General features: G+C 41.0%; 1 protein-coding gene across 1 annotated transcript; it reads right to left on the bottom strand.

Moving 5' to 3' along the window:
- Positions 1 to 21,643: 21,643 nt before the first annotated feature.
- Positions 21,644 to 71,299, bottom strand: LOC122655209 (secreted RxLR effector protein 161-like). Its single transcript, XM_043849422.1, has 2 exons — positions 70,767 to 71,299; positions 21,644 to 21,704 (listed from the first exon to the last, which is right to left on the bottom strand). Exons 1-2 carry the CDS (start codon positions 71,297 to 71,299, stop codon positions 21,644 to 21,646), a joined length of 594 nt encoding a protein of 197 aa, XP_043705357.1.
- Between the last annotated feature and the right edge of the window lie 790 nt (positions 71,300 to 72,089).

Below are 72,089 nucleotides of genomic sequence, written 5' to 3'. Positions count from 1 at the left end.
TTTTGTTCAAACTCTTGGAGAGCCATGGTTAGTGAAATGATTCGACTCTCAGAAGGTGAGGAAAAAGCAGTGTGCAGCATCTCCCATATGTCCTGACTTGTTCGTTTGCCAAGAACTAATGGAAAAACCTCTTCAGAGAGAGAAGAGATAAGTAGACTGCGAAGTAATGAGTCCTGTAGTCGCCAATTGAGTGCAGCAGTAGGATCGGTTGGGCAAGGTGTAGTGCCATCTAGATGGCCGAACAGACCCTAGCCATCGAGAAAGGGTTCGATCTGGGTTTGCCAGAACAGGTAGTTTTTAGAATTGAGTTTCACCGATAGGTAGTGGTGAGCATGATGAAGGGATGGAGATCCAGAGGGAAGAAGTGTGGTGAGAGCACTGCTGCCCACGGTTGGAGTGGTGTTTTGTTCTTGGTTGTTTTCTCCAGCCATGGAGGAAAAAAAAAAAAGAAAAGATAGAGAAGGGAGCTCGATTGAGCAACTAGGTTCTTGATACCATATTGGACTAGATAATTGGGATATTATTTCTCAATCACTTTAATTGGTTTACAAGAAGTATATTTAGAGGATTAGAGAATCCCAGTAAGTGAAGATCCCACATGTGATAATAGGAAACAGTCCATATCACATGTGGATATACAAGGTAGGAAATATATACAAATCAATGCAATACATGGAAAGGAATGTAAATGGAATGCACAATACATGGTAGGGAATATAAATGGAATGCACAATTCATGGTAGGAAATATAAATGGAAGGGCACCAATATAGCACGTTCCAAGGTCAATAACTATAAATAAGAAATATGTATAATGTAATTATGTACAAAGAGAACAAAGTACGATGAATCAACAGCTTTGCACCCAAACATAGAGAGGCGAAATGATTGCTCCGCCCCCAATGAAAGGCTGAAATGTCCACCTTGTTGATGCCTCCACAAGCACTCCCATTTGTCTTCATGCCCGCAGGAACCACGCTCTCCCCAAAGAAAACTCTCTCCCATAAGATAATTAAGTGCAACAGATTCTATCATTTCCTCTGTTATCAAAGAAATTGTTATATTATAGAAAAGAGATGGCACCCATTACATAGTTTTTACTGCTGAATCAAACAGTTTCATATCTATAGTTGCTGAATGGTTTTTAATCTATGAACATTTCGGGACAGCTTCACCGATGCAATAACTAGAGAATGGATTTGGGTAGATATGACTTTTGCTGGATCTTCTCTATATGACACGGTTGGCAAGTTGCCTTTTTTTGCTGTCATCAATCATATTTGGATGGATTGCAATATCAGGAAATGAACTACTAACTCTTGGACTCTCCACCAGATTTGAGATTCCATTTCTTTTGAAATTAAAGCCAAGCTATCTGCGACTGTTCCCTCTATATGTAATGACACCCCAAGGAACAGACTTATTGTTGTATCCTGGGGTCTTTCTTCTATCTCCCTTCAAGCCTCTGCCTCCTCTGTTTGAGGTTCAGGCTCCTTTGTGTTATGCTTGATTCTTTCTTCTCCCCCCCCCCCCCCTTTTTTTCTGGGGTTGCTGTATTTCTCTTTCTCTTTGGTAATGAAGCCCTTACATATATGAAGATCAATGATAAGAAGACTCAGATTGGTCTTAGAAATTAGAACTACTCTTGACCAATAGGAATCATCCTTATCTAAAACTAGGAAAAGAATTCACAACAGAAAAACTCCTACCGTAAGATAGGGAAGAGTTCACCCTAGAGTAAAACTAAACAAAATAGAATTTAAAAAGGTGTGTAACTGTTACTAGAGTTTCCCACTTGTATAAACAATTAATAAATAAGATATAACAAAAGATAAGCCTAAGACTTACCCCACGATAGACTTATAGTAGTGAACCAATTACTGGTTCAAAACCAAACCAGAAAACTGGTATAACAAGAAGCGTAGGCTAGAAAATTAGCCTTCTTTCTCCTAAGCTGGTGATCTGCATCTGGTCTTTATCGAATTTTCTATATAATTGTTTATAGCCTAAATGGCCCTTTTAGGAGTTCAATCTATCTATAAAATTTATCATGTCTATTAGAACTTAGAAGGAAGATGGGTGGGAAAGATGAAAATGACAATAGAGGAGAAAGATGCAGGCGAATCACATCTTGGATTTGCAATTTTTTTTCACATCAAGTTCCGCAAAATAAAATGTGAAATGAGAGTATTTTGTAGGTGTGCTAATTTAATTTTTATTATACTATTGGTCATTTGGTCTTTTATATTCCTTTTCTTTCCTATTATATTTTCTGGTTTCAGTAAATCATTTCAATGAATACAAAAGAGTCTTTTCCAATAAAATGATGCACTTAAGACAATAAAAAGACTAGAATTCTTCAGCTCATACATTATACATTTATTAGATTGTAGGCAACCCAAGACGGGGGTGAATTGGGTATGGTGGAATATGATTGCAAATTAAAACTGGACTACCCAATCAAGTGATGAATGCAATGCTGTAAGGTTCTACAAATAATAAAAGTGAGAAAGGGGAAAGAGACAATGTGAACGCAAAAGATTTAGAGTGGTTCGTCAATCTTTCCTATATCCACTGTCAAGTGATAACCCCATACTTGGACTTTCCACTATGTAACCAATTTACCAATGGCATTGAACAAGCCTTCTCACAATTGTTTTACCGGGATCACAATAAACCCAAGTGTTTCGGCTCGCACTCAAACCATGGTAGTTTTGCTGGATCACTAGTAACCCAAGTATTTAGGCCAACACTCAAACTTTACAATGGTGGAGACCATCCAATCTCTAGCAACAACACCATTTGAAAAGTGTTACAAAGGCTTAATAGCCAAATACAAAAATTAAAGCTTAAAACCTCTATGAGGAAGATATGCTAGATGAAAGTTCTATGATGATTCTCAATACTAAAGACACTAAGGACTCACAAAAGATATTCAAGTTGAAGTTCAAGAGATTCTTATACTCACAAAGAATGTGCATTTGAAGTCCCCAAGTTAGTTGAAATGGCTCACAAATGGTCCTTGAATAAGCTCCAAAAGGTGCTCAAAATATGGCCAAAAGACCATACATAACAGGCAAATTTTTGCCCTACCGGTCAGACTAGTACGCATGCCGGCCAGTACCCAGTAGCTGTTAGGCAACGATCATATTTCTAGCTGTTCCTTGATACCAGCACGTCACTGACCGGTAACAGACAGATGCCTGAGCACAGGCCGCCAACTCAGGCCCTCAAGCCTGGTTTGGCTAATTGTCCCATCAGGTGGTACATACCGGCAAGTTGGCAGACAGGCCAGTTAATGTAAGGCTGGGTCGCGAATGACCCAACCCCAGGCAGGGTCTCAGGTATAATCAATTCCGATTAATATTGCAGCAATCACACCAATCGGTGGAAGATTTCAGTAGCAGAAAATACACAATCGGATGTACTCAGACTTGCATAGACCAAGCACACACTGGTTGATTGGAAAATAAAAGAAAATGGAAGGTAGAAGAAGATGGATAGATAGAAGAACGGGGATACGGATGGGTCTCTCACCCACGGCCTTTCACCGTACCTAGCTCTCGCAGCCATTAATGGCTTTAACCAAGCTCGTTCTTTTCTCCAATTCAACCGTGGGTTATACTCAGCCTTATTCTTAATTTAAGTAGTAATTGATTACAACCAAAGTCTTTTAGAAATAAAATAAAATCCTAATAGCAATCTAATTAACTAACAAATAAGGAATCCCAAAAATCGAAACTACCCATTACATGAAACAATCCTATAAGATACAAACTTCCTAGTCTAATAAAACCCCCCAATGCAAGGTATAACTGAATCCTGAAGTATGGGACCATGTAAGCTGGAAGATTCTTCCATACTCCCTCCATGCAATTAGCAACTGGCTATCAACTTGATCTTCATACAGCTGGTCATGGGGCCCACAAAATCAGGACATTATCTTCTCCTTAACCAACAAGGAAATCTGGGAAATATCTCTATTAAACTGCTAGCCGATACTCTATCCAAATCTGAAAATTGGAAATTATAATCCCCATGCAAATCTAGACTGGGCTTATGAGACGTTTCATCGAACCAACAAAAACTTGCCACATCAGCAGATCAGGCTGTCTCCCACGGGCCATAGCACATGAATCCCACAATGATACTGGGCTGGTTTTGGGGCTTGTTTTTGCGGCTATACATGGATCTGTGATCTACATCACCAGCAGGGACCAAGGGCACTCAGGCTGCTTTGACCGGTAAGTTCCAGTCAGACCGACACTCAAGCTGGCAGCCCAAGGCCCTCTCGGGCTGCACAAGCCGGCACATTCTAGCAGCTCGAATTTGGGCTGTGCAAGGGGAATTTTAGCCTTTTTTATACAAAACTTATTTTAACCATTTTCAAGTATTTCTAAGTCAAAAACCTCCAATCTAAAAACATTTCGCCTGAGGCCTTTTCCCAAGAAGTTCTGAGTTAAGGTATACCAATAAGTTCAGTTTAGGTCCTATTGGGTTTGGGTGAGTCACCATTGCCCTAGACTGAGATTACAAGATATGAAAATTACAAAGTAAATTCTAAGTTATCAAGGAGTCATCCATTTGCTGAAGTGTTGAGTAGTCCCTTGAAGCTCTTGACCCAATGTTGGTACAGACGGACTCCAGCATGGTCTTATTGATGGAAGCTTGATTATGTCCGGTTGAGCTTCAACATCATCATGCCATAGATGGACTTATTGAAGTGTAGAACACTTCAAGCCAAAATGGGTGGAGTTACACAAGGCTCATGGTGACCTTGAAGTTGTTACTTGCAGCACAAGGATGGGCTTACACAAGGGCTTGTGATAACCATAGAGGATGCTGCTTACTTCCATACATAGGAAGGCCAAGCTTATGGTAGAGGCTTGACCATCTAAGGAACCATTGTAAATTCAAACATCCAGCACGCTATAAAACTTAAGAGAGAGGTTAGATATACCAATTAGTTTTCACCTTCGGACACAAGGAATCACCAAAAACAATCATAGACATGGAATGTCTCAACAATCTCCCCCTTTTTGGTGATGAAAAACTAGTGTGAAAAAAAGACTATGTGTTGCCACACTACCCAAGCCATATTAAGGACCACCAATTTGGGAAACTAAGCAAAGGTACAAGAATATAGTGAATACAAAAGGAATGCCATGCAATGGAACAAATTGTACATGCGAAAACAATAGAGAAAATAGTTCAAAACATGCACAACAGGCACATCTAATATATGTAACTCTCCCGCACTTTTTCAACATATTTCTCCCCTTTTGTCATCGACAAAAAGGAAATCATTGAGAAGAGATGAAAACATTAAAGCACAAGATTTTTCAAACAAAGCAAGGAATCATTGATTTCATACCCAAGGGAAATGAAATCAAAAGAGGCTACAGTCGAGTAGCCGACCCCCCAAGAGTGTTGCAGACATACGGAATTTCCCCCTACTTCAATAAGGCCTCCTTCCATTAGCAGTTCATTAAGAAGTTCAGTAGGCTGATAGCTCTAGTTACCAACTTCTTGAAGCAACCATGATTCGAATGGACACAAGAATCAAAGGTGACCTCCGGCTCCTCCCACAACTTCCTTCCCTTCGCTTAGCTCAGGGTGGTCGTAGAAAAGATTTTTTCCCCCAGAATAACCATAAAGATATTGATTTCATTAACCACAATTTCAAGTCATCCAAAGAAATTCAAAGATGATTAAAGGCAAAGAAAAAAGAAAATAAAAGGAAAGAAAAGATAAAAAGACTAAAAACATAAGAAAGATACGAAGACAAGAAAAGAGAGCAAAAATAGAACTAAGGACACATAAACAAGATCAATGAGATCTATCTCATTAAGGATGGAGAAGAGAGAGAGAGAGTTGGAATAGATGAGAGATGAAGGATGAAAGATAGGGAGTGACTTAGAGTCATAAGGGAGGAGATAATGAGATATACATAATAATACATCTCATTGAGGAGAAAGATGGAAAGAAGTGAAATGAAAGAATGGAAAAGGAAAAATATAGTTCACAATGTCCTTAGGGTTTAATCCCGGACAGACACAGTTGATCGATTAGCTAGTTTGGTCGACCAACTGTGAAGAATACTCTATTAAGAGTATAAGGGAAAGGGATGATAGAATGGAATGGAGATAGAGAGAGACTCCTAAGAGATAGCCAACACACAACATAATTTTAATTAGCATTCAATACTAATAAGAAGACAATCAAGGAAAACAAAAAATAAGACCTTAAAGAAACAAAAAGACAAATAAACAAGGAGCAACTGACATAACACGAAAGCAAACAAAGCACAAGTAAAAAAGAACAACTAAGGACTAAAATAGAGCAAAAACATTCACTATATTGCGGGCATCCTCAAACTAATTTGAAAAATCTTTACTAAGCATGATTCCATCTGGGTCAATTGGGTTTACTCCTACCTTCTCAAAAAAGACTCCATTTTGACAGCTCCCCAACCTTCTGACCCCTCTTGGGTTTGGCACAAAATCCTTCTCCTCCACCCATTAGCCTTTAGAGCTACCTTATCTGTGATCACCGATGGGACCTCCACCTCCCTTTGGCTTGATCTCTGGCATCTCTTAGGAGTTCTATACACTACCTTAGGTGCCCGCTCGGTCTACTCCTCTGGCATTCCTAAGTTTGCCCCGCTCTCCACTATCATCTCCCATGGCTCTTGGTCCCCCCTACACTTTTCCCCCATGTCTCACCCAGGTCTGGGGCTCTCTCCCTACCTTCCCCTCATCTCTCTTGTTAGAAGTATCGTGTAGGTCACATGAGTGGGTCTCGGGATTAGCGCCTGGCACTAATCCCAAGATTCCCTATTTACTTTTTTGGTTCTTTCCATATTTGCCCCTATCCCTAGTATATCTAATGTAGTCCTAGATAGACAAGGGATCTACTAGGAGCCATGTATAACAAGATCTGCTAAGTTACTGATTTAGAGGGGCTGATTTGGGGAAATTTGTCAAGACTAGGGTCAGGAATGGTGAATTGGGGGTTGATTCTTATGTAGTAAAGTAGGGCAGGTGTAGGGGATTATAATAAGCTAGGTTAAGTTGGATTTGAATGAGATTTTAAATCTGATGGTTAGTAGGGCAGATTTGAGGAAATTGGGTCATTTCAAGGGATAGGCTTAGGGTATTGGGATGGAGTTTTATATGATAAAGCAGGGCAGGTTTAGGGGAGACTAATGAACCAGGTTTGGTTAAGTTTGAATGAAAATTTCAAAACCAAAAAATTAGGGTTTCATATTTTGGGTTTTGGGGAAGATGAAGATGATGGATTTAGGGTTTTTCAAAGGGTAAAAAGGCTGAGGTTAAGATCGAGTGTTAAAGGAGGTGAGAGGGAGATTCGGTTGTGGTTTGGAGAGGTTTAGATGGCTGGAAATGGTTCAAGCAGAATTGAGGTTTCTTGGGTTTTAATGGAAGATGGAGGAATTATGATTTCAGACATTAGATGGGCTGGGTTTGCTGTCGAGTGTAAGGGAGATGGTAAGGGGGCTATGGATGAAGTTTGGATGGATTCTAATGGAGAAATGAAAGCTGGAAATTAAAATACAACAACTGATAAACAGTTACTGATTTGAAGATCTTCGAAGGCAGTAGTTTGAAGATGAGCTTGAACAAGACCTCCCGATCTGAGCAGTTGCAAAGAGTCAATCAGAGTCCACCGATTCCTTCACCTTGAGATCCATAAGGCCTCCTTGAAGTAACTCTCAAGGAATTGAACACTCACAAAGGGAGCATGGCAGCAGCCACAACAGCAAAAGCTAATTCAGTTTTTTAACAAATCCAAAGTGGGGAGCCTCCCATGATTCTCTTAGCTATTAATAAGATGGCCAAAGGCCTAAACCCTAATACAAGCTAAAATGATCCTCTAAGAACCAATAGAAGTACAAGATCCTCTAAGGATCAATAGATATAGAAAATACTCTAAGGACTAATAGGAATGATGCACTTAAATTGAACCAAGGTTGAACCTGGTTCAATTTAAGTTTCATAAATTAGAACTTGGTTCATTTAGGTTTACAATAAAAACAGGAATTAAATAAGAGTAAGGCTCCTCAATACAATCAGTCCTCAAGGGCTGTCCCTTATTCTTAAGGATGCTTGGACCTGCATCAATATCTTTGTATCTTATTCTTTTCAGAAGGAAGTGAATATTACAGCTGCTGCTCTTCTCCTCTCTTCTCTTCTTCTTCTTCTTCTTCTTCTTCTTCATTATCATGGTATCTGTCACACCCCGGCCCGGTTAATAAGGGCACGATGTGACTGGATATCATCCGACACCCAAACAATCCCAAGTATCCAAGTGTAGTACTCCATTCACAGTCAAATATCACAAATACAGTAATCAATGCAGCAGAATAAATTAAATAATAGAGATGACATTGATAGATAAGGAAACTAAGTGATAATTCATTTATATTAAAGATAAAGTTTGTGATACAACTATACATTTCTCAAAAGTACCACAAGGTAAAACTATATAAGAAACTATACTATAACTATACAAAAATGTTTATAAGCACAAAGGTATGGGGAGATAACCTGGACTATCAGGCCCAGATCAAGAGAATGCGCAATCATCATATGTGCACGAAGCATCGTGTACTTCATACTCCTGCACCGTAAATCCACCATCAGAAGATACCAAGTCATCTAAAAAATAAGGATATCCACGGGAGTGAGCTCCACTGAACCTAGTAAGGGAAACACACAAGCAAGTGCAAATAGTCCATGATGTATGACCTAGAACTAAGAATGCTTCTAGAAACAATACTAAGTCTCATAGGATATAAGTGCTATTGTGTTAGGTATGATATCCTCGGTCCCGAAAACACAAACCAGACGTCGATCACCTGAGCGATACCACTCTACCACGGTGAAGACCCGCCAGTTCCAGAATGAACACATCGGACCCTGGTAGACCTCCAAATGCTAACCCTACTGTTTGTTCCCATTCTGGAATGAACACATCAGACCTATGACAGTGCATGGCATTTCAGTATTACCCTTCAGACCTACCACGGGTTATCCAACACATTTTTCTTGTTGACAATGGCTGTAGCACTAAGTTCATGATTATCCTAACCATATGTATACTAACATTATGGCATATAAATCAATATAAGATAGTAAGGTAATTATGCCCAACAATAATAATAACAACATCAATTTAAGAACATATGTAATTTCATACATATGTATCATATAATGCAGCCAAATAACATGCATCATCTAATGCAAAGAAGTAAAAAAGCTATAAAACTATATAATCAAAGTATTATTATGATGCATGACATGGTAACATTAACAAATAGAAATTAATACAATAAGCACACTGAAATTAACCCCTTACCTGAGTTGGAGATTAAACTAGCCCAAAGAAAAACCCAAACTCACACTCAAACTTCACCTGAAGAGGGTAAACATCCCTAATTAAATATTAAATAACATGAATTAGACATGAAAGAAACCCTAGGTCAAACCCCTTACAATTAGGTTCAAAACCATCACAATAAAGTGAACTGGATTCAAGCCCTGGTCCAATCGGTTGACCGGATTCAAACCTGCAACTCCATCCGGTCCATAAAACAGAATGGGTTTTTTGGCTTAGATATTCATGGATCACGACATGCATGGCCAGAAAACTAAAAAATTGGCCTCAAGGGAGTGAAGAATATGGTATTCGGGTCAAATCAACCCAAACGCATGTAAGATCAAGGTTTTTAAAACCAAATTACCTAATGTCCTAAGCTTTTGGGGTTTGCTTAAGTTAAGAACTCAGCAGAACCAAAGATAGAAGAGAGAAGATGGGCAGGTCACAAATGGGTTTGATGGCTTACTAGTACTTCAGATGGAAGAGGTAGTAGCAAGCTAACCAATTGGTCCACCACCAAGCTTTTCCCCTCCAACAGCCAAGATCCTTAAGCTTTCCTTCACTTCTTCTTCTTTGTCTTCTCTTCTTTCTAGAGCAAAATCGATTCTGGTTTGGTAAGAAATGAATCCTAAGGCTAAATATTGTATATATAGTAAGTCATACTAGGGGCTGTTTGGTTTGGGCCATAGAGAATTAATTTATAAAAAGTATTTCTATAAACTAATTATATATAGAAATAACTACATAATTAACCATATCTAAATCATAAGGTTAATGTCATGTGACACAAGCAAGAATCCAACCGGGGTAAATTACGAAGTTGGATTCCACACTGAAGATGTGCGTCCCAGAAGAGGAAATTATCATTCTGCCCCGACTATACTATTTAAGTAAAAATACTATAATTATGCATACAAGAGGGAATTCTTACCCATCAATAGGCCAAAGACAGTGTGAGGTTCCGCAGGCTATCAATCCAGCATGCCAAGCTTATGTGTTGCTTTCCGCTAGACTCCTCAGACTCATAAAAGACTAAGTTAGTTGGCTATTCGGAATGCCTTTATAGGCGAGTCACGAGATTGGTCTGAATTCTCTACCGAGACAGTCCACAACATAGAGGCTAGCATGGGCAATGAACCAGAACCTGAAACCACACAGGTTCCAAAAGCTCAAATTTATAGTGGGTTTCACATTCCCCCCTCCTCAAAAGAATTTCATCTTCAAAATTGACGTAGCTAGTAAGCCGAAAAGGTGAGGACATCCTTCTTACAAGGTGGACCGGTTGATAGCAGTTGGCTTAAGATCATCTTCGGCTTGGTCTAGAGAGTTTTAAAATGGTTTAGTTTGATTTAAGAAATTTCCTTTGTATATAGATACTTTAAGGTTATATTTTTAATGATGTGAGATATAAGCATAGGATACACACACAGTTAAATTCAAGATAAGTGAAAAGTTTAATGTAATACATGTATAAGATATTATAAAATATAAATATATACATATAATTGAAGTATTGAAGAAGGAACCTAGTATTTTTATCATTAGAAACTGTATTTCTAAGGTTAGCATAATGTAAGTTTAAATTTTGAATGGAATGATTAGCTTAGAAGGAAATGGTATACTAGTAGTTGATCATATGATTTGGGTTGAATGGATTTTAAGTTCAACTAGATGCTGAAAGCAGAGTTGAAGAACTACAGAGGGTACCTAATTATTGAGGTAAAAATAAGTATGTTCCTTAATTGTCTTGGTATTAGGTGTTAAAGAAGATAATAGGTAATTTAAATAGTTTCATTGTTGAATTGGAAGTTATTCAACGAATTTGATATCGAACATTGGACTAAGAATGATTGCAGAGTTATTTCTATGTTTGTACTAGGAATGAGTTATCATGACACGGCCATTGCTGAAGGAACATAAACACTAATAGAACATAGAAGGATCTAGGGAAAGGAATCGTGACCAAGTACTGTTTTACAGTGTGTGTATGCTATGTGATCTAGGTCCTTGCTACACTTAGCTCTATTTGGCTTCTTCTTCGTCGTTGACTACTACTTCTGATTCTTCAATGCCTAACTCCACTGTAGAATGAGTTGGAATATGGATGGGATCCCTATAGTTCACTCCCAATACCGAAGGGGACATTCAGGGACCCATTACTCCACTCATACCTATTCTTGAGCAAAGTATTATCAAATCTTTCAGTTTCAGTCACAACTTTTCTATCGGTCTCACTTGGATATACTAACACCCATTATAAATTTCTCATAAATTTCAATCTCTAAGGTTGTTACTCACTCTCTCTAGCCTTAGGTCCGAAACATCTCTTTCGATCATTCTTCGGTTACGGGTGAGCAACCATACTAAATCTCAACTACGTGCCTACAATCTTTCACCGTCCCTACGAAATCTAGACACGAGTTAGGAAACTCCTATTGGACAAGGTCGATGACTGGACCTAAACACCAAATAAATCTCTAATTTTTGATAGGATTACTGACAAGTCCTAGGAATGGTACTCCTAAGAGGCATGTCAAGTCGTAGGCTCATCAAGGGTACTCAAGACTACTCTCAGTATTTCATGTAAGGGTTCTAATGAGTTCTACGGATGACATCCCAAGGTAGTCCAGACCAAACACTGAGGCCACGAGAAAAGAAATAACAATCTCCTCGTATTCGCTAGACTACATGACAAGTCTTTCGGTGAGTCTCACTGACATTTAGGCTATATATTAAGGAATTCCTACCAATGTCGGTAGAGTAGGTGGAATTGTATTATGCTCCCACGACCACATCGAGTTTGAATCAGATAGGTCCAGAAGTAGAGGCCACATTACACGTGACTGCATGCTCATAGGAGGGCTATGGTTACGAGGAGGTCAAACCGCTGTTTTAGAGGAAGAAGGGGAAGGTAATAGCAAGAGGATCTTGTTCTAACTATGATTCTTCCTAAGGAGGTTCGAAGAGTAACACATTTATTATTCTCGAGTATATATAAATATGTCTATTTGTTTTTTTTTGTGTCTCACGGTATAAATCATTTATTTGAGAAATTCTAAACACTTAATAGTAGTATCGTACGCATACGAGGGCAAGATTTGTGTCTCTTCCTCATTATCAGCACGCATTTCATAGTTCATTAAGTGTATGTTTGTATAAAGGTATCTTCTATTTATGTACTCATGTATAAGTGTATGTATGATTTTTATACCTGAACTCAGTAGGCTAGTCTCTCAAGTCTCTGCCGGTCATATACAAATCCAAGTCTAGGTAGAAGATGTCATCCCTTACTTCTTCCACTCATTCAAGGAAAAATTGTTGTTCCTCAATTCTACAGATATCGACCCATTCTAAGTGTTCTCTTAACACTCTCTTTGCTTCAGTTCTGAACGGAGTTGGTATACTCTTTTCCTTAACTTGCTAAGGTAACGCATATTGTTGGTGTCTACTAAATCCAAACAACACGAACGTTCCCTGACACAGGAAAGTTGGTGATTAGTCTACAAGGGATGACCTAATCTATGATAGTCTTGACTGTTGCATGTTAACATCAACAACATAGCACACAAACATAGTCCATGACAGCATAAAAAGCTTAAACAAGTAACATTGTATATTTCCTAACTTCCAATCTATCATACGGGCAGTGAGTTCATAAAATAAAACCTTAAATTAGCTATCACCTGGGTGTCTTACATAGAACCAGGTCAATTACTGCTAATTTTGAACTTTGTCATTTTCCTCTCTAACCTCGCTAACTCACTAAGGAGTTTACCTAGAGGTCTCCTAGCCTATTTGGGAACTTCCTAACACTAGATCAACACATCAACTTACAAGTGATCTGGACTCTAATTCTCTCAAATCTCATCCTCTGTCATGTTTATAACCTAGTTTCTTGTCTTTTCTTATGTTCTAGTGTAATGTAATAATCTCCTTAATCCTCTTTATACATTTTTTTTACCCACTTCAATCATGCAACTCTACTGACCTTTCATTCTTCCTTGCTTTCAAAATTTCTACGCACTTTTAGGCTCTTATTACTTCTTTTCTTTTGATCTTCTCTTATATTATTTTTTTTGGTGAATAAAAAAATATATTACCAAAGCCCGAGGTGGGCGAGAAGGCAAGCGGGGGAGGGGAAAATATAAGGGGGAAAAAAGGGGGGGATCTCCAGACCCCACTACCAGGGGCAAAGCAGAGAACTATCTAGGCCCCAAGAAACAACAATGTGCCTATTCCTTACGGAGTCAAAAAAGGCCTTAAGGGGCAAAAGACTGAGCTTAGAGGAAACCTCCCAAGAGATGGCTTTCCAAATCAGGCCCAAGGAGCTAGAGTTGGACGTCCATCTCCTAAGGTTCCTCTCCATCCAAATGTGGTAGAGGGTAGTGCCAAAAATAAGTTTGCCTATGGTGTCGCAGGTAGTGCTGCCGGTGAAAGTCATGACCATCCAAAGCCACTCTCGGTCAAAAGGGAGGGTTCTCCTGCAGCGAGGCCAAATGAACAACAGGGCTTTTTTTCCAAATGGTGGAGGTGAAAGGGCAGGTGAAAAAGAGGTGATTTATGTCCTCAGTGCCGTTTCCACAGAAAATACAAGAAGGGGGGGGGGTTGGAATTCTTCTATGGGAGAGGAAGGCTTGGGTTGGAAGGCAATGGTTGAGGGTTCTGCAAGCAAGGAAGCTGTGACGTGGAATGTGGCCTTTGAACCAGACTAGCTTGTGCCAAAGGACTGAAGGGGCATGGTGCCTAACTAGATTCTGAGCAGATTTAAAGATGAAGATGCCATTGTTGGAGGGTAGCCAGCAAACCTTGTCCACAAGCCCAGGGGGGAAGGGAGGCCCAGATTAGGGAGAGGGGGGGAGGGGGGGGAGGGGAGGGACTAATTGCCATAAGAGATGATGGAAGAAAGAGGTGCAGATTTTGGGATTCTGGAGGAGTAGATTGCTCTAGGACCAAAGTAGTTGTAGAGGACTCCCAAGGGGTGCCAGGGGTCGAGCTCGAGGGAGGTGGAAGAACGATCTCTGATGGTCCAGGAGATGGCAGAGAGAGAAAGAGGCCGAAGATGGAGAATTTTACGCCAGATCCAGGAGGAATCCTTAGGGATGGAGTCATTTTTAAGGAGGTGAGAGTAGACCCACTGAACCCAAATGGAGTCATGCTTAATGGAGATTTTCCAAATAAGCTTCAGGATTCCAACAGTGTTGGAGTCTTGGATGTGGCGAATGCCAAGACCCCCTCGGATTTGGCAGATGGATTTCCAATTGATCGGGTGGAGGAATCTGGAGGACTCCTTCCCTTTCTAGAGGAAGGCAGTAAAAAGGGACTCCATGGCTTTGGTGGTGGCTTTAGGAATAACAAAGATGCTGCACCAATAAATGTAAGAGGATTGTAGTACGGATCTAATGCATTCAAGCTTGGCCGCATAAGAGAGAAGTCTACCCTTTCAGAGTTGGAGGCGCTTGAGAATTATGTCAAGCATGGGGGAGCAGTGGTGGGGGGAGAGCCTGGCAGGGATGAGAGGGAGGCCCAGGTATTTCATTGGGAGGGAGCCCAGAGAGAAGCCAATGAGACGGAGAAGGGAGTCTTTCTCTAGGTCCGAGACTCCAGAGAGGAAGAGTTTGGATTTGAGGAGATTAATGCGGAGTCCGGAGAGACTCTCGAAGAGGTGGAGGGTGGACATGATGGTGGAGATGGAAGAGGGAGAGGCTTTGGAAAAGATCATAAGATTATCCGCAAAGGTGAGGTGGGTGAGGTTGAGATGTTTGCACTTGGGGAGGGGGGAGATAAGGTGAAGGTCCATTTTGGCTTGGATGCTTCTAGAAAGGACTTCCAAAGCCAGGGAGAAGAGGAAGGGGGAGAGTGGACAGCCTTGGCGGATTCTAGCTTTGGAGTAGAAGAAACCAGCGGGAGAGCCGTTGATAATAACCAAAAAGGAGGGAGTGGAAATGCAGGCAAAGATCCAACGAATGAAAGGAGGGGGAAAGCCCATCTAAGAGAGCACATTGTAGATGAAGTCCCATCGAAGGGAATCAAAAGCCTTGTGGAGGTCAATCTTCATAAGGGCAGCGGGGGAGTGAGCTTTTCGGTCAAAGCCACAAACAATTTTAGAGCAAAGGATAATGTTATCCACTATGCTCCTGCCCGCAATGAAGGCAGATTGCTTGGGGCTGACCAGGAAGGGAATGACAAGCTGGATCCTGTTAGCCAGAATTTCTGCAATGAATTTGTAGAGGAGGTTGTAAAGGGAGATAGGTCTAAAATCAGGTAGCGCCATCTTTTTTGGGGATGAGGCTAAGGAAAGTCTGATTGACCTGGGAAAGTTGGCTTGGGTTAAAGAAGATGCTCCGGATGGCTTTAATGAGATCGACCTTTATGTGATCCCAACAGCTAAGGAAGAATGCCATGCTGAACCCATCAGGGCCAGGGGCCTTATTGGCCTTATGGGATAAGATAGCCTTGGTAATCTCATCATCAGAGGGGATGGCAAGAAGCGAGCTGGTCAGGGAGGAGGGGACAAAGTTATTGATGAGGCCAGGGGGAATGGGAGAGGGGGGGGGGAAGAGGGGGGTTGAAGAAATTATATTTCTCCTTCTCCATCTTTTAAAATGATGAATGTTGATTGGGAAGTGCCAAGCATGCAACATTACTGACCTTTCATTCTCGCTCACTTTCAAAATTTCTACCCACTTTTACGCTCTTATTACTTCTTTTCTTTTGATTTTCTCTTATATTATATTTCTCCTTCTCAATCTTTTAAAATGACGAATGTTGATAGGGAAGTGTTAGATTTATGCAATAGGACCATTTCCTGTCACAGGAAAATAGGGTATTAGTTTATTAAGGATGCTAAAGCATTCTCACAACGCACAATATTCTTATACTTCTTACGCAGGACAGAGTGATCAAGGAATGAAGAATAAGGTAATCTGTGAGGACATGAAGTTGATTTCTTTTTATAAGAATTTGGTAAGACTATAACTTTATCATTCGTTATTGTGTCCTCGAAGGTGTTCAGGGGATGTGTGATCCATACCCCAAGAATATTATTATTTTATACTTAATATTATCTAAATTATTTTCATTTACTTTCATTGTAGTTTATTTTGAATTGGGAATTTGATTCTAGTGTTTTGGTTCAACAATTTGGGACATTTTGGGGTTCCTTTCCTCTTTTCTAAGTTCTTTCTTACTAATCTTATTTTATCCAAAAACTCTTCTTCTAAGCATATACTAGGTTGTGCGCACTAAGTGTTCGATAAAATGTCCTAATTAGTCTTCTTAGCTAACTTTGTGTCCATTTTAAAACTTAAGGTACTCCTACCATCTATCAAACTTTTAGATCTTCTTTTACATGAAAATGGTTAGGTTTCCAATCATTTTATCAATGATAGCATGAAAATACATAAAACAAGAATTTCTAAGTGCTTTATATGACTAAATTTCTAAATAGATCTCTTATCAACTAATAGCTATTATCTCATTATTTAATCAGCCTAATCCTTATTAGTCTACTTAGCCTTGTGATTTCCATTCTTTCCCGTTAGCATGTTTGCAACTAAGGTCTCTCTTGATTCTTAGTCATTGCCTACCTTAACTAGTTTGCTGTCCCAACTTTCCCATTATATTTACACAAGTTCTCATATGTTCCTTTCTTCCCTTTCTCTTTGTATTTGCAGCATTCGATCAAATATTGCTACAGCCCATGGGCATGGAGGAGGTCGAGGTGGTAGGGGAAGAGGTGCCCTCCCAATGGGCCCAAACTTAGATGGGGTCTGGTTCCAAAATGCACTAGCAGAGGAGCAATTTATTGACTTCTTCATGGATTTGCCAAGCGAGCACGAACGGCGAGTAAGTACACAGGACTTGGCCTCCATCAAAGTACAAGGAAGTTTTTTTTTGAGAGCTTAGGGTGGCTCCCCAAGATTCAACCCGATAAGGCATGCTATCCTCTACTAGTGCGACACTCCTATTGTAGCCTATCCCACAGGCACGAAGGAGAGGACTTCATCAACACGAGTCATGTGAAGGGGAGATGAGATACTATCCTCCAAGAACAGACGCGTTAGAGTTCATTGCTGAGGAGGAATGTTGAACCATCTTCTCAATGCTTACAGATGGGAAGTCATCTTCCAAGCGTGGACTCAGAGTTAGAGTATGTGCCATCGGCTCGAGTTCTCTCTAGAATTTATCTAAGGAAGTTGTAACCCAATCAACACTTGTTGTTGAAATTTTGTACAAACAACTCGACTGATATATATATATATATAAAATTTTAGTTTTCTATTTCTCATCACTTTGTGTTTTACAATCGAAATTTCTTTTAGTTTGTAGCTTTTAGTTGAAGCTATTATTTCAACCTAAGTAGACTCACCTTCAGATCAATAAGTCTAAGAGCTGATGTACTGTGAATTTTGATTGTAAATAGGACTAGAGCACGATTGCTCTGATACCACTTAAATGTCACACCCCGGCCCGATTAATAAGGGTACGGTATGACTGGATTTCATCCAACACCCAAACAATCCCAAGGATCCAAGTTCAGTACTCCATTCACAGTCAAATATCACAAATACAATAATCAATGCAGTGGAAGAAATTAAATAATAGAGATGACATTGATAGATAAGGAAACTAAGTGATAATTCATTTATATTAAAGATAAAGCTTGTGATACAACTATACATTTCTCAAAAGCACCACAAGGTAAAACTATACAAGAAACAATACTATAACTATGCAAAAGTGTTTATAAGCACAAAAGAGTGGGGAGATAGCCTAGATTGTCAGGCCAGGATCAAGAGAATGCGCAATAATCACATGCGCATGAAGCATCATGCAATTCATACTCCAGTGTCACAAATCCACCACCAGAAGTAACCAAGTCATCTGAAAAATAAGGATATCCACAGGAGTGAGCTCCACTGAGCCCAACAAGGAAAACACACAAGCAAGTGCAAATAGTCCATGATGAATGACCTAGAACTAAGAATGATTCTAGCAACAGTACATACTAAGTCTTATGATGTATAACTGCTATTGTGGTAGGTATGATATCCTCTGTCCCGAAAACACAAACCAGACATCGGTCACCGAGCGATACCACTCTACAACGTTGAAGACCCGCCAGTTTCAGAATGAACACATCGGACCCCGACAAACTCATAAATGCTAATCCTACTGTTTGTTCCCATTCTGAAATGAACACATCGGACCTAGGACAGTGAATGGCATTCCGATAAAGAATACAACTATTCAGTCTAAGTGCCGATGATATCTGAATTTGTAAACTTGATCATACTACCAGACTACCAATATGAGTTATGATGTTTGGTTTGGTATTTTAACCTCAGCATTATTGTCATGGGCTACAGAGGTGTGCAGTGGCTGTGCTTTAATTAGCATCATACTATACATTGTGTGTGTGTGTGTCTGAGAGAGAGAGAGAGAGAGAGAGAGAGAGAGAGAGAGAGAGAGAGAGGATCCCTTGGTGGAATCACTTGAACCAGCTTAGTTGCCTTGTTTAGATATAAACCATACCATCAAAATACTCCATACTATATAAAGAAAAAGATCTCCTTTTTCTAGTTTTGGATGATTTATCCATTCATATTTTATGTTTGTCAGTAGTACACTACTGGGAGTCTGGGAGGCCAGAAGTTGGCTAAAGATAGTGATGCCTCAATATAGAAGTATGTAAGGATGATGAGTTTGGGCATTTGGACTATATTTCTTCTGGAGCAAAGATCAGCAAGTTGATTAGTCTTTGCATTCTCTAGGGTCATGTTCAGCACAAAAACAAGTGAACTCAAGCATTTGGATATGAGTAGTTTTATTGCATATGGATATTAGTTTTCTAACATCTGCTTTGCATTGCTAAATGAACTACTTAGATTTCAATTTGTTTTTTCAGGTCAAAACCATCTGTAGAGACTATGGAGTTGTCTGCATAAGGAGAGAAGGAAAAGACATTGAGAAGATAGTCTCCTCCGATGACATTCTAAAGGAAAATGAGGTGACGGAAATTTTTTCATGGTTCTTTCAGGATCAGCTGAATATTCCTTACCAATATTTAGATGTATTATTAGGTGGGTTGCTTGAGCAAAATAGTCAATTTCTTACTCATGAGGACTTGTTGGATACAAATGTTTTCTCCTTCAACAGTCTAACCGAGGAACCTGAATCCTCTATTGCTACTCTAATATTTATACTGGAAAAATCATCATTAGGGCATTTTTGGAAACATGCTATTGCTTTAAAAATCTATCATTCGGGTTTTCAAAAATTTCGATGAGCTGATACCGAACCAGATTAGTTCAACAAGAGCAAGGCAAACCATTGGATTAATTAATTGCATTTGTTTCTTCTATGGTATAACCTCTATATAGTAGAGCATTTCAGGGAATGCATACCGAGAGGGTTATCTGATGGTTGATAGACCAAAGCATCTATATTTTAACTCTTAACAACATATGATCATTAATGTAATCAAAACCTTATTGGTGAGTCTTAGTCCCTGATGAGTAATGAATAATACTCTTCTGTCATTAAGCTATTCCTGAGGGTGCTGTAAATTTTGGAACAGTGGAAGACTCCTTCTATGGACATACATGCTTGTGCATTGATGAATTTATAGTGGAAGTTCATTTACAGGGAGCATCATGTTTCCTTTTCTTGATCAGCTTTTGGGATTGGGATGTGTCAAATTAGCCTGTTGACACATTGATTTTCTTGTCATTGTAGCATTTGTTCCATTGATTTCCCATCATGTGTGCTGTTTCAAATTGAGCCTGGAAATTTTTGTCTCTCACATCTTCCTCTTTTTTTTTTTTTTTAATGGTGAACATGCCGGTCTTGATAAACTCTTTATGTTGCTACTTTCAAAGGCCAGAAAAGAGATGAAAATAGTCACTCATACCTATAGAAGGAACTCATGGCTGGACATCAAGTGTACAATATCTAGCTGAATGATATGTCGTGGGTTGAGGCACCCACCTGTTGAGGTTTTCTTATAGTATGAACAAAAAATATTATAACTGCATTCCAAGATTCTTTGTTTGGATTGGTTGGGGGGATGACCAAGTTAGAAGCTTATAGCTCACCACTATTCAAAATACTTTCACCAATAGAAAGAGAATGTTATGGTGGAACAACATGGAAAAACAGCTCTGAAATCCTTGCTTGTGTGTTATGGATGGAGATATTTGGGGAAATATGAGTGTCAAAAATTGTTCAGCCTTTTCTAGTTCTTTCTGAAATTTATACCTTCTGGATGTGAAACATCAGGATGTCACAAATTGTACGTATTTGTAACTATTTTTGTAATTAAAATTCGAAGAGGCATCCACCCAAAAAGTAAAAATGAAAAAGACATTTGGAAGTATATTATTGATATGAATTATTTGTACCTGAAATGATGCAATGATGCAATTGCAGTAGGTGTGTGTACAAGTGTTCCTCCGAATCATAGCAAGTAGCTTACAGTCTTTGCTTAGTGCATCAACCAAAAGTTATTTGATGTGAACTTGCCTCTTTCTAGTGTCTATCATTTATATCTTATTTTTCATGATCCCATCCGTTGATTGTATGAAGATTCTTGCAAGAAGAGTTGGGCACTCTAAAGTTTGACAGCATTTGGTTTGGCAAGGATAGATATACGAACCTGTGAAATAAATTTCATTTTCAAATCAGCCAAGCTCATGTTGACTCTCTTGTGCTACTTGTTTTATCCAATTAAACCAGAGAATTCAAGAGGACTTAGACAACACAACATGAATTAGAGCAGAAATAGGTGGAGGAAGTAAAATAATAGACCCACTTTATTTCATTCAGAGAAAGGAAATTAATTATAGGGAGGACTTCTGAGTCATAAACCAATTGAGTTGCTGCTAGTGAGACTTCCCCTCCCCCCCTCCATTTCCACCCAACTACACATTATATCCAGGCACCCACAGTTAGGGTTTTAAAATTCATAATCTTTGGCAGAAGCGGTCAGTGTCAATTCCAACTGGATTCAGATTGGGAACAGTCTGAAAAAGCCTTAGAAACTGTACATTCGAGGAATATTCCAACGATTCTGGTGTCTTTATCCAGGATTTGACCATATAGATTCCCAATCCAATTCCTTGATTCTTGAAACCCAGACCACAGGTCCCCAATTCCCTTAGTTATTATCATCTCCAACTCTTGCAATATAGGGGTGAAGAGCTTCCACACTGCATCCAACTCATCACTTGGATGAATATCCTCCTCTATCCTTCAATAGCATCAAGCAAAAGCATTTCATATACATCTTGAATCTCCTTAGAATACCTACACAACCAACCAAAATCTTTGTTACAAATGAAACATCATTGTTTTTTATGACAGAGAAAAGATAATTAAAAAATAAAAACAAGAGATAGTTTGATCGAGATCAAAGACCTTATTATTGATCTTCAGCAAAAGAAAAATGATGCACAAACTTATTCAAAAACCTAGTCTTATCAAAAGTCACATGCTCAAATATGTAGCAATGGACACATCCTAAGAAACTGTTGGAAAAGGAATTCGATTATGAATCGGATTTCGATTCCCACTAGGAAAATTCAGGGGTAATTTGGTAATTACCCGATTACTTAGTAATAGGGTTTTGCATTATATATAGATATGGTGTGAAAACCCTGGGATAGACTCTTATATTATTGAGATTTTCCATCTTTTCCATTTTTCTTCTCTACCAGTCTGTGATTAGGGTTTTGGTAAAAAACTCAAATTAATTGTGGAGGAGCTTGCATTTAAGAGAACGCAAAACTGTACGTGTGCATGGGACTCAATACAAAAGGGCTAAGATCGCATTGAGGCTTTGTACTTGTGAAGTTTTAGGTAACGATCGAAAAGTTTCATTTTGACTTGTGTATGGTTTATCCCATTGGTTGCAATGATTCCAATTCGCTTCTGCCAAATTGTACCCATGATTCTAACAGTGGTATCAGAGCCTTGCTTCCGTATGGGAAAGCCTTCAATTTTTCATACCGTATTGTACAAGATCCTTTTAATTTTTATTCCGATTAAAAAAAATCTGTTTCGACCGACGAAGCATTACCGTGAGATTATTAGGTTGCACATGCTTTGGCGTGCGCGACCTTGGCTGTGCAAGGTTAATGCAATAGCATATTTAAAAAATGGGAAGCAGTTTTCTGTCTGGGAGTGTGGCCTATGCCAGCACTCCCATGTGTCTATCTCTCTCCTTAAAATAAGGGGGCAGAGATGTCTTTTCATATGGGGAGGAGAGAGACAGACTCATGGGAGTGCTGGTGTAGGCCACACTCTCGGACAGAGTTTTTTTTTCACTTAAATTTTTTTTAAAAAAAAGGGATGTTTCTTTACTGTTCTATGAGCAATAAATGTATTATTCACAGAATAGTAAGGCATTAGTTTGTTTGTTTATTTGATTTGACTATTAAAATCCTAAAAATCCAGAAACCTGGGCGCATCAAGCATGGGTCTTCTATTTGAGTGCGTAGATGGCTGACTGGGTGTGTTACAGTCAACAGAAGGTAGCACCCCATGAAGCTCGTGGTTACTGTCTCACTGAGTAACCAACTCAATGATATAACTAAAGATCTACACTGACAATGTCGGTAATAGGTCGACCTAAAGGCCCAATCGGGCGTGGGGCCTCCTGCGCTCGTATTGTCACACCCCAAACCACCCCCTGGGAGGATTAGGTAGGTGACCCGAATTGCATGCCGGCAATCCGCCAAATCCCACGGATCTAGAAGCAGTTAATCCATTCACAGACTCACATCCATCGTAATACAACATGTAGAACTCAAAGTGCTGTAGAAAACTATTTACATTAAAGTATAAAAGAAGTGTAGCAGTACAGGAAATGATGATATATACAATAATAAGTCTGATCATTCCCTCGCTCACTTCCAGAGACTGAACAATAAAAACTATCATTTACAACTTCTAAAACAAAAGAAAAAATATATATATAGGGCGAGATAACTCGAACCCCAAAAAGAAAAAGAAAAGATAACTCAAAGCAGAAATGGGGATAAACTCCTGTCAAGAACAAAAAGGAGTCCCCAAGATAAAAAACATCGACAGCAATACCCTTCATGGGTCATCATCAGTAGTCACCGAGAACACTCGTATCATTGGTACGACCTCCATTGGGGTCCACTCCAATATGGTCATAACCACCATGGCTCTCCTCCACGTAATAAGCCTCCTTGCCATAGTGACATCTACCTACAGAATCATCTAACAAAAAACATGTATAACAAAGTGTGAGCTCCACCGAGCCTGTGAATGAAACATATCATCATGCATGCATATGCAATCACAACCATATGGATCCTACATGAAGTGCAGTCCAATTATTTATTAGCCAACTAACATCACAACAAAGGCAGGTTAGTGCTACTACAATCCCCAATACATGTATCCCTGGTGCGGGCATTAACCCCTTCCCGCGATACACCCATTGAGTTGTCGGAGAGGACCAGTCAGCTCCCGCATTCGTTCACCAAGGTCAGCCCGACCAACCCTCTATGATTAACCTGTGAGGCATCCATCCCTTTTTCTCTTTTCTTTTTTTTTTTCTGGCTTATAGCCCAGCATATAGCCCATATTCACCTTTCCGGTGCAATCATATTTCTTGTCTTTCCTTTTCTTTTCTCATATATATGGTCACTCCCATAGGCATCCAACACCTTAATCCCTATTGGAAAGGGTGCGTAGCATGGGCGATGAAACTCTAACCCCATGTCTATATGGCATCGTATGAGTTGGGTGCTGTCAACTGTATCCCATTCTACGGGCTACCACATGCCTCATTTCTAAGTTGGCTACGGCATCTAATCTAGCATTCACATTCAGCATACAGTATTCAACCATAATTTTCAGCAGTCAACACAATGTTGTTTTGAGTTTCAAGATTTATGAATTAAATATGTAACACAGTATTATCATTATAAGATTATATTCTGCATATCTATTATATTACATCTACACACATAATGACATTCCACTCACCTTGGTCTAGTCCTACAGGTTCTGTTGCTGGTTCAGTTCCGGCCGGAGTCTGGTAGTGTACCTTGAGTGCAACATCAAACCCTAAAGTAATAAATTAGACATGTGTTATTCAATTTGTCAAACTGTTTCGGAGGTCCTAGTACTGATCTACGCTCACTGGTCTGACTCGGTGCTCAGCCTGGTATCACTTAGAAGTCTTCAGGTCTTGCACTAGGCCTTTGGGTCCATGTCCCGGTGCATCATCTGGAGATGTGGATCAAGATCAAGTCTGGTATCTTACCAATGTAACAAGTTGTACATGGTCCCGACAGTCTCATAAGTCAGTCCTCAAGTTAGCAGTTCAGCTGGACCATCTCTGGAAGGGTTGCCAAGCCCTATGGGGCCCACTACCCATGGTGTAAATATTAGTGGACAGATGTGAGGAGGGGTATTTTGGTCATTTACCACCTTCTTACACTATACATGGCCCACTGGTAAAGGCCCGCAGAGTCAGGTCAGCATTACAGGTCATTTCCATTCCCTGGGCGATAGTACATCGCCCAGAGCCTGTTTGAAGCATGAACAAGCTCCAAACTAGCATTTTTCATCATGGGCAGTGCCTAGGTTGATCCATCATGCATGTAGGGTTGTTGTGGACCCCATGAGGAGTGGATTTCAATGGTGCACATGGATCATGGCCTGGGCCCACCATTTGGCAGCCAAGAGCTGTCCAACCAGCCCAGAGAACAGTAGCCTAGCTGTGTTCTAGCATAAGGCCACGATTTGGGTTGCATGCAAGGAGGATTCCACGTGAAACATGGTGGTGGGAAGCTGTTACAACATAGGGCTAGGCAGAGAGCAGTCTGTGTGCATAGATCCAAGCCCAGATTGCCTATTCTAGGTGCAGTAAGGCAGTGTAGTTTGGCACAGAGACTGATCTCAATCTCAGGTATGAAACAGTATAGTAAATACATGAAAAACACTCAGATCTTCCATGCAATAGGTTTGCATGTTAGATCTAAGGCAGTGCAAGGCTGTCCTTGACTAGTTTCACATCCAAAAGGCAGAGATCCATAAGAGAGAATAGTAAATAGCAGAAGCAACATATAAGAGCATGGATTTATACCTGAGAATGGCTTGAGTATGCTAGGTTCGGGGGCTGCTTAACTGTTCCTTCCTTCCTCTTCTTCTCCCTTCCTTCTCCTTCCTTTCTCTCTCTTTTCCTTCTCTTTTCTCTCTTTGGTCCCCCTCCACGGTTTAAACAGTGTAAGGTTTTAATGTCGGGCTGGGTTTGCCTATTTATAGACCAGCCAAACTTAGGGCTTGTTTGGCAGCCACCCCCCCCCCAGAATGCATTCTTGAATTTGATTTTTGGCCATTCTGGTCACTCTAGTGGGGTCCACAGGGGTCCAAGGGTAGGTTATGGTTCCCAAGACTCCATCTACCCCTAAAGGGTGTCCATGGTCCGTATGGATGGTCCCCACATGTTTACAGTTTAAAATAATCAATTTAACCACTCTGGGTGATTCACTAGGTGATAGGTGCATCGCCTAGTGCATTACCTAGAGAATACAGCAAAGCTGTAACCTCACTGTGCTTGCACAGGGGCTTGGCCCAAGGCTTAGGCCTTGTACCTACATCTCACCTAGGGTCCAATACACATCTTTCCATGTGTGGGCCCTACATTTATGGATAGGAGAGAGAATACTAGTCTGATGCTCCATAGGGTGCTTGGATGATTGGCCAGGAGTTCCTATCCTTCATTCAAATTCCCAGCTAGTTAGGGGTAGGTTTAACAGTTCTCCCCACGTTACAAAAACTTCGTCCTCGAAATTGGCTTAACTTGTAGCTCAAAGAGTTGGGGATACTTTTACTACATTTTCTCTTCATGTTCCCACGATGCTTCCTCTATGGGACTATTTCCCCATCGAACCTTAACAAATGCGACCGTGCAGTTACGGAGGTTATGCTCTTTCCTGTCCAATATCTTCATAGGCTGTTCTTCATAGGTCACATCCACATCTAATTGTTCAGGTTCAACAGAGAGTACATGTGTCGGGTTATTGATGTACTTCCTTAGCATCGACATATGGAAAACATCATGGACGCCCTACAAGGATGGCGGCAATGCCAGCCGGTATGCTACGGGTCACACTCTGTTGAGGATTTCATAGGGACCAATAAATCTTGGGCTCAGCTTGCCCCTTCTTGTTGAAACATAGCAATCCCTTAGTTGGAGACACTTGGAGGAATACCTTCTCTCTGACCCTAAATTCAATATTCTTCCTTCGATGATCAGCATAACTCTTCTGTCTTGATTGGGACGCCTTAATTTTCTTTCTAATGATATCCACCTTTTCACAGGTTGCTTGTATCATCTTGGGCCCAAGATACTTTTGTTCTCCAACTTCGTCCCAATACAATGGGGTCTGCCACTTCCGACCATAAAGAGCTTCATACGGTGCCATGCCAATGGTGGAGTGGTAGCTATTGTTGTATGTAAATCCCACCAAAGGTATGTGGGCATCCCAACTATCGTTCATTTCCAATATATAGGCTCTGAGCATGTCCTCCAGAGTCTGGATTGTTCTTTCGGACTGTCCATCTATTTGAGGATGGAAAGTTGTACTGAGATTTAGTTGAGATCCCAGTGCCTTCTGCAGACTTCTCCAAAACCTTGAGGTAAATCGGGGATCCCTATTAGAAACAATGCTGACAGGCACACCGTGTAAGCGGACTATATTCTCAATTTAATTGGGCGAGCTTTTCCATTGAATAGTTTATTCTGATGGGAATGAAGTGAGCCACTTTCGTCAGTCCGTCTACAATCACCCAGTTTGCATTCATCCCTTTCTGGGTGTTGGGTAGATTGGTCATAAAATCCATGGTAATTCTTTCCCATTTCCACTCGGGAATAGGGAGTGGCTGCAACAATCCATGCTGTTGGTGTCTCTCCGCCTTTATTTGTTGGCAGGTGAGGCATTCAAACACGTATATAGCTATGGTTTTCTTCATCCCAATCCACCAATAGTACGTCTTCAGATGTACATCTTTGTGCTTCCAGGGTGGATTGAATAGGGTGAGTTATATGTCTCTTTAAGGATTTGGTCTTATACCTCGTAATTGTCAGGCACGCATAATCTATCTCTGAACTTCAATGCCCCATCATGGGCCAGTGAAAAGTCTAGGTCCTTGTGGACACCATGCTGCACTTCCCAGATTATCTTGGCCAGTTCGAGGTCAAGAGGCTGCTTTTCAAATATCTCCTCCTAGATCGACAACTGTATGTCCATGGCTGCTAGTTGCGTAGTCGTTCCTTCGATCATAAGCTCTAGATCAAACTTTCGAGCTTCTTCTATCAGTTGCTCGCTTACAACCAAGGAAGCAAGAGATGTGATTTGTGATTTCCTGCTTAACGCATCCACCACTACTTAGGCCTTGCCAGGGTAGTACTGGATCTCACAGTCGTAGTCCTTCACCAAGTCTAACCACCGTCTCTGTCTCATATTCAGCTCCTTCTGGGTGAAGAAATACTTCAGGCTCTTATGATTGCTGAAGATCTCACTCTTTTCACCATAGAGATAATATCGCCATATTTTCAATGCGAAGACTACTACAACCAACTCTAGGTCATGTGTGGGGTAGTTCTTTTCGTGTTCCTTTAGCTGCCTTGAGGCATAGGTGACCACTTTACCTTTCTGCATTAAGACGTCACCCAATCCCATTTTGGATGCGTTGGTGTATACCACCATTCCTTTGGTGCCATCTAGAATAGTCAAAACTGGTGCCGTCACCAATCAGTTTCTCAACTCTTGGAAGCTTTTCTCGCATGCGTCATTCCACTCGAACTTTACGCCTTTCTTTCAGCCCGATCACCCGGCTCGGGGACTCAAAATATGATCTCAGGGGGGATATGGAACTCCCAACGAAGTGACGCCAAGCCCAAAGAAGACAAGACACTACCAATATCAGCCAGCTTAGTCCTAGGGACACTTGTAGAACTAAAAGCTCGAGAGGCCCGACAACCTCTGCTAGGGGCAGAACCCCTAAAGACCTCTTCCCCCTCCCTATCAATAGGGGAAGGAGGAGGAGAAGAAGTACCAGGGGAGGATGACCCCGCAGAAGACTCCTCAACAGATCCAACCTCGACTGAGGCTGGATAGGAGTCTCAACAGAAGACATGAAAGGACAAGGAAGTGAACCGATCACTTACTAAGAATGACGACCCTCCAAAGTCAAGCAACCAAGGACAGAAGATGGGGATAACCTGCAACCATCAATGTGAAGTCAGTAAAAATAAAAAAAAAAAAAAATTGACCATGGACGTCAACCAAGAGAGGGCGCGGACCGTGAACATTGACTAAGAGTGGGCGCGGACCACGGATGTCGACCAAGGACCGCGGATGTCGACCAACCAAAGAGCGTGGACCACGGATGTCGACCAAGGACCGCGGACGTCAACCAAGAGAGTGGGCACAGACCGTGGATGTTGACCAAGCAAAGGGCACGGACCGGCGGACGTCGACCAAGGACCGCAGACGTTAACAGATAGAAGGGCGATGACCGAGAACGTCGACCAACAGCGGGCACGGACCGCGAAAGTCGACCAAGGACTACGGGCATCGACCAAGAGAGGGACGACGACCGAGGACATAGACCAAGAGCGGGCACAGACCATGGAAGTCGACCAAGAGAGTGGGTGCAGACTGCGGATGTCGACCAAGCAAAGGGCGTGGACCGGCGGACGTCGACCAAAGACCTCAGACTTCAACTAAGAGAGGGGCGCCGACCAAGGACGTCGACCTCAACAGGCGCAGACCACGGACGTCGATCAAGAGCGGGCGCGGACGTCGACCAAGGGGCATGGACTGTCGACGTCGACCAAGAGAGAGGTGCGAAATCGAGCAAGGCATTGATCAACTAAGGGCCTACGGGCGCGGATAGCCTTGAGACTAATAGCTAAGCTCACCCTCTAGGCATATGGATAACTCGGGCACAATCGAGCAAGGCAAAGCACAAGCAAGGCCATGGGCACCCTTTCAAGCAAGCCACCATAGGCAAGGATGATGCCTAAAGGAAGTCAATCAAAAGCCAAGTGCACCCTATGATGGCATAATATCAAACACATGGGGGGCACACAAAAGAGACACAAGATCCAATACTCAAGTACAAAATGGAAGGAGAAAAAGTTAGAAAGAGAGAGAAAATGTGGAAAGTAAAAAGTGAAAAGTAGAAAGAGGACAAAAGTACATATATCTACAAAAGAAAAGAAGAAAGGGATAAAAAGATGGGGAAGGAGGGGTTTGAACCTATGACCTCTCCCTCACCAAGTTATTCACAAGCACATCCTGAAAGAAGAAATTATTCACAAAGAGCCCCCTGGGTGATACAAGGCAAGGGAAGTCTACTCTCTTAGGCACTCCGTTCCAAGAGAGTGGGGGGCAAATGATGAACCCAAGTTCACACCAACCAGCAAGAGAATGCCACGTGGCATGATATGACCCAGAAGAGAGGGCCAACACAGAGCCTAGGAAGCATTATCCACTCTTGGGGCGCGGACTTGGGCGCCAACCACCCTTGGGCGCCAACCCCCCTTGGGGGCGCAAACCTCCCTTGGGGCACGGACCCCTTCTCCAAGCACCCCATCCTCGAACATGGCGGACACCACCACCATCACCAAGGCACAATTTGTGTCACCAAGGACTCTAGGCTACCATCTATCGAGTCACGTAGTCTGAACGGACTCATGCACAGGAAATCCCCTTTACCAGGTAGAGGAGGACTATCCGCCAAGGACACCAAGTCCAGCAGGACACTACGTCTCACAAGAAGGTAACCTCCTAAGACATCACGTCTCTAGGGAAGGCAACTCCCAAGTCTGTGACGACACTAGGTCTCTCACGAAAGACAACCCATTAGGGACTCTATCCACTACGGAGATCACTCCACATCTACTAGGACTCTCCACCCAGCCACAGACTACTATAAAAGGGAAGGAACCCTATTCCTTCACCCATCTTGAGTTTTATACACTCATCTGTTTGCGCAGTGAGATCTGACTTTGGCATCGGAGAGTCCTAGGCCGAAACCACATCGGTTCTCCTTTGTCACTCTTGGTCCTTTTTGTAGGTGACAGCACTTGTGGGACCACCAAACGATTTACTAACGCAACACCTTGGTACCCTGAATGTCTCAACCATTCCCGCGCCAATACTATTCGACTCAGGCGCATCCCACTCTTTCGTTTATACTACCTTTGTGAGTAGAATGATTGATCAACCAAGGGACATCGGGCACGATTTAGTAGTCAGCACGCCGACGGGTAGTGTCATGAGCCTGAAGGAAGTTTATAACCCTTGTCAGGTAGAAATTTATGGGAAGAACTTAACTGCACATCTGATAAAGTTCAATATAAAGGACTTTGATGTGATACTAGGCATGGATTGGCTATCCCCCTATGGAGCAAACGTCATGTGTGCAGAGAAGAAGATAATATTCAAGTTAGAAGATGGGTCAGTTTTCATCTACCAAAGTCAATCGATGAGGAAGCCCAGAAGAATAACCTTATCCACCCTCCAGGCACAGAAGTTGCTGGATGAAGGATGTCAAGGATTTTTGGCCACCGTGATGGACACCGAGGCAAAGAGCAAGCCTTTGGAGGAACATGACATCGTCAGAGAATTTCTTGATGTTTTTTCAGAAGATCTGACCCAGCTACTGTCGGATCGCGAGACAGAGTTTGCAATTGATCTAATTCCTAGTGCAACACCGTTATCCAAGGCACCGTATCGAATGGCACTTATAGAGCTGAAGGAATAATAGGTCCAACTACAAGACTTACTAAAGAAAGGTTTTATACGACCTAGTGTGTCTCCCTGGGGAGCACCCGTGCAATTCATGAAGAAGAAGGATGGTAGTATGCGTTTGTGTATCGACTATCGTGAACTAAATAAACTAACAATTATGAATCGATACCTGTTGCCATACATTGATGACCTATTTGATCAGTTACAGGGAGCAAGGGTTTCTCTCCAAGATCGATCTAAGGTCCAGATATAACCAGTTGAAGATCAAGAGTGGCGATATTCATAAATTGGAGTTTAGAACTCGATACGGACATTATGAATTTCTAGTAATATCGTTCAGGTTAACTAACGCCCCAGCATCGTTCATGGATACGATGAATAGAGTGTTCCATGATGTGTTGGACAAGTTCATCATCATATTTATTGATGACATTCTGGTGTACTCCAAGAGAGAAGAGGAGCATGCTCGACACCTTACCTTCATATTGCAGCGGTTACGGGAACACCAACTTTATGTCAAGTTCATCAAGTGTGAATTTTGGCTTCACCAAATCAGATTCCTAGGGCACATCATCACCAAGAATGGCATCAAGGAAGACCTAGACAAAGTGAAGGCAGTTCTCGAGTGGGAGACTCTAAAGAATGCCACTGAGATCCAAAGTTTCTTGGGTTTGGCCGGATATTATCGTCTATTCATTGAGAATTTCTCATGCATCTGGACACCCATGACGAAGCTAATAAGAAAGGCACAAAGTTTGAATGGAATGATGCTTAGGAGAAAAGCTTCCAGGAGTTGAGGAATCGATTGGTGACGGCATCAGTTTTGACTATTCCAGATGGCACCGCAGGAATGGTGGTATACACCAACGCATCCAAAATAGGATTGGATGGAGTCTTAATGCAGAGAAGTAAAGTGGTCGCCTACGACTCAAGATAGCTGAAGGAACAGAAAAAGAAGTACCCCACTCATGACTTAGAGTTGGCAGCGGTAGTCTTCGCGTTGAAGATATGGCGGCATTACCTCTATGGTGAAAAGAGTGAGATCTTCAGTGATCATAAAAGTCAGAAGTATTTCTTCACCCAGAAGGAGCTGAACATGAGACAGAGGAGGTGGTTAGAATTGGTGAAGGACTACAATTATGAGATCTAGTACCACCCTGGCAAGGCCAATGTAGTGGCGGATGCGTTAAGCAGAAAATCACAGACTACAGCTCTCGCTTCTTTGGTTGTAAGCGAGCAACTATTAGAAGAAGCACGGAGGTTTGACCTAGAGCTCGTGATCGAAGGAACAGCTATGCAACTAGCAGCCATGGATATATAGCCATCGATACTAGAAGAGATAATTGAGAAGTAGCCTCTGGACCCCGAATTGGCCAAGATAATTTGGGAAGTGCAGCATGGTGTCCATAGGGACCTAGACTTTTTATTGGCCCATTACGGGGCATTAAAGTTCAGAGATAGACTGTGCGTGCCTGACGATTATGAGGTACAAGACCAAATCCTTAAAGAGTCACACAACTCACCCTATTCAATCCACCCTGGAAGCACAAAGATGTATAAGGATCTGAAGAAGTACTACTGGTGGATCGAGATGAAGGAAACCATAGTCATATACATGTCCGAATGCCTCACCTGCCAACAAATAAAGGTGGAGAGACACCGACCGTATGGATTGTTGCAGCCACTCCCCATACCTGAATGGAAGTGGGAAAGAATTACCATGGATTTTGTGACAAATTTACCCAACACAAGGAAAGGGATGAACACAATCCGAATAATTTTAGACCGATTGACAAAAGCAGCTTACTTAAGTCCCATTAGAATAAACTATTTGATGGAGAAGCTCGCCCAACTATACATTGAGAACATAGTCTGTTTACATGGTGTGCCTGTTAGCATTATTTCTAATAGGGATCCCCGACTTACCTCAAGGTTTTGGAGAAGTCTAAAGAAGGCACTGGGATCTCAACTAAATCTTAGTACGACTTTTCATCCTCAGATGGACGGACAATCTGAAAGGATAATCCAGACTCTGGAGGACATGCTCAAAGCCTGTATATTGGAAATGAATGACAATTGGGATGCTCACATACCTTTGGTGGAATTTGCATACAACAATAGCTACCACTCCACCATTGTCATGGCACCATATGAAGATCTTTATGGTCAAAAGTGCCAGACCCTGTTATATTGGGACGAAGTTGGAGAACGAAAATATCTTAGGCCCGAGATGATACAAGCAACCTGTGAGAAGGTAGATATCATTAGATAGAAGATTAAAGCAGCCCAAATCAAGATAGAAGAGTTATGCTGATCATCGGAGGAAGAATATTGAATTTAGAGTTGGAGAGAAGGTATTCCTCCGAGTGTCTCCAACGAAGGGATTGCTATGTTTCAACAAGAGGGGCAAACTAAGCCCAAGATTCATTAGTCCCTATGAAATCCTCAACAGAATGGGACCCATAGCATACCGACTGGTATTACCACCTTCCTTACAAGGCATCCATGATGTTTTCCATGTGTCGATGCTAAGAAAGTACATCAACAACCCGGCACATGTACTCTTAGCTGAACCAGAATAGTTAGATGTGGATATGACCTATGAAGAATAGCCTACAGTTATATTGGACAGAAAAGAACATAACCTCCATAACCGCACGGTCACATTCGTCAAGGTTTGGTGGGGAAATAGTCTCGTAGAGGAAGCATTGTGGGAACGCGAAGAAGAAATGCAAGAAAAGTAACCCCAACTCTTCAAGTTACACGGTAAGCAAATTTTGAGGACGAAATTTTTGCAAGGTGGGGAGAAATGTCAAACCTGCCCCTAACAGGCTAGGAATTTTGAATGAAAGACAGGAACCCCTAGCAAGACATCCAAACATACTGTGGAGCATCACCCGAGTGGTTGAGTTTAATGGAGAACCCCCGAGGATGCCCTCCTACATACATGTCAGAAGATGGATTGCAGACCCTTGCAGTTGGACTGCCCACAGCATAATGTACTGCATAAACTCCAAGTAATCTCTCTCCTCCTCAAAAATGTGGGGCCCACACTTGAAAAGAGGTACAATTGACCCTAAGTGAGGTATAGGTGTAAGGCCTAGACCCTGGACCAAACCCATGTGCAAGCCCAATGTGATACAACTTTGTTGTATTCTTTGGGTGATGCACTGGGTGAAGCACACATCACCCAGTGAATCGCCCAGAGTGGGAAAAAGTAGTATTTTAATCAATAGATGTGTGGGGACCACCCATATTGGCCATGAACACTCTTCAGAGGTAGATGGGAGTCTTGGGAACCACTACATACCCTTGGACCCCTGTGGACCCCACCAGAGTGGCCAAAATGGCCCAAAATCAGTTCCAAAATGCATTCTTGAAAGTGGGTCCAAGCTGCTAAACAGACCTTAAGTATATCAGGTCTATAAATAGGGGTCTTAGCTTGGATTCAAATCATGGAAGAGAAAGAAGAGAGAAAAGAGAGGAAAAGAGAAGGAGAAGAAGAAGTAGGGGAAAGGAGAGGAAGCTTACCCCTGCCTCCAGGCTCAGCTCCAGCTGCATATACAGACCTGATTCAGGTATAAAACCATACCTACCTATGCTGCTATACTATTTACTGTTCCTCTCTTTGGATCTTAGTGTTTGGGGGGTGTTTTTGATCATGGACAGCCTAGATCACCTGGGGGCTGCCATGTACTGCTCCAGATCTAACATACAAACTGATTACATGGAAGATCTGAGCCTTTTCATGATATTTTTACTACTATTTTATACTTGGGACAGAAATCTGTCCCTGTGCCAGACTGCACTGCTCTGTTGCACCAAGAACAGGCAATCTGGGCTTGGATCTGTGCACACAGGCTGTTCTCAGCCTAATCATATGTTACAGCAGCCTCAGACCACCCTATTTTACACAGGATCACCCTTGCATGCAGCCCAAACCAGGGCCATATGCTGGAACATAGCTGGGTTACTATTCCCTAGGCTGTCTGGGCAACTCCTGGCTGCCAAGTGGTGGGCCCAGGTCATAATCCATGTGGACCATTGCAAACTACTCCACATGGGGTCCATAATGACTTAACATGCATAAGGGATCAACCATGGCACTGCCTGTGGTGCAAAACCCAAGAATTGGAGCCTGTTCACGTTCTAAACAGGCTCTGGGCGATGCACATATCACCCAGTGAATCGCCCAGAGAATTAAAAAGGGGTGATATGCAGATCTGACTTTGTGGTTTACACCCATGAACTATGAACAATGTAAGGAGGTGGTAAATGATCGAAGTACCCGTCCTCACATTTGTCCACAATTATGTACACCTTAGGTACCCAAGTGGGCCCATAAGGCTGAGAAACCCTGCCTGGATTGAACCAGCTACACTGCTGACCTAGGGACTATATTATAAGACTGTTGGGGCCATGAAACCATGTAATACAGTGGTGAAATACCATACCTGACCCCGAACCACATTCTTCGGATGATGCACCGGGACATAGACCCAAAGCCCAGTGCAAGACCTAGAGAATTCCAAGTGATGTCAGACTGAGCACCAAGTCAGACCAGTGAGCCTAGATCAACACTAGGACCTCCAAAAATAGTTTGAACATTAAATAACACATGCCTGATTTGATACTTTAGGATTTGATCCCACGCTCGAGGTGCACTGCCAGACTACAGCCGAAACTAAAACAACAACCGATCTTATAGAACCAGGCCAAGGTGAGTGGAATGTCATTGCGTATGTACGTGTAACATGAATAATATGCTGAATTTAAACTTTTATAATATTAATACTGTGTTATATGTTTAATTCAAATCTTACAAATTCATTATAACACTGTATTGACTGTTGGACAACTCTACTTGAATATTTTATGCTGATTGTGAATGCTAGATTAGATGTCGTAGCCGGGTTGGGAGATGTACAAACCTTTTTATGTATATATTATCATCATTTCCCCGTATCACTATGCTTCCTTTATTTATTGAAATTGTAGTTATACTGCAGCACTCTGATCTTACTTATGGTAATGAGATGAATGTGGCTCCGTGAATGTAAGCACTGCTTCTAGATCCGTGGGATTTGGTGAATTTCCGTTATGCAATTCGGGTCACCTACCCAATCCTCCTAGGGGGTGGTTTGGGGTTTGACAGAGCTTAGTATCAGAGTGTGAGGCTCTTCTTACATTCATGGAGTGCAGACTAAGACTAATAAGCTTGAAATAGTAAAATATGTAATAATTAAAAGCTACAGGGGAGGTAGTTGCAATGAAATAAAGCATAATTCCCATTAAATAAACGATAACTGTGGCCAAGCCACTACATAAGTTTCACTGGTAAACTGAAAGTTTAACAATTACATAGCTGATAAAAGAAACACTAAAATTTGAAACATTCTAAAGAAAGAAAAGTACATAAGCATAATAAAAGGAAAATAGTCTAAAACACGTAGCATGGACTAGCAGGAGCTGATCAAGAACTACTCGGTGGGAGGTAAGTCATCTGGAGGAGGCTGTGTCTGGCGAGAGTTAACCCCGTAGAACCTGTCCCAGAAGTCCAGAAGTTGCTCCACAGAACCCACTCTACTCTCCAAGGAAGAGAAGCACTGGTCCATCCTGGTCACCATATCAGAGAGCTGAGTGCCAAGACTCTGAAAATGTGTCATCATCTGCGCCCAATTAGAAGGCCCTGGCACCTAAGAACTAGTGGCACCGGTCACCTCGTAGGAAGGTAAGTCAGTAAACTGAGTGCCAAAGTCCCCGAAGTCACCCTGACCTATGCCCTACTCCTTTGCCTGTATGCCTTGGGTGTCTCCCTCAATGTCTCCCTGTTCCATCCCCTACACCTCCTCATCGTGCACATCATCATCATGCTCCTCTCTTTGCTACATCCCCATCTGCCCCTCACCCTCTGGTGGATCCTCTCCAGGCACCTTCATCTTCAGAATCGAAGTCTTGTCAATAGGCTTGGATCGGTCTTTCTCTGCGTACTCGCCCTCTAATGGAACCCCAAAGTACTGGAAGACTAAAGTAAGGAACTTCCCATAAGGAAGGTTCACATCAGCTGGGTTCCTAGCATGGTAAAGCATTACCTAAAGCAATAAATACAGAAGGTTTATAACTAGACCTCCCTTCCCAGCTCCCAAGAGATAGTATGTGATGTATGCTCTCAGCATGAATATGCTGCCTCTGTTCCCACCCTTGGGATAAATGTTGTAGGTTACACACCTACTAATGACCCGAGCACTAGGTTTGTAAGAAGTTTCAGACCTAGGTGTGCTCTGTGACCCCGTCAATGCTTTGAAGACCGTCCTCCTGGTCTCCAAAGAGAACATCTTTGAAATGTCCATCCGAGGCTGATAGTAAACCCTCTCTCCTATGTCAGGCAAACCCTCTCTAGGTATGAACATACGAAGGAGGTACTGTGGATGCCGAAGAATCCTCTGACTCAACCCGTAGTCGCTTCTGGGCTACCGATTTCCTAGCCGTGCGGTGACTTGTAGACATTTTCTACAAAAAAAGAAGAAAATAACATGGTTAGGGCAAGGAAGTTTGACAAAACCCTAATCTAAGTAAGAGAGAACAAAAAGAATTCAAGGAAAAGACAAAGTAACCAAGAAAACTCACCTAGGCACGTGTAGGTTCGTGAATGACTCGAGGAAATGTCAAGAATCGGTGTTGAGATGGTTCCCTCACCCTCCAAAGACTTCTCCTAGGTGTTTGGAGAGGTTTAGAAGAAGTTAGAAGTCAAACGGGGCCCTCTCGGATTTAAAACCCTGCATTTCGATTCTCTGGGCGATGTGGCAAAGCCCAGAGACATCGCCCAGTGAAGATAATTTTGCTGTTTTGGGCTATTTGCGTACAAAGACTTGAGAATTGACCATTATAACCTCAATGGACATAAAAATATGAATTTTCTTAATTAGTCAAAAAAATATATATATAATAAAAATAATAATAACTAACACTTTATAAACAAATATAACCTTCTTAAACCCAAAGGGGTGAAATTTCTATTTGAGGGTTGAATAAAGTACATAGGGGCTTGGGAGTTGATATATTTATAGTAAGTATTCAATATATGTAAGTATAATAGATGTGTATAATGACATATGGTGTGTACTATCTAATTATTATATGCTTGAATATTGTGATGTACAAACTGACTAGAGTGTTGCCATGTAAAATGGACCTAGTTACATAGGTATGTTGTAATATATATATACTACGTGTGGGAAGCATAGATCTTGCCCAAATCGCAGACTAGGCCAACCGAGAATAGGCTATCTAACAAATCGAAGTACTTAGACGTTAAGGTACCTCGACCCAACCCAGATTAGATAAATTGAATCTTAGTCATTTAAATTTTTATAGATATGTACTTAATTCTTTTAATTAAGTATAGCCTGATGCTTAGAACCATTCCTTATTACAAGACCTATTACTTTGGCCAAGGCTGGAGACCCCGGTAATATGATTTACATTAGACATCTACGAGAGAGACTGAGACGGATACGACTAGTTTTGCCCCGAGCCGAGAATCGATTGGATTTTTATTTAGCCATTGCTGCCATTAGTGGACCAGAGAGCAAGAGTATTTTATGACTTCAGCTGAAGAGGTAAGAGCCGACATAGAATTTCTCCTTACGATGGAGTTTGTGACCGGGAAGAAGCTGGAGATGCTTACCTGTTAGATCAGGTAAATAATTAAAAGTCTTTTATTTAAAAAAAAAAATTGAAATCTTTCATATAGTGCCATGCATAGCATATTGATACATAAAATGCATAAGAAAGTGAAATTTAATGCACTCAATAAGACACATCACATAATAAACTAAGACAATCAATCTAACAATCCACCTTACCGGTGCGACTCATGAAACTCATTGGAACTGTGGACTAGACTTGTACCTGCTCTACCTAGGAAATAATTGTTGATCCATACGGATGATATTGGAATATTGAATACACTCCTCTTTTCAGAGAAGCAATAATGGTTAACACCAGAAGAGGTTCCCGTGGTGGTCGTAAGGGAAAACAACCTCAAGTTATACCAGAGGTTGAGCTGCCTAATGGAACTGAGGTTCAAAATTCTGAAGCATCGACTGCTTCATTAGAGGCACCAACGGCTGCTCAAGCCACTACTGCTGCACCTCAGCCAAATATGGCAGCTGGTGACGTGACTGCATTCATGACCACTATGATGCAGACCATGCAACAACAACAAGAATTGCTTGGTCAAATGTCAACTCAGTTTGCAACTATGATGCACGAACACGCTGCACCACCACCCAACTGACCTGTATTATTTCCACCACCTGTGCCTCAACATTTAGCGGAGAACTCTACCGCCAAGGTTATGGAAAGATTTAAGAAACTTCAACCGCCTGCATTTTCCAAAATAACTTCTGAAGCAATGTAGTCGGAACGATGGATCAATGCACTAGAGAAGGCATTTGAAGTACTTGAGTGCACGGATGCACAAAAATGGATATGTGTGGGTTATCAGTTTCAAAATGAAGCCGAAGCCTTGTGGAAAGCTACTAAACCTAATTTGGAAGCCACTTATCCGAACCCCACGTGGGAGCAATTTAAAGAAGTTTTCTTCAAGAACTACTTCCCAGAGAGTTTCAGGGATAGAAAAGAAGCAGAATTCATCGCACTGGTACAAGGAACTAAGTCAGTGCTAGATTATCAACAGCAATTTGAGGATTTATTCCATTTTGCTCCAGAGCACCTGAAAGGGGAAGTTAGTAAGTCGAAGAAATTTGAGAAAGGACTCAAGATTGAGATCGGTTCAGTGTTGTCAATCATGGACATTAGGGATTATGCTCAGATGGTCGACAAGGTGAAAACCATGGAAGATAGATTTAAGGAGAAAGAGAAAGAGAAAGCTATGATGTCATCTGTGGGCAAAAGGCCAAACAATGTCCAGACCTATGCCTGACCAAATAAAGTTTACCGTGGAACCAACTCAAGTTCCGTCTCGACTCCGTATTGTAGGCTGAACGTGGGTCAGAACCCTTTCTGGCCCACATTCAATCGTCTAGGTCAACCGATGACTAGTCAAGTGACAACAACAGCTTCGCCAGCCCGTCTAGCAATAAGTCAAGTGAGCCAAGCCTCAACACCTGCTGCTCCACCCTTTAAGTGTTAGCAGTGCAACAAGAAAGGGCATATGGCCAAAGATTGTAGAACGCGTGGGTACAGCAACAACTCGCTGAACCAGCCTTACGCTAGGTCTTTCCAGCCATGGGAAAATCGGATGCGAGGAAAGGTGTTTGCGATGACGAATGAAGAAGCTGAGGCGAATCCCGAAGTATTAACAGGTAAGTTTTCTAAACACTACTAACTTATAGGGACTAATTGGCTTACTATATGTAACCTAAAATTACCTACAAACCCTAGCTACCCTGAATGTCTCGACCATACCCGCACGAGTACTATTCAACTCAAGCGCGACCCACTCTTTCATCTCCTTAACCTTTGCGAGTAAGATGAAAGATCAACCAAGAGACATTGGGCATGAGCTAGTAGTCAGCACGCCAACAGGGAGTGTCGTGAACTTGAAGAAGGTCTACGACCCTTGTCAGATTGAAATTTGTGGGAAGAAACTAACCGAACGATTGATAAAGATGGATATAAATGATTTTGACGTAATCCTAGGCATGGATTGGTTGTCGACCGATGGTGCAAACGTCTTATGTGCGGAGAAGAAGATAAGGTTCAACTTGAAAGATGGGTCAACTTTCACCTATCAAAGTAAACCCAAGAAGAAATCTAGGAGAATAACTTTGTCAGCCCTCTAGGCGCGAAAGTTGCTTGACGATGGATGCCAAGACTTTTTAGCCACGTTTTTAGACATAGACGAGAAGATAAAACCATTAGAGGAACTGGAAGTCATCAGAGAGTTTCCTGATGTCATTCCAGAAGATCTGACGCAGCTACCGCCTGACCGCGATATAGAATTCGCGATTGATCTAATTCCTGGTACAGCACCGGTATCCAAGGCACCATATCGGATGGCGCCAATCGAACTGAAAGAGTTGCAGGTTCAACTTCAAGACCTACTGAAGAAAGGATTTATATGACCCAGTGTATCACCCTGGGGAGCACCCGTGCTATTTGTTAAGAAGAAAGATGAAAGTATGCGGCTATGTGTCTACTACCACGAGTTAAATAAGCTGACCATCAAGAATCGATATCCGCTATCGCGTATCGATGACCTATTTGATCAGTTACAAGGAGCACGAGTTTTCTCCAAAATTGATCTTAGGTCGGAATACCGTCAATTGAAGATCAAGAGCAATGATATCCATAAGACGGCGTTTCGAACTCGATACGGGCATTACTAATTTTTGGTTTTGTCGTTCGGGTTAACCAACGCCCCCGCAGCATTCATGGACATGATGAACAGAGTATTCCATGACGTGTTGGATAAGTTCATCGTTGTATTTATTGATGACATTTTGGTGTACTCTAAGGATGAGGAAGAACATGCTCGACACCTTACCTTTGTGTTACAGTGGTTGCGAGAACACCAACTATATGCCAAATATAGTAAATGTGAATTTTGGCTTCACCAAATTGGATTCCTGGGGCACATCATCACCAGAGACGACATCAAAGTAGACCCAGGCAAGGTGAAAGCAGTCCTTGAATGGGAAACTCCGAAGAGTGCCACTGATATACAAAGTTTCTTAGGACTGACTGGATATTACCGACGATTTATCAAGAATTTCTCATGGATTTCGGCACCAATGAAAAAACTTACAAGGAAGGAAGCCAAATTTGAATGGAATGAAGCACATGAGAAAAGTTTTCAAGAATTGAAGAACCGATTGGTAACAGCTCCAGCTCTAACCATTTCGGACGGCACTGGAGGAATGGTGGTGTACACCGATGCATCCAGAACAGGATTGGGTGGCGTCTTGATGCAGAGTGGTAAAGTGGTCGCCTACGCCTCCAGACAATTAAAGGAGCACGAAAAGAACTACCCCACACATGATCTAAAATTGGCAGCGGTAGTTTTCGCGTTAAAAATCTGGCAACATTACCTATACGGTGAAAAGAGTGAAATCTTCAGCGACCATAAAAGTTTGAAGTATTTCTTTACCCAGAAGGAATTGAACATGAGACAGAGACGGTGGTTGGAATTGGTGAAAGACTATGATTGTGAAATCCAGTACCACCCCGGCAAGGCCAACGCTGTTGCGGATGCATTAAGTAGAAAATCTTAGACTGCGTCCCTCGTATCTTTGGTCGTAAGTGAGCAGTTAATAGAGGAAGCTTCATGGGAACGTGAGGACGAAATGAAAGAGAAGTATCCTCAACTCTTTGAAATGCAAGGTAAGCAAATTTCGAGGATAAAATTTTTGTAAGGTGGGGAGAAATGTCAAAACTTGCCCCTGGCTGACTGCAAATTTTGATTGAAGGACAGGAACCCCTGACCAGGCAACCAGGATCACTGTGGAGTATCACTCCAGTGGTTTGGATTCATGAAGAAACCCTGTGTGGATCATCCTACATGCCTGTTAGTAGGTAGACAGCAGTCCCCTACAAATGTACAGCTCATTGCCTGATATATGGTTTGGATCCCAGGTAATCTCTCTCCTCCTTATAATGGTGGGACCCACCTCTATAAAAGTGTGCAAAAATCTCCTCTGGGGCATGTTGGGACAATACCCTGACCAAGGGTCAAACCCCTGTGCAAGCCCATTGAATTTCAGCTTGCAGGAATTCTCTGGACGATGGCACTGGGTGATGCAGCAAGGCCCAGTGACATCGCCCAGTGAGTGAAATAGTACATTTTTAATAATTTTTAATTATGGGGACCACCCAATATGAACATGGGCACCCTCCATGGATAGAGGGAAGTCTGAGGGGCCACCTCATACCCTTGGTTCATTGTGGACCCCACTAGTGTGCCCAGAATCAGTCTGAATCAGTTTAAAAATTGATTTTTAAAAGGGGCCTTCACAGCCAAACAAGCCTCAGTGAAGGCTGGGCCTATAAATAGAAGGGTCCTGAGCTCATTTAGAGCTCTTATCTCTGCTAGAACCGTGAGGAGAGAAAGAAGAGGAAGGAGAATAAGATAGAAGAAGGAAGAAGGAAGGGAAGCTGCTGCAGCCCTGCACCCAGCATGTTCGAGTCTTCTCAGACTTGCTCAGGTATAAAACTACCTGTATATGCCTACTGTCCCCATCCCTTCTCTCTGTTTGATGTGTTTTTGCTCTCTAGGCAGCCCTGAAGAGCTAGGGTTTGCCTAGGACAGTACCAGATCTGCCATGCAGCCTTGAGCATGGAAGATCAGTGATTTTTGTGTAATTTTAATGGACTGTTGTACTGTTCTTTGGGCTAAAACCTGGCTGTGCACTGCTGCACTGTCAGTTTGCCCTGTTGCTCTGTGATTTGGAACCCTGGATGTGAACCATGGCTGCACAGACCCAACCTTTGATGATTGCAGCCATGAGTCATCAAATCTCAGGTGTTTCTAGCCTTGCATGTGGCTGAGACTGAGATCCAAGCTTGGAGAAAACCCTGTGATACTATTCACTAGGTTGTCTGGGCAGCCTCTGGCAGCCTGATGGTGGACCTGATGGATGATCCATTTTGGCCCATAGGTAGACCATCCCAGGGGCTACCAGACCCCCCTAACATGCAAAAGATCAGAAATAAGCATAGACCAAAAAGCCCCACCTTGGGAACTCAGCCCAATGTCGATTGCAACCTTTGGGCGATGCATTGGGTGATGCAGACATCGCCCAGAGCCATCGCCCAGTGAATGGAAAATTACTGGAATGCTGATTTGGCAATGGGAACTTCACCCATTGGCTGTGGGACACTGTGGGAAGTTGGGAAATGACCAAAAAGCCCTTCCCTATATCTATCTTTGGTGGGGGAGTATTTTGGAACCCTAGTGGGCCCCGCAGATGAAGGAAACCCTGCTGTGCTTGGTCCTGTAGCACAGGCAAGCTATGGACAGCACTGTGGACCTGATCTGATCTATGGTTAGGTACAACTATTGAAAATGACCATATTACCCTTATGCCACTGACACTGGATGATGCACTGGGACATGGGTCTAAGACCTAGTGCAAGGCCCAGTGATCCCAAATGAGTACCAATCAAGCACCGGGTCAACCCAGTAAGCTTAGGTTAACCCTAGGAGTACTAGTGATAGACTGAAAACTTAGTATGATAACTTTTGATTTATATCTAAGAATTGATCCCACGCTCGAGGTCAACAACCAGACTGCTGTTGGAACTGAGTTTGCAATCGAGTATTTAGAACCAAACTCAGGTGAGTGAATAAGACAATCATATGTGCATGTGTGATTATGATGCTATGCCGGCTAATAAGAATTGAATTATATATGCTGTGTTATTTACTTCTGTTCAAATTACTCAAATCACTGCATAATGACTGTCTGTTGATCAACACTATGAATTCTTATATGATGATTGTGATTGTTAGACTAGATGCCGTAGTTGGCTTGGAAATGAGGCATGTGGTAGCCCATAAAATGGGATGTAGTTGACACCACCCGACTCATACGATGCCATATAGACATGGGGCTAGAGTTTCGTCACCCGTGCTACGCACCCTTGCCAACAGGGGTTTAGGTGTTGGATGCCTGTGAGGGTGACCATATGTGAATGAGAAAAGAAATGAAAGAACACCAGAATAGTGAATGAAAAGAAATGAAAGAACACCAGAATAGTGAATGAAAAGAAATGAAAGAACACCGTAATGGTGAATATGGGCTGTAAGCCAAAGAAAAGAAAAGAGAAAAGAAATGGATTGCCCTACAGGTTAATCACAGAGGGCTGGTCAGGCTGACCTTGGTGACTGATGTGAGAGCTGACTGGTCCTCTTTGGCAACTCAATGGGTGTATCGCGGGAAGGGGTTAGAAGCCTGCACCAGGGATACATGTATCGGGGATTGTAGTAGCACTAACCTGACTTAGTTGTATTGTTAGGTGGCTAATAATAAAATGGACTTGCACATCATGTAGGATCATATGAACTGTGAAAATTATGATTGCATATGCATGCATGATTGATGTTATTTGCTCATGAGCTCAGTGGGGCTTACACTTTATTATACATTGTTTTTCTTAGATGATTTTGTAGATAGATGTCAGTGTGGCCTGAAGGGTAGGAGGAGAGTCCTAGTTGTTACGATGATGTTGGTGTGGACCCTGACAGAGGTCATACCGATCCTACGTACTTTCTCGGTGGTCATTGATGAAGATCGTTGAGAAATGCTTCTGATGCTTTTTATTTTGGGGACTCCTTTTTGTTCTTGCTAGGAGTTCATCCCCGTTCTGACTGTGGTCCTATTGTAGTTTTTACTTTCTTTTCTTTTGGGGTTAAGTATACTCACCCTGTATATATTTATGTATGTAGTCTTGTTCTTGTCAGCTTTGTCTTTATGTTTGTGGGTTGGTGGGAGATGTACAAACCTTTTTATGTATATATTATCATCATTTCCCCGTATCACTATGCTTCCTTTATTTATTGAAATTGTAGTTATACTACAGCACTCTAATCTTACTTATGGTAATGAGATGAATGTGGTTCCGTGAATGTAAGCACTGCTTCTAGATCCGTGGGATTTGGCGGATTGCCGTTATGCAATTCAGGTCACCTACCCAATCCTCCTAGGGGGTGATTTGGGGTGTGACAATATTCTTCCTGGTGAGATGCCCTAAAGATTGGCATGAAGAACACACCTTGCAATAAGTAAAAGCATCTTTAAAAAGAGTAGACCAATAAAATCCACACTGTAAAACCTTGGCCGCTGTCTTATTGGGCCCAAAATGGCCTCCACAAGCCTGATCATAGCAAAAAGATAAGATAGATTATTGCTCATGATCAGGAACACACCTCCTGATTACCTGATCCGGACAGGTCTTAAAAAGATAAGGATCATCCCTAAAGAAATACTTTACCAGTGAAAAAAGATGATTCTTATCTTGGGTGGATCAATGTGCAGGTGTGACACCCGTAACCAGATAATTAACAATGTCAGCGAACCAAGGTTCACCAAACACTGCCATTAGATACTCATCATGACAGTTCTCATTGACTGGAGAATCAATAGTCAAAGAATTAGGCAGCCGGGATAGATGGTCTGCAACCAAATTTTCACGACCTTTCTTATCCCTAATTTCAATATCAAATTCTTGCAACAAGAGGACCCACCTAATGAGGCGAGCCTTAGCATCTTTCTTCTGCACAAGATATTTGATAACTGCATGATCAGTATACATAATCACTTGTGAGCTTATCAAGTAGGGCCTGAACTTCTCTAATGCAAATGCAACAGTTAAAAATTCTTTCTCAGTGGTGGTATATTTAAGCTGTGCATCATCAAGAGTCTTACTTGCATAATAAATGACATGGGGCAATTTATTGATTCTTTGCCCAAGAATAGCCCCTATAGCAAAATCAGAGGCATCACACATAAGTTCAAATGGCACTGTCCAATTTGGAGCTTGAATAATGGGTGCTAAGGTCAATTCTCTTTTTAATTGCTCAAAACTCTTATGACACTCAAGGGAGAACTCAAAGGGGCGGTCCTTTGCCAAAAAGGAAGTTAGAGGTCTAGCTATCTGGCTAAAGTCCTTGATGAATCTTTTATAAAAACCTGCATGACCTAGAAAAGATCTAATATCCTTCACACTCTTGGGTGGTGGTAAATTGACAATAAGGTCCACCTTAGATCTGTCAACCTGAATCCCATCTTTGGACATAATGTGATAAAGAACAATGCCTTGCTTCACCATGAAGTGGCACTTCTTCCAATTCAAGACCAAGTTCTTTTCTATGCACCTTTTGAGAACTAAAGAGAGATGACGAATGCAATTAGAAAAAGTAGAGCCATGAATAGAAAAATCATCCATAAACACCTCTAAGAAGTGCTCTACCATATCAGAAAAGATACTCATCATGCACCTTTGGAAAGTAGCAGGGGCATTGCAAAGCCCAAAAGGTATACGCCGGTAAGCAAAAGTTTCATAAGGCTATGTGAATGTGGTCTTATGTTGGTCCTTTAAAGCAATAGGGATTGGGTTATAGCCTGCATATCCATCAAGAAAACAATAATATTCATGGCCAGCTAGTCTCTCTAACATTTGATCAATGAAAGGCAAGGGGAAGTGCTTCCATGTTGCCACATTCAGCTTCCTATAGTCAATGTACACTCTCCATCCCATTTGGATACGGGTTGGAATCAATTCATTATTTGCATTCTCAACTACAGTGACTCCTCCTTTCTTAGCCACTACCTGCACAAGACTCACCCATTGGCTATCAAAAATAGGATAAATTATGCCATGATCCAAGCACTTTAGGATCTCTTTCTTAATTGCCTCTTTCATCATAGGATTAGCCCCTCTTTGAGGTTCCCTAGACGGTTTGGAATTCTCCAGATGAATATGCTGTTGAACAATGGAGGGGCTAATACTTTTGAGGTCTGACATGGTCCAACCTATGGCTTTCTTATGTTCTTTTAGAAGCTTGATCAACTCTTCTTCCTGAATAGAAGTCAAATCAAAAGCAATAATTACAGGGAGAGTGTGATCATGTCCTAGGAAGGCATACTTGAGATTGGAGGGTAATGCTTTCAACTCTAATGTGGGGGGTTCAATAATGGAGGGTTTAGGAATGGAGGTAGATGTGGGTCCAAGGGGCTCCAATGGTGGTTGGATTCTCCAGACCTCAGATAAGGTGGTATTATCAACAACTTCCAATTCTTGCATACATTCCTGAAATCCCAACTCAAAATCAATCTAAAAGAAAGTATCAACATCATCGGAAAATCTTTGAAGCATATGTACCTATTCATCCATATCAGGCGGCTTGCCCAACCTAAATACATTAAAGTCCACAGAAGTATTGCTAAAAGATAGTTTCATGAGACCATTCCTGCAATTGATTAAAGCATTACTGATAGCAAGGAAAGGTCTACCCAAGATAATATGGATTTGGTCCTTGAAATTTACAATAGGTTGGGTATCTAAGATAATAAAATCCATAGGAAAGATAAATTCCCCAACCTTAAGCAGGACTTCCTCAACCATCCCCTTAGGAACTTTAATCGACCTGTCTGCAAGTTAAAGAGTAATTTTGGTGGGTTTCAGCTCTCCCAATCCCAGTTGTTTGTAGACATGAAAGGGTAACAGGTTCACACTTACACCAAGGTCCAATAAGGCATGATCTATAGTGGTGTTGCCTATAGTGCTAGAGATGGTAGAGCTTCCAGGATCCTTATGCTTGGCTGCTACTAGCTGTGCGATGAGAGAACCACTGTTAGCAGCCAAGAATGTCTTTTTGGGCACATTGGTGGTCTGCTTTTGGGTGCATAAGTCTTTGAGAACTTTATCATAAGTGAGGACCTAAGCTATAGCATCTAGTAAAGGGATATTCACCTGAACCTATTTAAAAACATCCAGTATTTTCTCCACAGAAGGAAACTTCTTGTTAACCAACCTATTTGGGAAAGAGGCAAGTGGAGTATAAACTCTCTCAGGGGTGGTCCTTTTCACTTTCTCAACAGAATCATCTTTGGTTTCTTCAACCAAATCATCTGGAATTACTTCAGGTTTGTCAGATGAACCTGGAACAGAAGGCACTAGAACTGCCTCTTCAGAAGGGGAGAATCAACAGGAGTATGAGATGGTAAAGACTAAGGAGTACTAACCTGTTGATACTCACGGCCACTCCATAAAGCATATACTGCATGAACCTGGATGGAGGGCCCTTGATGCCGTTGGCCTTGTACAACATTGAGTGGAGGAGCTTGGGTACCTTGCTGGTTTAGAGCCTGATGTCTAGGATTTGGCTCAGGTTGGCTAGGTAATCTTTTTCCCTCTCATGCATGATGGTGACAAGCTGGGTGAGCTATTTCTCCATATTGTTGTGGCTTGTCATGAGAAGGGCCATGATTTTCTCTAACTCACTTATTCTTGTTGCCTCTCCTGTATTGGTAAACCATGGGGGTTGCTGATAAGGTGCAAGGAGAGGTGGCCTAGCAGAATTTATAGGAGATCTTAAATGAGGACAAGGGGGGAAGGGGTGAGGAGACATACCTTGGTTTTGTGGTGCAAAGTTGGGCCTTTGGAGACTAAGCTGGCCTTGATTGTGAAAGTTGGATGGACCTGCCTAGTTCCATTGATTCCAGGAGAAATTGGGATGATTTCTCCATCCTGGATTATAAGTGTTGCTATATGGATTATTTTGGTAGAGAGCACTCACATTCTCGGTGTTGGAATTACCCACAAAGGTGTTGGGGCATTCCTCTAAAAGATGTTCGGGTGTATGGCACAACTGTAAATTGACACATGGTTGACCTGGTTGACTGGTATAGGCTCTTTAGGGATAATGGACTCTAACCTTTTGATGAGGCTATCCAGTTTGGCCTCTTTGGTTGGAACACCCTCGATGAGACAACCCTTAGTTGTCCTTTCAGCTTCTTGGGAGGATTCCCGCTCCCTAGTTTTTTTCAGCCAAATTGGTTAAGAATGTCCAAGCCTCATTCGCATCAGTAAAAGAGGTAAAGCCTGTAGAACACATGGATTCTAAAAGGTGCTTGGTTTGAAAGTTTATGCCCTCATAAATAATTTGGCACAGCTGCCACAAGTCAATACCATGGTGAGGGCATTCTAACAGAAGGTCTTTGAATCTTTCCATGAACCTAGAGAAGGACTCATGTGGTTTTTGCCTGAATTGGAGTATGTCACTCTTGAGTTTATTGGTCTTATGAAGAGAGAAAAATTTTCTCAAGAAGACAATGGTAAACTGAACCCATGTAGTAATGGAATTAGTTAGAGTCCATAGAGCCATTTCTTGGCATGGTCCTTCAGGGTAAAAATTATAAACCGAAGCCTAACTACATCATCAGTTAAATTTTAAACTTTAATTAGAACATAGACCTCCTCAAATTCCCTAAGGAAGAGATAGGAATCCTCATTGGCCATCCCATGGAAGTGGGGTAGCATACTAATAAAGTGGGTCTTGAGTTCATAATTGTTCCCTATAGCAACTGGCAGACTGATGCAGGAAGGTTGTGTAGTCCTGGTAGGGTAAAACCTATCCTTAAGAGTCTTGGATTGTTGGTCACCCATGGTCAAAGGTGGGGTCAAAAGTGGTGTAGAGGGTGGTATTCTAATAAGACGGTTGCTTGAATCACGGGTCCACACTGTAGCCACCGAAACAGATTTGAGGTCTCCTTTAGAAAAATTAAAGAAAAATAAAAGACTAAATTACCAAAACCAAGAGGGAGTCCAAGGTAGATGGTGCATCTGTCCCTCAAGAATCGAAACAATGGTTCCAAAGCTGTAAGGATGCCATATATGTTGACAGCAAGGGAACCCGTATAGTCTTCACGAGCCACCTACAGGCGACTCCAAGTGGATTCTGATGTAGAGTGGAGGACTACTGTATGTTTCTGTATCCAAACAAAAGCACTCACTATGTCGCTTTCTTGTTATCAAAGTTGGTCACGTCCAAAAATAAGTCACATGTCAATCCACCCAACCAAGTCAAGATGCAGCGTTATAGGTAACTTAATCCTATGAGAGACACCAAAAGAGGCTGGGTTTGGGCATATGAAGGACTTTAGATTGGGCGCACAGTCTTTGAAATAGAAGAGAAACAAGATGAGGTTTTCAACAACTTTTTTTTTTTTTTTTGAAAAAAAAGAGGAGAAAGAAAAGAAACTAAAGCACTTCGAATTACTTAAAATCAGAAAAATAAAGTGGACAATAATATCCCCAACAACTGCGTCAAAAACTTGTTTGCAAGAAATAATAACCGCAAGCGTACGGATCAATCGTAGCTACGGGTTGAGCACAAGGAGATGTATGCCACTTTATCTTACTTACTTTAAAGCAATGCAAAGTGAACCAAATTAATTAAAATGTTGAATTAAACTAACATATCCTAACTCACAAGCATCTAACAAATCGAATCGTAACACACATCCATCTAATGAAATTACGCATCTAACGAATTGAATTGACATGAATTAGATTGGCGTCCTAACACATATTCATCTAACCTATCAATACTAACGTGGATTAATGGAATAAATTGCAGCCACACACCAAAACCACATAAAAAAAAAACAAAGGAAGAATGAGACTAAGAGATTAGAGAGGTAAAACCCGAAGGTGCTTGAATCTGACTGAAATTGCTTGTTTCTCTACCACACTTGAAATGGCACTACTAAATCTGAAATTTAAATAAAAATAATTAAATTAAAATGTTTAACATAGTGCATGATAATGATAGTGAATAAAAAAAAATAAAATTGCATAAGCATGGAAGAATTAGAGAGGTAAAGAATGAGAATGACAAAAAAAAAAATGGAGAATTAAAATTCCTAATAGAATGGAGGGATTAGAAGAGATGAGAATACTAACAAAATAAAAATAATAGAAGAAGAAAGAGGTAGAGAATAAGAAGAAGAAATTAGAAACTAAGAATAAGAACCAATACTCCCTTCTACCAAAGTTGAAATTGCATGAATTAATTAGGCTTTAAATGATTGTAGTTGATGAAGCTTGAAACACTTGAATAATCCTTGCATGGCTTCCTCTTCTAAATTTCCAAGTCTTTTCACAAACTTAGGAACTTAGACTAGAAAGCTTTAAAACTAAACTAGAATTAAGAGATTACAACCATATTGAAGACATAAATTGAAATTAAAGTTTGAATTAAAATCATTACAACCATGAACTAAGCTCATGAAATCAAATTAGAACTAGAGAAATCACAAATTAGAAGGAGAAGAAGAAGAAATTTTACTAAGCAATTGAACAACTTTACAAGCCAAAGCCTTACGGTATTTATAGGGGAAGGAGGGAGAAGAGAGAAGAAGGTAGAGGGCTCCACGATTTTGGGAGCTTCTCTCCCTCTAAAAACCATGGGGTCTAGTGTGTGGTGGAGAGAATCTCCAAAATAGAGAAGAAAATAAAATATTCTCCTATCTCCCTTTCCCTTTACATCTTGCTTGATCCCCAAGGAAAATAAAAAAAAAATAGAAAGAGGGAGAGATACAAAGCTTAGCTCCCTAAACCTGCTATTTTCTAAAAAGTGGACTTTTTAATTTTATTCTTGTGCTTCCTTTTCTTTGCAGGAGTCTTCTCCAAGTAATGTAATCAAGGCGTCTTCAAAGTTTGACTTTTCAACCTTCCAAGGATAAGGGAATCTTCTCTAAAAGCAATCTATCCCTAGTTAAATCCTAAAAATACCCTGGGAGAGTTGGAGGAGAGAGAGTGATGACTAGGATTCCACTCAACAATAAACATAATACCCATCATGTCCTTTAAAAATCGTGGAGCATTGATGCTCCTAAAAAAAATGTGGAGGGCATGTGGGCCTTAAAAAATTGTGGAGGGTTGTGGGCAGTGTGGGTCCCCCATGTGGATGGTAGCTCTTCTCTCTCTTCAAGATTGGAACATCGCCAAAATGGTCATGTACTTGCAGTAGATCTCCATTATTGATTAGAAAAATACCTTCTTTGACGTCAAAAATACCCTTGGGAAGTGGCAGAATGGCTATGGGCTTGCATTACAGCTCATTTCTAGCCCATTATTCTTTCTTAGCCTGAAAAGAATTATCGACTGCATGGTGGCCTAAACAGATGCGTATTTGAATTTTGTTACGTCCATCTTGCTCAAAATTTTGCCTTTTTTACAGCCATGGAAAGAAAAATGGTGACTTTATGTATAGATTAGGAGATGTCGCTCCTGATAGCCCAGAACAGCATAAAATAGCCAAAAACCTGAAAAGCACAAGAAAGAACCAAAGTAACTCTGTCCAATGTGGTAAAATGCATGTTTTATGTCATAAGATTTCACACATAAATGTGCTCATCAGGAGCCTATTCACATTTCAAACAGGCTTTGGGCGATGCACCTATTGCATAGAGAATAGAAAAGGGCTGATTTGCTGACCAGACCTTGGGGGCTTCCACCAATGGACCATGAACAGTGTAAGGAGTAGGTAAATGACCAAAATACCCCTTCTCACATATGTCCACCATAAATTACATCTTGGGTACCCAAGTGGGCCCCACAGGGCTTGGAAACCGTACCAGAGTTGGTCCAGCTACACTGCTAACCTAGGGACTGAATTGTGAGACTGTCGGGACCATGTACTATGTACTACACTGGTAAAATACCATACTTGACCCTGAACCACATTCTCTGGATGATGCACTGGGACATGGACCCAAAGCCCAGTGCAAGACCCAGAGAATTCCAAGTGATACTATATTGATCACCGAGTCAGACCAGTGAGCCTAGACCAACACTAGGACATCCAAGAACAGTTTTGAATAATAAATAACACATTGCTGATTTAATACTTTAGGATTTGATCCCGTGCTCGAGGTGCACTGCTAGACACCGACTGAAACTGAAACAGCAACAGAACTTATGGGACCAGACCAAGGTGAGTGGAATGTCATCACGTATGTAGATGTAACATATATAGTAGGCTGAATTAAATTTTATAATATTAATACTGTGATACATATTTAATTCGAATCTTATAAATTCAATACAACATTGTATTGACTGTTGGAAAATTCTGTTTGAATATTCTATGCTGATTGTGAATGCTAGACTAGATGTCGTAGCTAGCTTGGAAATGAGGCATGTGATAGCCCGTAGAATGGGATACTATTGACACCGCCTGACTCATACGATTCCATATAGACATGGAGTTAGAGTTTCATCATCCGTGCTATGCACCTGTGCCAACAGGGGTTAAGGTGTTGGATGCCTGTGGGAGTGACCATATATATGAGAAAAGAAAAGAAAAGAAAAGAAAAGAAATGAGAATATGTGCTATATGCCTGGCTATAAGCCAGAAAAGAAAAGAAAAGAGAAAAAGGGATGGATGCCTCACAGGTTAATCACAGAGGGTTGTTCGGGTTGACCTTGGTGAACGAATGCGAGAGCTGACTAGTCCTCTCCGACAAATCAATGGGTTTATCGCGGGCAGGGGTTAAAAGCCCGCACCAGGGATACATGTATTGGGGATTATAGTAGCACTAACCTGCCTTAGTTGTGATGTTAGGTGGCTAATAAATAATTGGACTGCATTTCCATGTAGGATCCATATGATTCTGGTTGCATATGCATGCTTGATGATATGTTTCATTCACAGGCTCAAAGGGGCTCACACTCTGTTATACATGTTTTTCTATTAGATGATTGTACATGTGGATGTCACTATGGCGGGGAGGCTTATTACCCGGAGGAGAGCCATGGTGGTTATGACCATGTTGGTGTGGACCCTGACGGAGGTCATGCCGATGGTACGAGTGTTCTCGGTGACTACTAAGGACTGACCCGTGAAGGGCGTTGACGTGGATGCTGATGATGCTTTTTATCTTGGGGACTCCTTTTTGTTTTTAACAGGAGTTTATCCTCGCTTCTGTTTTTAGTTTTCTTCTTTCTTTTTGGGGCTTGAGTTACCTCACCCTGATATATATTTTCCTTTTGTTTTACCTGATGTATAAGGTATCTTTTACTGTTCTGTTTGTGGGAGTGAGAGAGGGAATGATCAGAACTACTTATGTTTATAACATCATTTCCTATACTGCTACGCTTCCTTTACCTTTTAATGTAAATATAGTTATCTGCAGCACTCTGAGTTGTACTTATTGTATTTCGATGGATGTGTGTCTGTAAATGGATTAACTGCTTCTAGATCCGTGGGATTTGACGGATTGCCGTTTTGCAATTCGGGTCACCTACCTAATCCTCCCAGGGGGTGGTTTGGGGTGTGACAATGGATAACTCGTTTGTTACCACTTCTTCATTTGGAAGAGGATATTTAGTGACGATGACCCAACATGGTAAAATATATAAGTGATGATGCAATCCGGTAGAGAACTAATTGATGAGTGCACCTGATCCTTGTTACCTTGCATTTTGTGTTCTCCATGGAAGGAAAGGACATTGGGGGATCATGTTTGTGGGTGGGTCTCGATTTGGATTATGCAGAAATAGCTTTATTGCATTTAGGATTATGAAAAAACCAAATTTCGCCTAACCTTTCATAGTGGTGCGAATGGGTTGGTATTTTATAGGAGGGTTCACACAAACATCATGGCATCTTTTCATTTCTGGAATTTTCCAATGAAGACATGGCTTTGTAGTTCTAGAATTTATACTCATAAGTCTCTACTGTGAGTTCGGATTATCATCCCGGTGGATTGTCCGCACTTGGATCCGTATCAGTTGACAAAGTTGACTGTGTCACATCTCCGTCTTTAATGATCTAGTGTTTTGTAATAAGTTTAGGCAGATATGTAGTATGTACCATCCCACTTGATCAGACACCTGACTTGGGTTGTGGGTCCGAAGTTCTAAACTCCATAGGTGAGTCCATTACCATATTGACGGTGTGAGATTTGTTGCTATTGGAATCTGAAATGTCATGCTGAGGGGAGACTTGTACACCACAGATCAAGAAATGAGCAACAGAGAGGATCGGAGTGCATTCTGAGGTGAACTCTCGGATGCTTAAGTTAAAACTCCAAGCAACAGTAGTATGAGCTGGGAATTGGAAGTGCACTAGCGTAACAGGTATTTATTGTGAGTGTGATTGATTATGTTCACCTCAGGCCTTACCTTCCTATTTATAGGAGAGGCGGTTGGTGGAGTCTGATACCTAGTTGAAGTCGAAAAAAGGAAAGTTTTCCTTGTGGGTCCTACCCTGAATGGCAGTGGAGAGTCTGATACCTAGTTGAAGTCGAAAAAAGGAAAGTTTTCCTTGTGGGTCCTACCCTGAATGGCAGTGGAGAGTCTGAGACACGAAGGATCATGATAGTTGTATCTCAGCTTTCAGCTTTGGTTCTATCACGTGTAGGCTACTCATTGGTAGACCGTTTTTATGCATATTAAGATTCAAGGGGAGGGTACCAACATGGGGAAAGGATCTCGAGTCGTCGACTCAGATGTACATGCATTGTACATAACCATGATCTCACATGTATAATTGCATCATTTAACCTTTCCAAGATGAGTCAAGCTGTACGTATACATAAAGGTTAGAGATGAGAAAAAAAAACCTATCTCATAAACACTAGTTTCTTCAGTACATCGCCATTGTACTGGCGTATTGCTTATTTTATTAAGATTCCGTTTCAATATTCATTTACACACGTATATGTCGTAACATCTCAAGTCTGCTCTCCTCTCCTTTACTCTTATTCATATTATTGATATTTTTTGTCAGTAGTTCTGCAAATGCATGTAACCACATTTTGATTTTTTTCTTATTTGTAACCTCTTCAATCTGTTCCATAATTTATTTGAGCAGCTACAACTATCTAGGTAACTAAAATGGCATATCGTGACATTTTGCCAAAGTATGAAGAGAAACTAAACAAACGATACGAAAGGGAGAAATACGTTGTGGTCGAAATAACTCGCTTCCAGTACCTATATATGTTACGATGTTTTAATGCTGATCGAAGAGGCACATAGAATGGAGAAGGAATCCATGTTGTATGTAGATGAATATTGTATTCAAGGGTCATAAACGAAAGATCCTTACATTATAAGAATTTCTGGATGACATAAGTTGAACTATATATAGGGCAATAATAAATGGATGTTCTTTATAATTTGGATAAAGGATACACTAGAAAATGGATATAAGTATGACGAATTACCTCCATATTGAAGCGAAACAGAGGATATGTGGTGGGAAATGAGATATATCTATCGGATACGCTTTATGGTCTACACAAACAAAGAATATGTGGTGGGAATTTGGATACGTGTATCTACTCCATTTCATCTTCATAATGGTCGAAGCAAATGGAGGATACATGGGGATAATTGAGATATGTGTATTCTAACAACTTCCTCTTCTTTATTATGTAAGCAAATGGTTACATCATCCATGCAATAATTTGTACACAGAGATCGTGGAATAGCTCACTCACAATATCAAGCAGGGCGAGCTGTGAGATATATTTGTCTGAAAAAATATGTTAGATGGAGAAAATACTCAAAAAAGTAAATGTAAGCAGGAGTGGCCATGGAAAGAATATATTTAAATAAAAATTCAGTATTTCTATTTATTAGTAATTTTATTAGGATTTTTATTTAAAATAAAATAAAAATATAAGTATAAGATTCCCTCTGGAACAATAGTATTTCATTGCTATAAATATGGATTATTGAAAAAACACTTAGCCATGTATTTGGATATTTCCCCTCAACTACTAACAATTCTCTTTTATCTGTGTAAATATATTTACGACAGATTGATCTGTACTAGTCGTAGTGTAATATCCCAATTTTTTAGAAAGAAACCCTAATGAGGGTATGCATCTAAGGTATGTTGATGCAAGTTGTAATACCTTGTCCCAAGAAAATTATATAATATTGAGTTTTATTGATTAACAGGCGTAAGTGGGTACGTTTTGACAGAATCTAATGCAAATTAGCCCAATATAGGAATTGTAAACTTGATTATTTTAATTATTTACTAGTATTTAGTAAAGTTAGAAAGGCCCTACAGTGAGTGTGCACCTTACGGGTGTCCTATAATAAAGAGCAAAGAATAGAAATTTAACACTTTTAGTCAAAAGTTGACTTTTACGGGAACTTTTGAGGATCTTAGGGTCGTATTTTGGGAAATCCCAAAACACGAGTAATGTAGATAATTGAGTTATCTACTTTACCATATAATATGTGAGTCAAACGGATATAGGACTAGAAAATCATGGTCAAAATACCGGCCAGAAACTGTGAAAAACCTACTGCAGGCAGCAACTGGTAGAACTTGAACCAGCCCTATTTAGTGTGTTTTTGGGCTCATTTGGTTCATTCCAAAGAGCTAGAAAACCAGAGAGAAAAGATGAAAAGAAGGTAAACTTAGGGAGAAGTGATTTCAGCGTCGATTCACCGTAAAATCAATTTACAAACAACGTAGGATCATCATTTGCGTTGAGAACATCGAAGATTTGAGATAAAGTTAAGGTTTCAAACCTTAAAAAGGGATCCAGATTCATCCACCGGTGACAGAGGAGTACCCAGTTACACTATTAAAGTGTAGTAGAGAGAGAGAGTACAGTTGTTGACAGATACACAGATAGGTGAGGGGAATCCTATTCATATCTTGCATGTTTTCCCAGTACTGATTACTTTATCATTACCCCTATGATTCTACTGTTTTATAGAAATGAAAACGGATGGTTTTATGATTAAAAGCTTAGTGTGGCATGATAAGTAATATTAAGATACATAATCGAACTGAAATTGAAGGTTGCAAATGTTTGTTCCAACAACAGGAAAAAGAGGGATAGTATAGGGTCCCTCAATGTCCATTTAGGGATAGTAGGGGTTCTATCAATGTCCTATCCATCCTGAGGTTGTTACAAGTATTGTGAACTAGAAGTGGAGGTTGGTAAAGAACAATTAAGGAGCATCAATGCTTGAGTAAAGTATAGCAAAGTGCGTAAAGGAGCACCAGTGCTCGAGTAAAGTAAAGTAAAGAATAGCAAAGGAATTCTAGTGGTTCGAGAATAGAAAACAAAGTAAAGAACAAAACAATAAGATCCCGTGACTATCAATCCTTTCCACTAGGGGTTATTGGATGAGGCACAGATAGGTCTCCCTTCCAGCATATGATGGTGATACGTAAGGGTATGCTGGAGCGTGCAACTGTGATACGTAACAGCACGAGTGAGACAAGTCTTCAGTGTGCGACAACGATACGTAATAGTACACTGGAGATATCTATCAGAGTATGACGGCAATACGTAATGGTACTACTAATAGTGAGACATAAGACTCAGATATATGAGTTACAGAGTGGCAAGTCACTATGAGACAATTGGTCAGATTTAAAAAATAAAGTAAAAGACAAGTTAAGTAAAAATAAAGTATATAGTGCATTGTTTAAATGCAATGATGTTATATGAGCAGAAATCATATTTCAATTTTATAGTTATCATAGTAGCATGTTCATAGCATGAGTACCAGTACAGCATGATTGCCAGTACAACATGATTTACCAGTATAACATGTTTGTTTTATATTCATGAACATGATATGACCTATGTTCTTTCTCACGGGGCTAGTTAGCTCAGCCCACATATGTGATTCTTTTTACAGAGCAGTGCACGTGGAGTGCAAGTGTGCAGAGTGCGTGAGGAAGACTAGGGGGAAGTATGATATATTCTCCGACTAGTTGATCAGAGAGAGAGAGAGAAACCATAGAACAGAGACACTTTTAGTTATAGATACATTTTGGTGCAAGATATAGTTTTGATTATGTCATGAGATGAAATTAATAGTATGTTACAAGGTGATGTAACAGATGATACAGTATGATGTGGCTGATGCTAGAGTTCACAGTTTATGAGATGTTTATTATGTTTTTGCTCCAATATTTTGATGTCTCTGATACATGTTTGTAGTTCCGCATATAGCAGTTCATAGATTCATCGTTATTTAACGGCGGTCCGTGAGGGCCTGCACCATATCCTTAACCCGGATTTGGGGCATTACACAAGTAATATATGATCACTCTTAAATTTAAACTGTCTATTTGGGAATTATACAAGTATGCATTCCCCATGAATCTAATTTTAGTTTATCAAGTCTATTCTTATCTTAGTTATAGTGAAAATGCTTGTTAAAAGAACAATGATCAGTATTTGCTCATAATCTTGTAGATATAGTCATAGATTTCATATTCCTATATAGTCGCTGTGCTAAAATTTGGAAATTGAACCAGTAGAGATTCTATTTTTGAATGTGTTGGGCACACCAACAGGTGTGTTGTCATTCTTGTCAACATGCTATGTCAACAATGTCAGTGAGATGGTTGTGTCGAGTATACAATACAGTGGGCAGCAACAGACAATGTTAGAGCAGTGGTAACAAAAAGTGTTAATGAGATGACTTGAGGATTGGCCAGCATGGCTGGCAGACTACAGAAGCTATAGAGATGTTGCAATCATCATGGATGGATGAGCAACTGTAGGAGGGAGTTTTCAGCTGGGTTAGAATGTAATTTTGGTAATGAGCATGACGTTCATGAGAGTTTTGAAATGTCTTCAATGGAGAATCAATTGAAGTTCAAAACTAAAAGACTCTATCCCTATAAGCCAGCTTTGCAACGGTTCAAGAATAGTACCAATCCGAGTTCAAACAAGGAAGGTATGATCTCGATTGCAATTGTCGCTCATGGTGCCCAAAATCCTATTTTTGCACAAAATGTCACTTTATGAGAGTTTTTCACTTGGAATTTGTAAAATCTAAAAAAATAAAGATTGTAGTCCTTCAAGTCCTCTTTCAACTGGCTTTGGAATCAGATCAATCGAGATTTTTATGAGGGAGATATGGCTAGAAAATTATCTGTTCCATAGAATTTCCAAAATTATTGTTCTACATTTGATGTGATTTTAAGGTAATTTCTAAGTGGATTAATGGTAGATTCTGGAGTACCTTGAAGCATAAAACATGTAGAGATTTTAATTCTCTTTCAGTTGGCATAAATCTCAAGTCATTCTGATATCGGATGAGGGAGATATGACTGTTTTACCGACGATGCGCAAAAGATTATCGAATTGGGTGGTTCAACCAAGGAAGAATTTCAAACTTAGGTTTCTTACTATTTAATGAGTCCTTAGAGCCTTAGTCCCTAACTATTCTAAGTACACAAAGAGAGAAACGTGAGGAGAGAGCCACCTCAAGGAGAGAAGTGGAGAAAACATAAGAAGGAGGGAGAGAGAGAGAGAGAGAGATTTGGGAGGTACCCTAGATTCTTCACTTCATGTTCATTTAATGACTTCAAACCTTCTTGTAGAGATTTTGTGAAGTGCCTTCAAGAAATATCACAAGAGTTTGTGAAGAATAGGAAAGGAAGAGAAAGAGGAGAGCATTAGTGGTTGGAGATTTCCAGTCTACATCATCTCCGGAGGTTATCCAACGACATAGGTAACAAGTTAAAAAAATCCTTGTTATTATATTTCATAAAAGGTTAGATGTTTGTGAAAATGATTATGTGAATATCAGTGATGTATTGGAGTGGGACTTGTATTTATTCGAGCTTGTAAATTAGGACATTCTTATAATCCCATTGGCATTTGTATCTGGGTGTCCAGTGGGCGCTGGACAAAGAAGGCTTGTAGCTCCTTGACAATTGTTGTTATCTATAGGTCGGCATTGTAACACCTTTACAGTTATTGTTTTTTTTCGCGAAAACACACCTTCACGTTACATCTAGTGTTATATGGTTGTGTGGATGCAAGAATATATTGGAGTGCCTTTTCAATAGGATGAATGTGCACACTAGGTAGACCTTGCCATAAGGCTGTGTGTGTGCTTGTGGTTGAGAGGCAATGTGTTTCACAGGATTGTGTGTATGAATAAGTTTATGTGGTTGTGTGGTTGAATAACTGTGACGCCAGGGAGCAAGTTGAGATTGAAATTTTAGAAGACATTGATTCACCCCCTCTCAGTGTCGCTTTGGGACCACTAGTATGGTTCAGTGTGAATCAAGTCCATGGGCCAAACCAATTATTTTTCAATTGTAAATGGTTAATGGATATATTTAAACCAAGTGTAGTTGTTAAGTCACCAAAATTGGGTTACTAAATAAGCTATAGTAAGATATAAATTCAGTAGCTCTTGGGTTTAGACCAACAGGTTTGGTCATGGAGTTGGGCAAAAGTTTAGTTGAGCTATTGTCCAGCTCATGAGCACTTTGGATAGAAATAGTATCTTAGCCAGCAAGACTTATATGAAGTTTCTGCCACTTATTTAGATAATGAATTCGGTCAGTAGTAGAGGCGTTGTTTCAGCAACATCAGATGGTTATTTCCGCCAGTAGTTAGTCGATGACTTATTAAAAAATTTAAGGAGTTTTGGATGAAGATTCAACGGTAAAATAAGGAAAGATCGATCAGCTGAGTTAAGTAATGCAATAGAAAATCTATTTATGTTATTTACTTTCAAATCTTACCTGATTCTAAAGAAATATAGGTAACTGAAATTAGAAGTTACTTCTATATGGTCTGATCGTCCCAAGTCTGAATGGATTAGGTGTCTTAAAAGACACGTTCTAAAAATATATGGGACTTTCTCCGTACCCATAAACATTCCTTAGAATTAAGTTTTATTCTAACTAATTTTGATTCTTAAAATCAACTCAAAGGTACAGAATTCTCTAGATACGGGAAATCACTTATTTTTTATATTTACGTGGTTGAGAGAGAAAATAGAAGAAAGATGAGTGCCCAAGTGAGAGGAAGAAGGAGAGAAAATAGGAGAAAAGAGAAAGAGACACCAACTTGAGAGAGAGGGAAAAAGAAAATAATAAGAGAGGAACCTTATTTGTGTACTATATTTTTCTTGAGTTCTCTAACGATGGATTAGAGGGTGAAGAAGCAATACATAGTTGTTGTCCTAAGCTCGAACATGAGATAGGGTTTAAGAGGATTTATCAACCTATTGTGCTAATGTGTGAAGTTCATAGTTCGAAGATCAACCTCTTCAAATTTGATTTGGAACGAGTCCAAATATGTTTGCAAGTTATATCAGTAAATCAAATTCGGTTTCTAATATTTGTGATGGCTTTGTATGACCAATGTGTTGGCTGATGTGGCATATAATTGCCACATTGGCATAATTAATCTTCATCTTAATGTTTTCATTAAGCAAGGTGAAGTCATGTAAACTTCCACTTAATATTTTCATTAAGTAAACAATGAAATTATGTAAACTTCCACTTACTAATTGCTTTAATTAGTCTAGTAATGAAGTCATTTAACTACATCCTCATCCATAATGGGAGGAGTTGGAGGTGTTACATATGAGGTAAACTCTTAAGTCCCTCTTTCTATTTAAACACTTGTCTCGTTCCATTGAGAAGGCAAGACTTGAGAGAAAAATAAAGAAAGAGATAGACTTTAAAGAGTGGGAGACTCCAAGAGGCTTAGAGCATTCCCAACATCTAGTCATGACAGGTTATTACGGTCCAAGAGGAGGTAGACCATAATATTTATTTTTCGCATCTAGTACGGTCCCTAGGATTATCCTCCGACCTACATTTGGTATCAGAGCAGTTTTTTTTTGCCTCTAGATTTGGGTTTTGATTGGAATAGATAATTGATGGAATTGAATAATTTCAAGGTCCATTGAAGGTTTAATTCATTTTTTATTTTTTTTTTCTTTTCTTGGTTATTTTTGGGTTTGGTCAAAATCGGCATCAGTCTTATAATCGACAGAGACATTAGGTCTTTGTTGGATCGATCATGGGAGAAAGAAGAAAGATGAATCTTTTGTCACACCCCAAACCACCCCCTAGGAGGATTGGGTAGGTGACCCGAATTGCATAACAGCAATCCGCCAAATCCCACGGATCTAGAAGCACTGCTTACGATCATGGAACCACAACCATCTCTTTACCATAGGCAAGATCAGAGTGCAGCAGATAAACTACAGTTCAATAATAAAAGGAAGCATAGCGATACGGGGAAACAGTGATAATATATACATATAAAAATTTTACATTTCCCATCAACCCACACACAAAGAAAACAAGGAAGCAAAGCTGATAAATGCAGTACTACATACAAAGACATGTACAGAGCGAGCATACTCAACCCCAAAAAGGAAAAAAGAAAAATAAACTACAACAACCAAGTCAGAACGGGGATAACTCCAAATAACCCAAAAGGAGTCCCCAAGTCAAAAAGCTGTCACAAACACACTTCAATGGTCTTCATCAACAACCACTGAAAATGTGCGCAGGATCGGTATGACCTCCGTCGGGGTCCACACCAATATCATCGTAACAACCAAAAGTCTCCTCCTCGAAATGACCCACCATGCCACAGCGTCATCCACCTGCAAAATCATCTAAGAAAAACATTGCATAATAGAGTGTGAGCCCCACTGAGCTCATGAGCAAATAACATCAATCATGCATGCACATACAATCACAATTCACAATTCATATGGTCCTACATGATATGCAAGTCCAGTTTAATTATTAGCCACCTAGCAATACAACTAAGTCGGGTCTGTGCTACTACAATCCCCAATACATGTATCCCTAGTGCGGGCTTCTAACCCCTTCCCGCGATACACCCATTGAGTTGTCGGAGAGGACCAGTCAGCTCCCGCATTCATTCACCAAGGTCAGCCCAACCAACCCTCTGTGATTAACCCTTGGGACAATCCATTTCTTTCTTTTCTTTTCTTTTGTGGCTTAAAGCCCATGTGCACCATTCTGGTGTTCTATACATTCATGCACCATTCCGGTGTTCTATTTATTTCTTTTTCTCTTTTCTCTTTTTCTGATAGTCGCCCCCACAAGCATCCAACACCTTAACCCCTGTTGGCAAGGGTGCGTAGCACGGGTGATGAAGCTCTAGCCCCATGTCTATATGGCATCGTATGAGTCAGGTGGTGTCAACCGCATCCCATACTACGGGCTACCACGGGTCTCATTTCCAAGCCGACTACGGCATCTAGTCTAACATTCACAATCATCATAGAAGAATTCACAGTGTTGATCATCAGACAGTCATTATGCAATGATTTGGGTAGTTTGAACAAAAGTAAATAACACAGCATTTATATTCAATTCTTATTAGCCGGCATCAGATCATAATTACATTTACACATATGATAGAATTATTCACTCACCTGCACTTGGCTCTAGGTATTCAGTCACAATCTCAATTCCAGCAGTTGTCTGGTCGTTGACCTCGAGCACGGAATCAGGTCCTAAATGTAAATCAAAAGTTGTTATGTTAAGTTATCAATCTGTCACTGGAAGTCCTAGGGTTACCCTAAACTTACTGGGTTGACCCAGGGTTTAGTTGGTTACACTTGGAATCACTAGGCCTTGCACTGGGCCTTAGGCTCTTATCCCGGTGCCTCAACCAGTGTTAGTGGCACAAAGGGTAAAATAGTCATTTCAATGGTTCTACCTAACCCTAGGTCAGAATATGCTTACAGTGCTGTCCACAGCTTGTCTGTGCTGTAGGACCTAGCACAGCAGGGCTTCCTTTACCTGCGGGGCCCACTAGGGTTCCAAAACATTTCCATATAAGGACAGATGTGAGGAAGGGCTTTTTGGTAATTTTCCAGCCTTCCCATAATGTCCAGGGGTCAAAGGGTGAGATCCCCCAAGTCTGTCCATCAATCCAGCCAATTTCCCTTCACTAGGCGTTGGCTCTGGGCGATGTCTGCATCGACCAAAGGCTGCAAATCGATGTTGGGCTGAGTTCCCAAGGCTGGGCTTTTCAGGCTAGGCTTATACTTGATCCTCTGCATGTTTGGGGGATCAGGTAGCCCCTGAGAAGGCCTACCCAATGGTCCAATTGGATCATCCATCAGATCCACCATCAGGCTGCCAAAGCTACCCAAGCAGTCTAGATGAATAGTGTCATAGGGTTTTGGCCAGGCTTGGGAGCTGGTTTCAGCCACATGCAGGGCTGGAAATGCATGAATAATAAGGGTTCAAGGCTGCAATCACCTAGGGTTTGGTCTCTGCAGCCCTTGCTTGTACCCAGGGTTCCAAATCACAGATCAATAGGGCCATCTGGCAGTGTAGGTGGGCACAGCCAAGTTTCGGCCATAAGAACAGCATAACTAAATGCTCAAATTACATAAAAATTCCAGATCTTCCATGCACAAGGTCTGCATGGTAGATTTGGACCATTACTGGGCAAGCCCTAGCAATTCTGGGCTGCCCAGGGAGCATAAACACAGTGAAAGCAAGGAAGGGATAGGGAACAACAGCATATAAGGGTGTTTTATACTTGAAATACCCTGAGAGAGGGCTCGGATGCAGGAGGGATGGGGGTGGCAGCAGTCCTTCTTCTTCCTTCCTTCTTCCTTCTTCTCCTTCTTTTTCTTTCTTTCTTCTTTCTCTCCTTTCTCTCCTACGGATTCTCCTAGAGCTGAAATCTCTAAATGAGTCCTAAGCCTCCCCTATTTATAGACCAAGACCAACTAAGGTCTGTTTGGTCACTAAGTCCCTTTTTAAAAATTAGTTTTTGAACTGATTCTGGGCTCACTGGTGGGGTCCACAGTGAACTGAGGTCATGAGGTGGTCCCTCAGACTCCCCTCTATCAGTGGAGGGTGCCCATGTTCATATTGGGTGGTCTCCATAAATAAAATCCATTAAACTATTCAAAATCAGTCACTGGGCGGTGTCTCTCGGCCTTGCTGCATCGCCCAGTGCCATCGCCCAGAGAATTCTAGCAAGCTGAAATTCAATGGGGCTTGCACAGGGTTTGACCCCAAGTCAGGGTATTGTCCCCAGATGCCTAATAGGAGATTTAACACACTTTTCAAGTAGGTGGGTCCCATTGTTTGGGGAGGAGAGAGATTACCTGGGATCCAAGTCATACATCAGGCTGTGAGATGCACAGTTGTAAGGGTCTGCTATCCATCTTCTGACAGGTATATAGGGAAACCTGTTCAAGGTATTCTCATTGATCTCATTAAGTGGTAATGAAATATTACCCCAACTCGGTTGAGTTGAGATCTCAGTTGAACCTAGATCTGGTCCAAACCAACCTTTATAATGTACATATCTCGACCGAGACAGTCAAGATCTCGCAGGAGCTCAACTGTCTCAGTGAACTCCACAGAGAAGTGTGCTTGTGAGCTGATTTTTGAGGATTTTCGACAGTGGTATCTAGGCTGTGTGGTAGACTACACCCATTTCTTCAGCAACACTATGGCATGGGAATCCTACGTGGCATATTCTGAGCCTTACTAGCGTCGGAAACATGACTTGGAAGGATAGAGGTATATCATATATGTTAAGATTGATGTAAAATACCCTACTTTACATTTCTAATGCTTATTTAAGTTGTTTTACATTAATTGAATGCTTTGATTGCTTTCTATTACTAAATTATGTGTAGAGTAGGGTATTTTAGTACGTTGTCGCCTACCAACCTAGGGTCCGAAGTGAAACTCCTATTTGGATTTTGTTTTTGCAAAATCTGATAGTGTCATTGTGTTTAAATGGCCTAAAATAGGCTGAGTACCAAATTTCAGGCCCAAACTAGGTCTAAAACCCACCGAAACTAGCCTTAGAGTTCAAAAAACAAAAAAATTACACCAACTCGAATTTTGGCTGGGCTGGGCAAAACCAGTACCGAAACCGAGTTCTTGACCCTTGATTAGGAGTCATTTTATGGATCAGTCTAAAAATTTCAAAAGGTCTTTATATTCTTAATACACTCCCATCAGTTAAGCATGATTGGATGATAGGAAAGTTTTTTGAAGAGTTTTTGAGCTGTTGAGCTTTGCAAACGTGGGTGAAGTCTCTTGTTCCGGCCTACTATTTTCTTCTTCTTCTGTTCGTTTTGTTCTAGTTCTGAATTATTCTGCAAATCAGGTGCTATCTCTTCTCTTCCACTATTTTGCTTCTCCTCCTCATTACTACTTATTCTATTATGTTACACCACCGTTTTAGATCAATTTTTAGATTCCACTCTTCAATATCTCTCTAGCCACTGGTTTGTTTTACTTCAAATTTCACATACTAGTTTCTAATCTTGTTCTTTCTAAAATTATGGTAGAGATTCTTAAAGAATACTAGTCAATATTTCTGTTCTAATTGTACTATTAGTTTTCCTAGTAGCACTAGGACCTCTCTGCAGATCACTATCCTGTTATCAGAATTCTACAGGTCTATTCCACAAGCAAAACAGACCCATCGACTGAAATTTTAGACCAGTCTGACTTGCCTATCTGAAGCTACAGAAATTTCATTAATTCTAGTTTTGCTCTCTACCTTGCGATCATGCTGTTCTAGTTTCTCACTATTTTTCTGGCTTGATAAATCAAATTATTTTGTTCTTATAACCAAATCCCAGTTCCTCTATCTTTATGGATAAGCAACAGATAGATGGTGATCGACTTGGTGGAAGAGTTACAAAACTACTTGGCGGAAAGTACGAATCGGCTGCAAGAGGGAAAAAGGAAAATTGAAGCAAAACATGCTAAATGAAAAGAGGAAATCAAAAAAGACCTTGTTGCCTATGATAATGACTCTCCATCAATTCCAAAGAATTTACGAGATTCAAGTTGAATAAGTAAACAATGCTCCTATAGAGATTGATGAGATTCAAGAAAAGATTTCAAGAATCTGAAGAGACTGCAGCTGTTGAATTTATTCTTCCTCCAAAAACTGTGGAGCTGAGATCACCAACTATTGCTAATTTTTATGAAAATCGCAGGATCGCCATCAAGTCAAAGCAAGTGTTTGACGGTGCTGATCAAGTGGTTCTGGTATTAAGATACTACAAAAACTCAAGGACGCGTTTTTCTCAACATCAGGGGAATTGATGCAGTCAAGACTGCCCAATTGGGCTTAGGTACACCAGATTTTGGGCCATGAATAAATTCTATGGATTTATGGACTTTTGTTTATAGGTGATCTGTTGTATCGGATCTTAATTATAAGCCTATGAATTGGGGGAAAGCCAGAACGCGAGAGTAGTATGTAAGCGTTTGAATTAGATTACGTTACTAAATAACTTTTAAGAGTTAGGTTTTGGGTCTATTAAGTCACGTCAGTATAAGAGGATGATTAGGAGTCCGTTTATGAGTCAGTTTAGAAAATTCAAAAGTTCTTTATATATGCAATACACCCCCATCATGAATTGAATAATAGAATTGAAGTTTTTTCAAGAGTATACAAACATAATTTGAATAATAGTTCTGAATTATACTGCAAATCAGGTGCTATCTATTTTCTTCTACTATTCTTCTTCTCCTCCTTCATTATTACTTATTCTAATCTGTGGTACCCCTGTTCAAGATCAATTTTCGGATTACACTATTCAATATCTCTATAGTAACTGGCTTGTTTTACTTCAAATTTCACATAATAGTTTCTAATCTAGTTCTCTCTGAAATTCTAGTTCTGATTCTTAAAGAATACTGGTCAATATTGCTATTCTAGTTCTACCATTAGTTTTCCTACTAGCACTATGACTTCTTAGCAGATCGCCATTCTGCTATCAGAATTCTGTAAAATTTTGCAGTTCTATTCCACCAGCAGAACAAAACCATCGACTAATATTTTAGACCAGTCCGACTTGCCTATCTGAAGCTACAGTTTTTCTCTCAATTCTAGTTCTATTTTCTCTATCCTGCGATCCTAATGTTCTAGTTTGTCGCTGGATTTCACTGTCTCAGAATTAGATCACATTATCCCTTCTAGGTCTCGTACTTATTGGTTCCAAATATTTTCCTAGTTTTGGAGGCTTTAGCAATGCCTCTCTTGAGGGAAGCAGATCTGCATTGATTGGTTTCCTCTTCTTTTCCTACTAGGTTGCTCTGGCTGCGCTACAGTTGCTGTTTCAATTGGTGGTTACACAATTGCATTGGCTACCACATCTTCCTTGGATTTGTTCAGCTCAACCAAGGAGTTGACTTTCTCATCTAATGCAAGCATCTTCTTAATGATTTCATCAAATAAAGCTAAATTTCTGGCTTGAATATCATGAATCATGTTGAAGATTTCCTACCCTCTGGAAGGTTGGTGGACTCTGAGACAAATTGATACGGACCTGCAGATTAGAGCCATGAGATTCAATTCAGAGGAATCCAAACTCTCCGCTGGACTCTGAGGAGCCCAAACTCTCTGTTCTCTCCTACTCAAAGAAGATGAGACAAACTCAAATTCTTCTCCCCTTTCCTTGATTCAATTGTCTTCTTCAACACAAAAAGAGACCCATCCAATGTGGATACCTTACATAAGTATTAAGAAATTAAAATCCAGCCCACATGGTAACTCCCATATGTGCTCTTTGGATAACTACTATGTTACATAGCTAAATACATAGATAACATGTACTTAAAGTCTCCAAATCAAAAGGTTAAGATTCGTATAAAAACCAAAGAATATTGTAAGGGAGAAAGAACGCTACATGGGCGTGTGCAGTGCACTGCCCCTGTGCCCAGACACAGGGGTGCGCAAAATGATCGCTGCATCCCAAGGATTTTCCACCTTTCCATGGGGGTGTGGTGGTAATTTTGGGCACCACTGTGTCTGGGCGAGGGTCAGCACACCGCACGCACCCAGGAAGCATTCTCTTTCCCAAATTATAATTATACGAAAGAACTCAGTTTCAGTTTAGTTGTCATATTCTCAATTTCCTATTTATTTATAGAATATGAATGATATTGATGATTTGGGAAAATAAGACTTGTGTCATATGAGACACAGTTGATCTTTATTTATAATGAGTGGAACATCTAAAAAGGTTACAGGACAGAAATACCCATATGGACAATTCTACCCTTTAAACCCCAATTACAACACTCCCCCTCAAGTTGGAGATAGAGGACAAAAAAGTTTACTACTTAACCCATTTGTAAACACATCAGCCAACTGTTCTTCAGATTTTACAAAGGGAGTACAAATTAGCCCCCCTTCTAACTTCTCTTTGATAAAGTGCCTGTCGATCCACATGCTTTGTGCAATCATGCTGAACAGGGTAATGGGCAATGCTAATGGCTGACTTGTTGTCACAATATAACATCATAGGCAAAGGTACATCGATAGCCAAATCCTGTAATAGGCCTTTAATCCACATCAGCTCGCAGATGCCATGAGACATGGCACGAAATTCGGCTTCAGCACTTGATCGGGCAACCACAGTCTGCTTCTTGCTGCGCCATGTGACCAAGTTACCTCCAACCAATGTACAATAACCAGATGTAGAGCATCTGTCGTCAGGAGAACTGGCCAATTGTGAATCGATAAAGGCCTCAATTCGAAGATGAGAATGAGGCGAGAAAAGGACTCCTTTACCTGGAGCTGCCTTCAAGTATCGGAGTATCCGAATAACGGCTTCCCAATGAGAGGAGTATGGGTCATGCATAAACTGGCTGACCATGGTAACAGCAAAGGTGATATCAGGTCGTGTGTGGGATAAATAGATCAATTTTCCCACCAGACGTTGGTATTGTCCTTTGTCCACAGGTTCACCTGTTTGACTAGATAAACAAACATTTGCTTCAACTGGTGTATCAGCTGGTCTACATCCCAACATGCCAGTCTCAGTTAGAATATCCAAAACGTATTTTCGCTAAAAGAGAAATACGCCCTTGGTAGAGTGAGCCACTTCAATGCCTAGGAAGTATCGCAACTGTCCCAGGTCTTTGATCTCAAATTCTCCACCAAGATACGCCTTGAGGCGTGTTATTTCCTCAGTGTCATCAACAGTTACCACTATGTCATCGACATAGATAACAAAACTGCGATCTTTGACCCAATGTGCTTAATAAAGAGAGTATGGTCAACGTTGCTCTGGGAGTAGCCAAATGAGATCATAGCACTATGAAATCTGCCGAACCAGGCCCGAGGGGACTGTTTTAGTCCATATAAAGCATGCTTGAGTTTGCACACTGTTGCGTCAAGAAATCGTCGAGCGGTCCTGCGAGTGCCGTCACCTGCAAAAGGACCAGGGGGTCACCAGAGAGAACCGGTGTGGTTCCAGCCTAGGGCTCTCTGATGCCAAAGTGAGATCTCCTGAGCAAACAGATGAATAGAGATTATTCAAGATGGGTTGAGGGTGTGAGATACCTCCTCTTTTATAGCGGTGCATGGCGGAGTGGAGAGTCCCTAGTTGATGTGGAGTCTTCTTCGTAGATGGAAGAGTGAACCACGGAGTAGATAGAGTCCCTGAGTAGCAGGGCTCCTCCTTGGTTGGTTGTCTTCCCGTGAGACTTAGTGTCCCAGTAGGGTTGTCCTTTTTTACGGATAGATCCTTCTACGTGGTAGATAGGGTCCCTTGTGCTTGAGTCCATCTAGGTTACGCAAGTGGTAGGTGAGGGCCCGGA

Source organism: Telopea speciosissima, chromosome 3, assembly GCF_018873765.1.
Source record: "Telopea speciosissima isolate NSW1024214 ecotype Mountain lineage chromosome 3, Tspe_v1, whole genome shotgun sequence".
NCBI lineage: Eukaryota > Viridiplantae > Streptophyta > Magnoliopsida > Proteales > Proteaceae > Telopea > Telopea speciosissima.
The sequence above is the reverse complement of the archived record's forward strand: the minus strand, read 5'-3'. Positions and strand labels throughout refer to the sequence as shown.

Bases quoted from the DNA above. Each gene is read 5' to 3' on its own strand.
- LOC122655209 (XM_043849422.1), bottom strand. From the start codon at position 71,299: ATGTTGGGATGTAGACCAGCTGATACACCAGTTGAAGCAAATGTTTGT. The intron at 21,705-70,766 runs GTCAGCCATTAG...TTGGTTGTGTAG, and splicing joins ATGTTATATTGTGACAACAA to GTATTCTAAGGAGATTCAAG.